Here is a 72,089-nt window from a genome sequence, read left to right as displayed (position 1 = left end):
AAGGCGCTGGATTGATGAATTGCCGGCGGTTCTTTGGTCAATCAGAACAACACCAAATCGAGCCACCGGCCAGACACCCTTTGCCCTGGTATACGGGGCAAAAGCAGTTCTCCCCACGGAACTCATATATGGGTCACCTCGAGTACTCGCTTATGACGAGCTTGAGCAAGAGCAATTGCGGCAAGATGACGCAACGCTCCTTGAGGAAGATTGTCTTCGGGCGGCTGTGAGAGCAACGCGCTACCAGCAAGCCTTGCGCCGCTACCATAGCCGCAAGGTTCATGCCCGAAGCTTTGAGGAAGGCGACCTTGTTCTTCGACGCGTTCAATCGACAAAGAATTCCAAGAAGTTGACGACAAAGTGGGAAGGCCCTTATCGGGTAATATGAGTGACCAGGCCCGGCGCAGTCCGCCTAGAGACCGAAGATGCCATTTCGGTGAGTAACTCCTGGAACATTGAGCATCTTCACAAGTTTTACCCGTGAGGCGCGGCTTGCCGGCCCCCCCGGCAAGCCACCTTTTGTACGAGCCTTGCCGATGACGCATGTAACCCTTTGTACAAAGCCAGGTGCAGACCCTGAGCATAAATAAATGAAGCGCTGGCGCCCTAAGTTATAGCATGCATGCTAGGTCGAGTCTCGTCCTTGGTTAGGGTTGATAGTGCTTAGCGGCGACTAACCCCTAGCTTAGAGGTCGAGTGTGCGTCTCTTTGTGTTTCTTTTGTCTTCTTTGGTTCACAGGACACACAGATATCCATGCCGAACCACTTGGGGAAAAAAGAGGAACAGACCAGCATCTAGCCCCCGACAAGCCAGTATTGCCGGGGGCTGCAAGAGCAAAGATTCACCCACGGCAAACCAGGGTTGCCGGGGGCTACAGCTTCAGATAAGTTCTTCATCCCTTATCATGCATTCCATTATGGACTGAGGTATGTGAAACCTCGTTTTCCCCTAAGCTACCGTGCTCCCATAACTCTAGGCCCTAGGGCTCATTCCTGGGGCCAAGTTTGGTCGTAGTCGCGGCAGCGAAAGGATGAAACAAGGAGCCTGAACCCGCCTCATCCCTGCCTCCACCAAAGGCGTGAGGAAGGTCGAGCGAAGTGGGGAGACGGCAAGGCCTGTTGCCGGGCAAGGAAATGTTTATCTTGAAGATATCAAGGATTTACTCCTTGTCGTGGGTTCCACCCGCAAACAAATGACCCGGCAAGCATCCCTTTTTCATTAAAAAAACATTCCACTCAGGTACAGTCCATAGGGAATGAAAAACATGAATGATGGGATTACAAGTTTTAAATTCAACAAAGGCCCGAAGGCTTACAAACTAAAAAGAGATAAGGTGCCCATAATCCCTTTCTTGTCCCTCTCCTCAGGAGGCAGGGCAAGGACGCGAAAAGGACAAAAGGAGCGCCTAGGCGAGCTACGGGTGGCAGAAGACACCAAGAGAACATCTTGGTGGCCGTCCAAAGGCTGGATGGTGATGGCGGTGCCGGAAGTAGAGCTCGAAGACGAGGCGGTAGGACGTCAGCACGCGTCGAAGGCATCGGTGCCCGCGTACTCTGACTTGACGGCCTTGCCGCCCGCCCTCTTCCTCTTCCGCAGCCTCCCAACGCCAGACGCCCAAGGAGACGACCCCGAGAAGTTCAGGGAGCCGGCGACAAGGATGATGGGGTCGCCGGTGCCACACGGAGCGGCACCCGACACCTAGTCGGACCCGTCATCCTGCCACCTACTACCCTCGTCGTTGCTGCCGCTGTCCTCCTCGTCACTCCCGCCGAAGGAGGAGTCTTCACTATCAAAAGAGCTCTCCACGCAGCACCTTGCACGGGTCCCAAAGACCCTGAAGACTTTGACGGAGAGAAGGCCACCCTCCATCAGTTTAAAATGGAGAGTGAGCCCTTCCATCAAGCGGTGGATATGAGCAAACGTCTTCCATCCCGGACGAAGATACATCACGTGAGGGGCGGGGAAGTGGACGCGGACCCGCGTGCCACTGATCCCGCAGCCCCTCATGTGCAGCCGCAATGACTCCGGCGGATCCAGCTCCATCTCCCGCGCAAATGGAGTCGGGAGACGAAGGCGACGACGCGGCGGCCGGCGCAGCCTGAGAAGAACTCACAAGGGTCAACCCCAACATGGCCCTCCATTGGAGGAGGAGCTGCTAGCGGAGGCGAGGCCGGCGCGCCACCCCGTCCTCCTCTTCCCCGAGCGCCCCGGCCTCGCCCCCCTTCCCCTCGCGGCTGACTCTGCCGCCGCAGGCACAGGAGAAGGAGGGACGCGTTGTCGAGCGGCGACCCTTGCTGCCACTTTTGAAGGACTAGGATTCCCTCTCTCCATGACGGATGGAAGGGACGCCATCCCCCCTCCCTCTCTTTATAAAGAATCGAGGTTGGGGCTCAGCCGCCCCGCTCGGCCAATCAAGATACGGAAGGCGTAGGGAGGCAGAGACCGACCCACCGCCCCAACCAGCGACGGCCCGGTTTCCCGCCTCCACCGTTTGCCACCCCAGGCGCATGGGAGACACGTGGCGGACGTGCAGAACCGAGGGGACGGGTGAGACGACCACTCCCCACCCTGTGATCGTGGGGAGTGGACGCCTTGAAGACAGCGCCTCAGCCCCATTCAGTAAATGGGCCGCGCCTCCACGCCTCCCTCCATTTATGGGGAAGGCGCGAACCGCCCCTTTACTATGATGTGACGCATGCCTGCGGGAACCAACCCCATGCATGCTGCCCACGTCACACGCGCCTTCCCACGCCGTGCCACACGCGGGAATCATGGGAAGCGCAGCGTGTGAAGAATCTTACAATAGTAAAAACCGCCCCGCCTGCCCGCGCATCGTTTTTGGGCCTAGCCCAACAACGCGTTGCGCTTATGTGTGGACCAGGCCCGGGGGCTCCTGTCGGTGTACAAAAAGAGGGGTACACTTTTTGTACCCTTATAACTGTGCACGGGCAGTCTGAGCCGCGGATACCACCACACCAAGCAAGGCAAGGGAGGTGAGCCAGGGTAAGACCGAAGCGCAAGAGAACTAGAACGATGCCAAGGCCAAGACCACGAAGAGCAAAGGGGACGAAGTGGACTCCCCCGGCAAGATCCTTGCCGGGAGACAGTTCTAGCAGCCCCGGCAAGACCCTTGCCGCGGCGACTCGTCCCGCGCCTACGGAGCAAATCACCCTTGAGTCCACTGCCCCCAAAGGGCAAGGAATCGGGAGACATCCCCGTGGCGGCATGGAGATCTTTGTGAAGACATTCAAGATCAAATACGCACTAAGGAGACGACGACCCTTGGCGGGATCCCAGCCGAGGAAGACCACAAGGCCCCCGGCAAGCGCCTTGCCGGGGATGACAGCAGGCGCCTCGGCAAGACCCTTGCCGGGGCCCCGGCAAGGCCCTTGCCGAGGACACCCGCAGGGCACCCATCAGGCCCACGTCGACTAAACCTCCACCACTGCATGCATGCAGCTGCCGACCCAACCAGCTGGGTAGGCACCTGCGTGGCGGCATGCAGATCTTCGTGAAGACCCACCACTGCGCCACCTCAGCTGCTTGCCTACCTACATGGCATCGCAGGCGTCGCTAGCCAGGGCGCGTGTCGACACGAGAAGGAGCGGCGACGGACAAGACAGATCTCTCCCCCGTCCCCGATAAAGCAAGGACACCTAGGCAAGATGCATTAAATGCGCCTTGTCATGTAATGCGAGGGATAACCTCGCATCACTGTACCCTTTCCACCTCCTGTGTGCCACCGTGGCAACCCCTTTTTCCTATAAAAGTAGGCCCGAGGCGACCAGAGGAAGGATTCGGATTTTTGGAGCTCCTCACGCCCCATAGCTAGCTCAAGAACACAGATATACAATCCACCAAAGCAGGAGTAGGGTTTTACGCATCCTCGCGGCCCAAACCTAGATAAATGAACCGTGTGCTATCTATTTGATCCGCTCTTCTCACGACCCCGCCCCCGCTAACCACAGTAGGGATTCTTGTGATTCCATAGGTGTCGTTCCCACCGACACAGTCAAGAAAAGAGAGTCCCGCCACCGCAAGAAAAAAGAGGTCGCACGATGTGGTGAGGAGAGCTTGGCGGAGATCGAAGCACGGCGGGCTGCCGCCTACAAGGCCAAGAAGGAGAACGCCGGTGTCTGGCCAGCAGGACTTGATGGCAGCATGTGAGAAGTAGTTTAAGTTTGTAGTATTAGAGAAAATTACCAGTAGTACTTTAAGTTTGTAGTATTAACGTATAATGTCGGTAAGAGCATCCTTTGAGGGCTTTGAGCGTTGATTAGCATGTGTGCCCGTGTGCGTTTTTTGCGTCAATCATTAGAAGATCACAAAACACACGGTTTCTATGCCGTACCCGTCTGCGGTTTTTTTTGCGTTAATGACCCATAAGCCAGTACCTGTGCGATGTTTCCTAATAAACCAGGCGTACCATTGACCCAAAAAAAATAAAGTACACCTGTACATTTTTTGAGACGGGATCTGCCAACTTTCTTTTTTCTCGCATACGAGTATTTTACGCGCTTCGTCTGTGTTGTGTGTTTCCCTCGCCCAAGTTTCAAGTTTCGCACCGAAATTTTCATTAGGCGCGTGATTTCAGAATTTATTCCTCCAACCACATCCCCTTCCCCTCAGTATCCCCCCTCGCTCACGCCTCCCCCTACCGGCATCTCAAACCGCCGCCGCCACAACCACAGCTTCAACCACATCTACGTTCTGCTCGGATCCAGTGAGGTAACCCATCGATCTCTATCACATCCCCGACCTGATTGCTTAAATGGCACATGCGAAACATCCTCATGGCTCCAAATCCCCTCCCCCCCCCCCCCCCCCCCGCCAGGAGCTGATGGCGGTCCATGGCGTGATGGCCGCTATGCGTGTTGACTTGGAGGAACACCTCGCCTCGGCCACCGCCACTGACATTGTGCAGGCTCTGTCCCAGATGAAGTTCCCGAACGACTACCCCCAGGACTTAACAGGTAAGATCTGACCAGCTAAATCTTACCAATACCACTTGCAACGGCTATGATTTGTACGGTTGATGTATTAAGCATGTCCGTGCCTTGTTTATGTAAGTACTGCACACTGTGTGATGTTCAAATATTACCGTGTCCAGCTCAATTTCAACAATACCAGCAACAAACTTACAATACATGACTCAGGATATCACTATTCACTAGAGATGTTGCCCATTTGCTATTTTTAGTGGATGCTAACCCTGTTGCACTTAGCATGCATGTCCATGTACTTACGCAGGGTCATAACGGCCTATGCTTTTGTTTGCCGTAGAGGTGAGCTGCATCCCATGTCTTACAATATTTCACATAATTTGTGCAATTGCAGTTTAAATTCTACCATTTACTGGTTGCCTGTAGGTACACATGTGTCACGCCCAATATGCAATACTATCCTAAAGGGACTCGAAGGTCCCACCAAGGATAGAACTGCATATTGATATTCTTTTGCAAGGTGGATATCATTACATCAACATTAAATAATAGATGGGGATACATACAAGGCATACAAATGCCGCAAAAATACATCAATACATCATACATAAGACAACATCCGACTACGGATGAATCACAAACAGAAGCTCAAACGACATCCACCCTACTAGCCCAGGCTCCCGACCTGGAACCTATCCCTCGAACGAAGAAGAAGCGGAACAAGAACTCTAAAACATGCAAACGTCGCTCTCACATCATGATGAACGCATTACCTGTACCTGCAACTATTGGTGTAGTAATCTGTGAGCCACGAGGACTTAGCAATCCCATTACCATGGGTATCAAGACTAGTAAAGCATAATAGTTATGGAAGGGGTAAAGTGGTGAGGTTGCAGTAGCAACTAAGCAAAGTATGGTGGCTAACTTACGAATACCAGAGTAAGATGAGAAAACAGTCGCAAACTAGAAATGATCAATAAGTGATCCTGAACTACTTACGATCAAAAATAATCCAACCCATGTTCTCTTCTCGAACTTGCCCAAAAAGAGACCATCACAGTTACGCAACGCGGTTGGTGTATTTTAAAAGAGTTTACTTCAAGTCATCTACAACCGGATATTAACAAATTCCCATCTGCCACATAACTGCGGGCACGACTATCGAAAGTTTAAACCCTGCAGGGGTGTCCCAACTTAGCCCATGACAAGCTCATGATCCGCGGAGACAATCCTCCATCGCGGGTCACCCGATCAGACTCGGAATCCTGCTGCACAAGACATTCTGACAATGGTAAAACAAAACCAGCAAGACCGCCCGAATGTATCGACAAATCCCAATAGGAGCAGCGCATATCTCATTCTCAGGGCACACTTGGATGTGACATCCTACGAGTAAAACCAACCCTCAAGTTTCCCCGAGGTGGCCCCGCAGTCTGCTCGGTTTGGACCAACACTTAGAGGAGCACTGGCCCGGGGGGGGCTAATAAAAAAATCCACGGGGGCCAGCAAGTCCCTATGCAAGGTGTAGGTTATGAGGCAAATGGTAAAACCAATGTTGGGCCTTGCTGGAAGAGTTTTATTCAAAGAGAAACGTCAAGAGGGTCCCATACCCCTCATCGTGTTAGGGACGCAAAATCAAGGAACATAACACCGGTATGACGGAAACTAGGGCGGCAAGAGTGGAACAAAACACCAGGCATAAGGTCGAGCCTTACACCCTTTACCAAGTATATAGATGCATTAATTAAATAAGAGATGTTGTGATATCCCAACAAAGTTCATGATATCCATGTTCCAACATGGATCAACCTGCAACTACACCTGCAACTAGCAACGCTATAAGAGGGGCTATGCAAAGCGGTAACTTAGCCAAACAACGGTTTGCTAGGAAGGTTGAAAAAGGTTAGAGGTTTTCATGGCAATTTGGGAGGCTAGATAAACAAGTGGTAGGTAGCGCGACATAGCGATAGAGTGAACAACTAGCATAGCAAAGGTAGTAGTGAGATCCAAGGTGACGGTCATCTTTCCTGAAATCCTGCTAGGAAGAAGAACGAGTCCATGAAGAACACAAAGCCATGAAGACAAACGAATCCTCACAATCGCAACCAAACGGGAACTATCGAGAAGGAGCACAACCGGAAAGAAGCAAACAACAAGGTAAACACACAACACATAAGCAAGACATGATGCTCAACCAAGTATGATGCATGACAAGTCTATATGATGCTACTCATGGCAAGAGATGATGCATACAAGAGCAATACATCCAAGCAAGTTTAAATGAGGCCAGAAACAACATATAACAATTCCAGTAAGTCTTAATATGCAAATTTCGAAATTGGTCCAGATCTGATTAGAACTCAATGTTGAAGTTGTTAAACATCAAGTTAAAATGCACCAAGATGATCTACATGGTTTTCTAGTCAAGTTACATATAAAGCTTGTTTAATTCGGAGCTACGACCTAGAAGTTATGAGCAAAACAAGTTACACATGGGATTGATGCAAAATGCATACAAACAACATCACAAACACTCCAAAACATGGATTCAACAAGGTAACATGAATCTACATGCAAAACTAAGCAAGTTTCATGTAGAGCATGCTCAAAACGGAGCAACGGTTCAACACATATACTCCGTACAAGTTTCACTCACAAGCTGCCCAAAACAGCAACTAAGCACTTTGCAATCAAGGAAAAAACATGCTACAAGAATCATATGAGCAAGAACTTGCAATGCACTCAAACCATAGGTTACATGCTTCAAATAACATTTAAGGTTCAGGCTCATAGGCATCAAGATTAATCCAAGATGATCAATGCAAAAAGCAACTTAATACTACAAATTATGACAGTGAAAAACAAGGCATTACATGAGCAAGAATAACATATCATTACTAGGAAAAGGGCTATAGATAATATGGACACTAATGGCGCACCAGTCATGTGGTGCGCCACTACTATATAGCAGTGGCGCACCATGTGTCGGTGCGCCATTAGTGTGATAGACACTAATGGCGCACCACACCCATGGTGCGCCACTACTAGCATAATTTTTTTTCCAAAAATACTAATGGCGCACCACTCACCCGTGCGCCACTACTATCATTTTTTCCAAAAATACTAATGGCGCACCACCAGCCGGTGCGCCATTAGTAACCAGGGTTACTAATGGCGCATTTGTAGGTGGTGCGCCATTAGTAACCTGGGACCAGCTAGATATTTTGGACAGCCACCTACACACTCACTTTCCCACTTCATTCTCTCCACCTCCTCCTCCAAGCTTGTCTCGGCTGCCTCCTCCTCCTCACCTCATTTGCACCATAGATTCATCCAAATTAAGTGGTTAAATTACCTTTTTTGATAGGTAAGTAAGGGGAAAGCTTTCTTTATGTTGTAGATCTACTTTTTTCTCCCTCCAACAACGTGCACATGCACTTTTTATGGCCTAGCTAGACCTATGTATGTTTGTGGTGTTGCATATGTTTGTGGTGTTGCATATATGTTTGTGTTTGCAGGTACCGGTATTTGAAATGCGATAGTTGCCAATATTTCGCCAGAATGTTGATTCATTTCTATTTCGGCGAGAATTTTGGCACTATGCATTCTTTTTGGTCCTATTTTTAGGGAAAGTCATGCCAAATTTTTTCTTGGCTCTAAAATATCGTTTTGCTCTACCCCGCAGGCGACCATGGTCCGCACGATGACCGAAGGCATCATGAATAGGTTTTTCAGCTCCGCGAAGGCCGAGATGCTTCAAAAGAATGAGAAGGAGATAAGATGTCCGTGTCGAAGATGCAAGTTGAAGAGCCTTCTTGCGGACCCGGATTCCGGGCAGGTGCGGGACCACCTGCTCTTGCGTGGTTTCATGGATGGCTATCGGTGGCAAGGTGATGAAGATGACTATGAAGTCGTCCATGGGGGCCGGGCAAGAAATGAGGAAGGGCAGCAAGACAACCACCGCGGCGAGGGCGTGCGAGAAGACGAAGAATCTCCAGGACATGATCATGACGGTGATGCTATACATAGTCATCATGCAGAAGATGCCGGACGTGATGATGAGGAAGATCAAGACGAAGGGCATGATCATGAAGATGAAGATGCCGGAGCAGACGACAATGGACCATCGATGGGCTGGGTGCAAGACCCTCATATTCAAGAGCTTCTTCTCAAGCAGACGGATAACGCAAGAGCTGCCGCCCGAGAGAAAGCCAAGATGGATCAACTGGAGATAGACGCGGTTACTCCATTGTATGAAGGATGCAGGCCCGAGGATACCCGCCTGAAAGTAAAGTTCATGGCTCTGGAGATGAAGGTAAAACACAAAATGACCGACGCATGCTTCAACGAGAACATGTCATTATGGCACGAACGTCTTCCCCAGGGGAACAAGTGCCCAACCAGTTTTGAGGAGGCGAAGAAAATTGTGTGTCCTCTGGATTTACCGCACGTGAAATACCATGTGTGCATGAACAATTGCATCATTTATCGGTACGAGCACGCGAAGTCTACCATATGTCCAGTGTGCGGCGTCACTCGATACAAGAAGAGGAAGAAAGCTCCTTGAAAAGTGGTGTGGTACTTTCCGATCACTCCTCGTCTACAGCGGTATTTCGCGGACCCTAAGGTAGCAAAGTTGCTGCGTTGGCACGCGGATAGGGAGGAGAAGAAGCGATAAGATGACGCAAATGATCCAGAGATAAATAAAAAGACCAGATGCTGAGTCACCCTAAGGATGGGAGCCAGTGGCAAGCGCTGAACTTCGAACACCCAGAATTTGGGAACGATCGAAGGAACATCGTGCTGGGAGCGAGCACCGATGGATTCAATCCGTTTGGCAGCCAAAGAAGCACACATAGCACCTGGCCTGTGTTTGTGTGGATGTACAACCTTCCCCCCTGGTTGTGCATGAATAGGAAGTACATTCACATGAGTATGCTAATTGAAGGGCCGAAACAACCAGGGAATGACATCAATCTATATCTGGGGCTGCTGAAAGAGGAGTTAGACACGCTGTGGAAAACGCCAGCCAATACGTGGGACGCCGCAAAGAAAGAATATTTCCCTATGAGAGTCGCAATGCTCACGACGGTGCAGGACTTTCTCGGTTACGGATATGTCGCGGGGCAGGTGGTCCATGGATTTTCTGGATGCGTCAGGTGCATGGATGACACAACGTATCGCCAGCTAGATAGAGATCCCGTGTCTTCGAAAACCGTGTTCATGGGACATCAAACGTGGCTTCGCGACGATGACCCGTTGAAAGCACAAGTGCTCCCTAGGTGGTTTTGAAAATTGATGACAACATATCTCTTGTTGGACTAACATTTCTATCTAGCATGTTTTAGATAAGTTCAACAATGGAGTGGCATGGACTAAAGGTTGTGGGAACTCCTTCAAGATGCTAAGGACAAAGGATTGGCTAAAGCTTCAAGCTCAAGACTCTTCATTTTACATTTTAGTGATCCAAGATCACATTGAGTCCATAGGAAAAGCCAATACTATCAAGGAGGGATGAGGTGTTGCTTAATGAGCCTCTTGCTTCATGTGCTTAATGAAATGCTCCAAAATCCTCAGCTACTTTCCCACTTCCACATATGACCTAAACCCAAAGCCAAACTCGGACCTACCGATTATTCCTATCCGGCGCCACCGAGTTTCACCTGTCATAGCCACTGCCAGAAACCCTAATCAGTTCGGTCTCACCGATGGGATCTCGGTCTCACCGAGATGGGCTTGCAAACTCTCTATTACCTATTGCAATATTTTCGGTCCCACCGAGATATGCAATCGGCCCCACCGAGTTTGCTTGGCCAACTCTCTGTTTCACTTATTACACAAATCGGTCCCACCGAGTTTGAGTAATCGGTCAAACCGAGTTTTGGATTTACCCTAACCCTAGCACATCGGTCCCACCGAGTTGATCCAGTCGGTCCCACCGAAAATCTCTAACGGTCACTAGGTTTCCTATTTCGGTCTGACCGAGTTTGTTGATTCGGTCCCACCGAGATTGGTAAATCGTGTGTAACGGTTGGATTTTGTGTGGAGGCTATATATACCCCTCCACCTCCTCTTCATTCGTTGAGAGAGCCATCAGACTAAGCCTACACTTCCAGCATCCTATTTCTGAGAGAGAACTAACTACTCATGTGTTGAGGCCAAGATATTCCATTCCTACCATATGAATCTTGATCTCTAGCTTTCCCCAAGTTGCTTTCCACTCAAACCTTCTTTCCACCAGATCCAAATCCTACGAGAGAGAGTTGAGTGTTGGGGAGACTATCATTTGAAGCACAAGAGCAAGGAGTTCATTACCTACACACCATTTGTTACTTCTTGGAGAGTGGTGTCTCCTAGATTGGCTAGGTGTTACTTGGGAGCCTCCGACAATATTCTGGAGTTGAACCAAGGAGTTTGTAAGGGCAAGGAGATCGCCTACTTCGTGAAGATCTACCGCTAGTGAGGCAAGTCCTTCGTGGGTGATGGCCATGGTGGGATAGACAAGGTTTCTTCTTCGTGGACCCTTCGTGGGTGGAGCCCTCCGTGGACTCGCGCAACCATTACCCTTCATGGGTGGAGCCCTCCGTGGACTCGCGCAACCGTTACCCTTCGTGGGTTGAAGTCTCCATCAACGTGGATGTAGGATAGCACCACCTATCCGAACCACGGGAAAAACATCCGTGTCTCCAATTGCGTTTGAATTCTCCAAACCCTTCCCCTTACATTCTTGCAAGTTGCATGCTTTACATTCCGTTGCTCATATACTCTTTGCATGCTTGCTTGATATGTATTGTGTATGTTGAAATTGTGCCTAAAACTCCTCTCAAACCAAAAAGGCCTAAAAATTGCAACTTTAGCACTAAGTGTCTAATCACCCCCCCTCTAGACACATCTACTTCTAGATCCTACAAGTGGTATCAGAGCTTTGGTCTCCATTGCCTTGGTTTAATCACCATTGGAGGAAGATGGATATGTCTACCTTAGGGAGTCTTAGACATAGAGTGCCTATTCCTGATGGAGAGTATTTTCATGAGTGGAAAAATGAGATGCTTGTAATTTTCAATCAATATCATTTGAACAAGTATATTGCTAGCCGTTGTGCACCTCATATTGATCCTTTGCATCCTACCCTAGATGAAGATATTGACATGATTCGCAATCTTAGAACTATTGAGCTCATCATTAGAGGATTGCCCAAAAATTTGATTGCTAGTTTGCCTACTCTTAATTGTGCCTATACTATATGGAAATTTCTTGAGGAACGATTTCCCGATCATTCCTTGAAAACTTTGGATGAAATTCTCCATAAATCTATTGCCTTGAGTAAGATGAACTCTAGTGATCCTAGTTTTGGTAATTGTCTATTTGAACTTACCAATCTTAAGCATGCTAAAGGAGATGTTGGAATCATTAGTGATATCATATTCGAAGCTATAAGAATTCATAAAAGTGACCACTTTGATGATCATTTATCTAATGAATTACCCTCTCTAGGAAATGATGAGTCACAAGATCATGATGAACATGGATAATATGATGATGATGATGATAGTGACTTCGATCTTGATGATGCAATGAGACATTTTGGTCTTATAGAAAATCTTCGGGGATATGAATCAGGAGGAAAGGAATGGGTTCTTGATAGTGGATGTACTGATCATATGACCGGAGATGAAGAGATGTTTCGTGAGCTTGCTGAAAATGACGGCCCTCGAAAATATGTCACCTTTGGTGATAATTCAAAGGGTAAAGTGGTTGGCCTTGGTAAGGTGGCCATCTCACATGATAGTTCCATTCAAAATGTCATGCTCGTTGAATCTCTCGGCTACAACTTACTTTTAGTATCTAGACTTGCTAATTTCGGTTTGAATGTCCTATTTACTGAGGTAGATTGCCAAGTATTTCGTCGAGACAATCATAAAATGGTCTTTACCGGTATGCGTAGAGGTGATCTTTACATTGTCGATTTCTCTAAAAAGGCACAACCTAAAACTTGCTTTGTTGCTAAATCCTCAAAAGGTTGGTTGTGGCATAGACGACTAGGTCACGTTGGCATGAGAAACCTTGACAAGCTTATTAAAGGAAATCATATCCTTGGAGTTAACGATGTCATATTTGATAAGGATAGACTTTGAAGTGCTTGTCAAGCAGGTAAACAGGTTGGAGGAAGGCATCCCGTGAAGAACATCATGACCACAAGAAGGCCACCCGAGCTACTTCATATGGATCTTTTTGGTCCCAACGCCTACAAGAGTCTCAGTGGAAATTCTTTTGGTCTAGTTATAGTTGATGATTTTTCAAGATTTACGTGGGTGTTCTTTCTTAATGACAAGTCGCGGGTCTAGAAGATCTTCAGAAACTTCGCTAGGAAGGCCCAAAATCAGTTTGACGTGAAGATCAAGAAGGTTCAGAGTGACAACGGAACGGAGTTCAAGAACGCAAATGTGGACACCTTTCTTGGCGAAGAAGGGATTTCACACGAGTTCTTGGCTACGTACACACCTCAACAAAATGGAGTTGTTGAGAGGAAGAATCGGACGCTCATCGAAATGGCAAGAACGATGCTTGATGAATACAAGACGCCGAAGCACTTTTGGGCAGAAGCGGTTGAGACAGCTTGTCACGCAACAAATCGCTTATATCTTCACAAGCTACTCGGCAAGACGGCATACGAGCTTCTCACCGGTAACAAACCCCAAGTTGGATACTTTCGAGTATTCGGCTCAAAGTGCTACATTCTTGATAAGCATCATCGTTCAAAGTTTGCTTCTAAATCTCATGAAGGTTTTCTACTTGGTTATGGCTCAAACTCTCACACTTACCGTGTCTACAACAATTTCACCCGAAAGGTTGAAGATACGGTAGATGTGAAGTTTGATGAATCTAATGGCTCATAAGTAGAGCAATTGCCAATTGATGTAGGAGACAAAGACCCTTCAGAAGCAATCCAAGACTTCTCCATTGGCAAAATTCGTCCAACGGAGGTGAAGGAGAGTACTTCATCCGTCCAAGTGGAAGCTTCTACTTCACGACAAGGTGAACCAAGAATCGACACGGAAGCATCCACAAGTGGGACACACCAAGATGAAGAAGACAAGGAAATGCATCAAGACGAACATCAACAACCTCTTTCTCCACCACGACAAGAGAACGACGACGTCAACAATGAAGAAGGCCAAGAAGAAGAACAAGATGAAGAAGATGTTCAACGAAGACCCAAGCAAAAGCTCTCACGAGTTCGAGCAAGAATTGCCAAAGATCATCCCGTCGAGCAAATCCTCAATGATATACAAACCGGGAGAATCACTCACTCAAAAACTCGTTTAGCTAACTTTTGTGAAAACTATTCATTCATCTCTAGCATTGAACCTATGAAGGTTGAAGAAGCATTGGAAGATCCGGATTGGATAAACGCTATGCATGAAGAGCTACACAATTTTGAGAGAAACCAAGTTTGGACATTGGTTGAGAAGCCCGACAACAACCACAACATCATTGGTACCAAATGGGTGTTTCGCAACAAGCAAGATGAAGATGGACAAGTGGTTCGCAACAAAGCACGTCTCGTCGCCCAAGGGTACACACAAGTCGAAGGTTGAGAGGAGAATTGAACATCATTGATGCTTCGAACTTGGAGTAGAAACTCCATTGGATACATGCAAGACATGAGCTTATGACTAATCCATGATATATCTCTTATGATAACTATCTTATGTCTTGGATATATTTGCATCTTGCATGTTGTCTAACCCATGTAGGTGCTTGGTTGAATCTAATTCCATGAGATTGCGACTCACTCACATCTTGAGCAATCTCTACATCACCAAGACTCTACACAATGGTGGTTGAAGACAAGGAAACACAAAACCATTCAAACATATCCTTTGACAAATTCTATGTTGAGCTTCATGATTGTCATTTTTGGATACACAAGTGCTCTTCCTTGCAAGAACTAACCCATGTAGGTAGATGAACTCAAACTCCAAGTGGTGCTCCCAACTCTTGATGAGCTACATCAACCTTGACCACCCACACAAGTTCAACTACATGAGCAAGAACCACACCACCACCCAAGGTATGTTATTCCATCTTAGAGAAGCTTTACTCCAAGACATGAGTCAAAGCAACTCAACAAGATGTGAATACATCAAGATGCTTAAACGAAAAATGGTAACCCCATTTTGAGCTTAAACGATGAGTATGACCTATGATCAAGTGTTCTCACTTGACTCCTAAGTCAATATACTCTAACATAGGTGACTATGTCACCGCCCGACTCTAGATGAAGTTCTCTTGTGTTCTTTTCTGTGTTATTGCATTTGTCTCATGCATGTTTATTTTCTTTCTCTTTTTCAAAAAAAAACTTCATCTAGATCTTTTAGTTTCTTTCTCTTTTTCAAAAATAACAAAAAAAACTCCATCTAGATTTTTCAGTATCTTCTCTTTTCTTTCTGTTTATGTTCTGCATTTTCTGCATTTAATTCCTTGCAAATCCTTCAGGTAATTCATTGCAAATCTTTGTGAGATCCTACTTGTCTAGTGAGCTGAGGTGACAAGTGTTTTTCTCTGTGTGAACTCGGTTTCACCGACTTGTAATTTTTGGTCCAACCGAATCTTTTCGGTGCCACCGAAACATACCACTCGGTGGCACCGACTTCGCAACAGGAAAAACAGTTTGCCACTTGTTCTATATTTCTTCTGATCCAGCTCTACTCAATGAATCTTGTCCTCTACAAGCATCACAGTTTTATCCATTGCTTTGTGCTGAGTCTCAAGGACCAAACCTATACGACGGATTCCAGAAAGCCCTTCTTGGAAATTGATGTCAAAGGGGGAGAGAGAGATCACATCAAAGCTTGTAGGAGAGAGAGATCACATCAAGGGAGAGAAAAAGTCTCAAGGACCAAACCTACAAGAGAGAAAGTATTAAGGGGGAGAGAGAGACTTCCAAGGGGAGAGAATACTCAAGGATCCCAGATGTCCCAGATGCTTGATGCTTGATGTTCAAGAGGAGAGATGTCACATGTCTTTTTAGGGGGAAAGACATGTTCATTTGTATCTTTCAGCTCTGATTTGTTGTTCCCTATCTTCTCCCAATATCCCATGTAAGATTCTAGGGGAGCAAGACACCTAAGGGAAACAAATCAGTCAAATTCATTGCATATATTTATTCTTGGGGACATGTTGAATCCAATGTGGTACCTTGTACTCACTCTCTACATGTCATCCCAGTCTTGGTATTCTTGTGGTTTCTTTTGTTTGCTCTGGCTAGTGGATGTACCTATGTTATCTAACTTTGTTTGTGCAGGTTCATTCCATCCTAAGCCAACTCAAGACCACAAGGTAAGTATATGCATCAAAATCATGAGTATGAGGAGTTCTTGCTTATGTACATACTGTTTGCAAGAAGGACTCATGAGCATGAAGGTATTTTCCTTGATAATCTATTGCTCTGATGCATATGGCCAAGATACATGTAACACATTGCCCACTCTGTCATGGTTATGCTCTCACATGCCTCTATATTTCATATTTACATGAGTGCATACATGTAGGGGGAGCCTATGCTTGTTACATGTCCTTCCAAAGCTTTACTTGCTGTTCTTTATATCTTTATCTAAAGCTTTGATGTATGTTACCATCAATTACCAAAAAGGGGGAGATTGAAAGCACAAGTGCTCCCTAGGTGGTTTTGAAAATTGATGACAACATATCTCTTGTTGGACTAACATTTCTATCTAGCATGTTTCAGATAAGTTCAACAATGGAGTGGCATGGACTAAAGGTTGTGGGAACTCCTTCAAGATGCTAAGGACAAAGGATTGGCTAAAGCTTCAAGTTCAAGACTCTTCATTTTACATTTTAGTGATCCAAGATCACATTGAGTCCATAGGAAAAGCCAATACTATCAAGGAGGGATGAGGTGTTGCTTAATGAGCCTCTTGCTTCATGTGCTTAATGATATGCTCCAAAATCCTCAGCTACTTTCCCACTTCCACATATGACCTAAACCCAAAGCCAAACTCGGACCTACCGATTATTCCTATCCGGCGCCATCGAGTTTCACCTGTCATAGCCACTGCCAGAAACCCTAATCAGTTCGGTCTCACTGATGGGATCTCGGTCTCACCGAGATGGGCTTGCAAACTCTCTATTACCTATTGCAATATTTTCGGTCCCACCGAGATATGCAATCGGCCCCACCGAGTTTGCTTGGCCAACTCTCTGTTTCACTTATTACCCAAATCGGTCCCACCGAGTTTGAGTAATCGGTCAAACCGAGTTTTGGATTTACCCTAACCCTAGCACATCGGTCCCACCGAGTTGATCCAGTCGGTCCCACCGAAAATCTCTAACGGTCACTAGGTTTCCTATTTCGGTCTGACCGAGTTTGTTGATTCGGTCCCACCGAGATTGGTAAATCGTGTGTAACGGTTGGATTTTGTGTGGAGGCTATATATACCCCTCCACCTCCTCTTCATTCGTTGAGAGAGCCATCAGACTAAGCCTACACGTCCAGCATCCTATTTCTGAGAGAGAACTACCTACTCATGTGTTGAGGCCAAGATATTCCATTCCTACCATATGAATCTTGATCTCTAGCTTTCCCCAAGTTGCTTTCATCTCAAACCTTCTTTCCACCAGATCCAAATCCTATGAGAGAGAGTTGAGTGTTGGGGAGACTATCATTTGAAGCACAAGAGCAAGGAGTTCATTACCTACACACCATTTGTTACTTCTTGGAGAGTGGTGTCTCCTAGATTGGCTAGGTGTTACTTGGGAGCCTCCGACAAGATTTTGGAGTTGAACCAAGGAGTTTGTAAGGGCAAGGAGATCGCCTACTTCGTGAAGATCTACCGCTAGTGAGGCAAGTCCTTCGTGGGCGATGGCCATGGTGGGATAGACAAGGTTGCTTCTTCGTGGACCCTTCGTGGGTGGAGCCCTCCGTGGACTCGCGCAACCATTACCCTTCATGGGTGGAGCCCTCCATGGACTCGCGCAACCGTTACCCTTCGTGGGTTGAAGTCTCCATCAACGTGGATGTAGGATAGCACCACCTATCCGAACCACGGGAAAAACATCCGTGTCTCCAATTGCGTTTGAATTCTCCAAACCCTTCCCCTTACATTCTTGCAAGTTGCATGCTTTACATTCCGCTGCTCATATACTCTTTGCATGCTTGCTTGATATGTATTGTGTATGTTGAAATTGTGCCTAAAACTCCACTCAAACCAAAAAGGCCTAAAAATTGCAACTTTAGCACTAAGTGTCTAATCACCCCCCCCCCTCTAGACACATCTACTTCTAGATCCTACACCCGTGGAGAAAACGCAAGGATCTGTTCGATGGTAAAACCGAACCCTGAAGACTCCCGTGTACGAGGAGCGGCGAGGAAATAGATGAGCTGTTGAAAAATTGGAAAGATTGCCCACTGCCGGGAAAGAAGCAAAAGGCGCCAGAGCCGGGAAAGAAGCGAAAGGCGCCAGAGCCGCTGCTGAAGGTATGGAAAACAACGTCTGTTTTCTGGGACTTGCCGTACTGGAAGATCCACCATGTGCCTCACAGCCTTGATGTCATGCATATCACGAAGAACGTGTGCGAGAGTCTGCTTGGTACCCTGCTCAACATGCCAGAGAGGACCAAAGATGGGCCGAAAGCAAGGGCGGACTTCAAATCAATGGTCATCAGGGAGGAGCTTCACGCTAATGATGATGATGATGATGAGGCGAAGCAGGACATGGGAAGTCGTCGCAAAGGAAAAAAGGCCAAGAAGACCGGAAATGACTTCCCTCCCGCGTGCTTCACTCTAAGTCAGGAGGAGATCGATCAGTTTTTCACCTGCTTCGTAGGAGTAAAACTTCCTTATGGTTACGCGGGGAAGATAAGCAGATACCTAGACTCAGCGAAGCAAGAGTTCAGCGGGATGAAGTCTCATGACTGTCATGTGCTGATGACGTAGATACTTACAGTTGCAATCCGTGGGATCATGGACGCGCACGTCCGTGAAACGCTATTTGGCTTATGCAACTTTTTCAACGTCATCTCTCGGAAGTCAGTTAGCGTGAGGCAACTCAGAAGGCTACAGGAAGAGATCGTGGTGATACTATGCGAGCTTGAGATGTACTTCCCGCCCGCATTCTTCGACGTTATGGTTCATCTGCTGGTCCATATCGTGGAGGATATCATCCAACTCGGGCCGACGTTCCTGCACAGCATGATGCCGTTCGAAAGGATGAACGGTGTCATCAAAGGATACGTTCGCAACATGTCACGTCCAGAGGGAAGCATGGCCAGGGGCTTTCTGACCAAAGAGTGCATCTCCCACTGCACGAATTACCTAGGCATCGAGAACCCCATTGGTCTACTCGTCAACAGGCACTTCGGCAGGCTCGCTGGATGGGGTCACTGTGAGGGTTGCCGTGAAATGCATGTCGACTTCGAGGGTCGACTCGCCGACATTGAAAGAGCAAACCTAGTCGTGCTACAACACATAGACGTGGTCGATCCTTGGGTGATAGAGCACAAAACCTTTATTGAGAAGACATAGAATGACCGAGGCCAACAGAGGACGGACGGAGATATAATCAAAGAGCACAACTCATGTTTCACGCGTTGGTTCAAGCAGAACCTTCTGTCGTACCCTTTACATGAGGATTCTTCCGCGGAAGAACAACTCATATTCGCCTTGTCACAGGGCACCGAGGACAACCTGATGACGTATGAGGCGTACGATATCAACGGCTACACATTCTACACCGAGGGGAAGGACATGAAGAGCGATGGTTATCAGAACTCCGGGGTAACGATGGAATCCTACATTGGTAACGACACGGACAGATACTACGGAAGGATCGAGGAGATCTGGGAGCTGAGCTACGCTGGAGAGAAGGTCCCGATGTTCCATGTCAGATGGGCCAAGAGCGTCATAAAAGAAGACCGGTATTTCACCACCATGGTTATACCCGAAGCCAAATCCAAGACCGCGGGCGCAAACGTCACCGCAAAAAATGAGCCATAGGTACTGGCTTCCCAAGTGGACCAATGCCTCTTCATTACTGACCCGTCAAAGCCCAGTCGTGTTGTCGTGAGAAGAGGCAAAAGGAAGATCATCGGAATGGATGGAGTCGCCAATGAGCAAGACTTCGACAAGTACGGCGACCCGAAGATGGAACATGACGATGATGATGAAGTACTAGCATACACCACAAGAAGAAGCAGGAACACCCTACCTAAAGGACGTCCGTTCAAGAGAAGAACTCCATTTACGAAAAATAAGGGCAAGAAGATTGTGAACAGATAGCTAGCTAAGATCGATTGTATTTAAATTGTAGCCTTCATTTCTCGATTGTATGTCGACATATTGAAATGATATTTCTTCTGTTCTAGTGTCCTCATGAATATTTATTTATGTTTATTATGGTATTGAATTTCTAATTCACAAAAAGTATTGAATTTGTTAATATTTTCTGAACTCATGAATATTTTTAAATTTAATTAATGGGCACTTTTTGAATTCATGAATATTTTTTCAAATTTGATGATATTTTTTCATATTCAATATGAAAAAATATTGAATATTCATGAGGACACTCGATCTTGATCCCCCTCCATCTCGATCGCTATCCCCCCTCGCCAGATCCCCCTTGCCGCCAAGCACCCCCCGCACCCTCCCCTGCTCCACCGACGCCGACGACCCCCCGCACCCTCCCCCGCTCCACCGCCGCTGCCGACCCCCCCGCACCCTCCCCCGCTCCACCGCCGCCGCCGACCCCCCGCACCCTCCCCCGCTCCACCGCCGCCACCGACCCCCCGCACCCTCCCCTGTCTCCTCGCTCGGTTCCGCCAAACGGAATCGGCCAAGTGCACCACCCACCCCCTCCCCCCCCCCGAGTGAGACCTAGGGTTCAAGACGCCGCTGCCAGCCCTCCGCTAGGCAACAAAAAATCCTAGAAAAATTACTAATGGCGCACCGCTAGGGGGTGCGCCATTGCTATCCAAAAAATGATTACTAATGGTGCACCTCTTGGGGATGCGCCATTGCTATCCAGAAAAATATTACTAATGGCGCACCGCCAGGAGGTGCACCATTGCTATCAAAAAAATACTAATGGCGCACCGCTGGGTGGTGCGCCATTGCTAACCCTCCCCCCCCCACTAAAATCCCCACTCCACTTGCTCCCCTCTCCCTTTGGCCTCTCTCCCTCCCTTCGCCAGATCCACGCACCCTCCCCCGATCCACTGCGTCGCCGCCCCAGCCCACGCGCCGCCGCCTAGACCCACTATGTCGCCGCCCCGACCCACTGCGCCGCCGCCCAGACCCTCCCCGAGCACGGCCGCCGCGCGTCACCGCGGCCACCGACCGCCCCGTCCTCCGTCGTCGTGCCGGCATCGCCTAGGAGCTGCGCCAGGAGCAACACCATCATCACCTTCATCGCCTATGTCCACGGATTGAAGCCGGGTCATCAAGGATCAAGCGCATCGACCTCTTCTTCCTCATCACCGACCACTGCTTCTCAGCGTCTATCTGTGCTGCCCCTACCACCCTTGGCCTCGCCGCCTCCTTCCCCAGCTCTGCGGTGAGCGTCTCCATCGATTCCCCCGCTTTCCCCTTGTTTAGTCACCGTTTGTGCCGCCCACCACTTCCCTGCGGGCTTGTGCTCACCGCGCCGGCCGCCCCTCGCATGGCCGTGCGCCACCCACTCGCGTAGAGCCTAGAGGATGGCCCCTCGCATAGAGCATGTTGTAAATGCATATTGTAGAAGAAGTTGAATAGAAATAGTTGGTATTTGCGTTAGTTGTACAGACGAAGAAGCTAATTTTTTTGGGTTTCGTACTGCTGTCCATGATTACCATACCGCAGAAGTTTGGTACTAGTAGAAACTTTGGAACTTGGAAACCCAAATCAGTCGAGTTTCTGTTTGATTAGCCTACTGTATTCCTGATTTTTGTTTCATTTAGCATATTGTAAATGCTTTGAAATAACTGAACCAAATTCAGTTTGTATCCTATAGTAATTCAGTTTTTCAAGTTTTGTGCATAGGCTGTCTGTCTTCTAAGTTCATTCTGCAAAATAGTTCTCCAACGGTTGCCTTATCTATGACATGGATAGGTTCAGTGCATCAACAGTGCTACTCTCGTATCTAGTTGTTGTAATAGGCCTTGTGGTTTGGTGACTTGTTTGTCAGCTGTTCCTTATTATATACAGATTGTGGTTCCCTTTTGTTGCATATTGAAATGCTACTGTCATGTATTATGGATACAAAATCTGAAGGGAATTTTAAGGGAGCATAGAGAAATCATTCACCTTTGTTTTTTTAGGCTATTGCAGGGTGTTGCTTTATTCTATCATCATTTGTAACTATGTCACAAATAAATTGTTCCTTCTTCTGTTTTGACAAGTAATGACTGTTGATAAGCTGAGGCATGGATTAAGCTATTTCTTTGCTGTAACATATTGTATATCACTCCACAATGAAATACAATACATATTGATGTGCTTCGTAAAACTTGTTCATGTACTGAACTACTAACGCCTTGTGATTCTCTGAATTACTTGTGATCACACTGAGAAAGACCTGTAAAGATAATGATCATCTTTTACATAAAGCAATTTCTGTAAACACGTCACTAACTTTGCTAGTTTGCTGGGTTTTGTCTCCGACCATCGTGTCGTGATGATTTTGCAGGTACCTTGAGAGGCCCTTGAGTTTTCTGGAATGTCGATTAACTTCCGTTCCGGCAAATTCGGGTACTCCATATGTCCTATTTTCAGCAAAGGTCATGCTGAAATTGTCCGTGAATTTTAGCATGACTTTGCTAAAAATAGGACATATGGGGTACTTGTGACTAATGCATGGTCCAGGGTATCTTAGTATTTAATTAAGTAGGATCAACTGCCCCATTATTCTTGCTGCATTAAACCATAGGTGGCAATACAGCCAAGTGATTAGGCCCAACTTAGAATTCTCCTTCCCAGCTTAGCTTTTAGGATGCCTCGGTGTCGACAAACCATAAATTATAAAACCTTGGCTTTTATGGTGCCTCGGTGTCGATAAAAACCTAAATGATGAAAGCTTAGGCTTTTAGGGTGCCTCAGCGTCGACAAACCCTAAATGATAAAAGGTTAGCTTTTAGGATGCCTCGGTGTCGACAAACCCTAAATGATGAGACCATGATCTTGTTCCTTGACAATAACCAACTTTTTAACCAAACGTTTTTCCTATTTAGAGCGAAACATGGCCCACAACGATGAGGCCGGCGGTTCGGGCAAGCAATTCTGGGAGCTGTCCCAGGAGATGGAGTAAGAACCTCACCGCTATGAGGACGCCACGGAAGACACCGATCCTGGCTACACAACCCCTAGTGGCGTCGGGGATGACACCACTGATGGTGCCGCTAAGGATTCCACCACTGATGATGGCAGCACACGCACAGATGGCAGCCAACCGAAGAGGCAACGGAAGGACCGGTGCCCGAACGTGCTCGGCACTGTCAAGGAGGAATTTACTGAAGTGAAGTCCGATGGGCATCAAACGGCGCCCAAAGAATTAGTCAAGGGGTAGTCGGTTCAGCTCGGGTGCATTCTCCTAAGCACCGTCTCGATCAACACCGAGAACCTAAGGCATAAGGACCGAGGGAATTTGCGCAGCCTCCTCTTCATGAAGCTGCACGAACGATACAAGTTCCCCGCTGACTTTGCAAACACACGCCTCTCAGGGAATAAAGTGAACAGTGTCGCCCTCACGAGGATGAGCACGGCCCTGTCTACTTGGAGAAGCGCGGTGAAGAGAATGATTGACAAAGGTGATAGTTATGAGAAGGTCAAGGCAAAAAATCCTTCCATCAGCGAAGATGACTACAAGGAGTTCAAGATCAAGTCCGAGAGCAGCGCAACCGTGGAATCAAGTCAGTGGGGGAAAGAAATGCGGGAGTTGAACTTAGGGGTCCACCAACTCGGTCCTGATGGTTACAGAGTGGCGGAGCCTATACGGGACAAGGAGGATGCGGAGCGTGCCGAGCAAGGCCTACCACCCCGCTTCGAGAAATACCATGACAAGCAGACCAGGAACTATGTCAGGGCCCGGTACAAGGAGGACCCGGTAACAAAGGAGCTTACCATGGATCCGAAGACCAGGGAGCTTGAGCATGTTCTGGTAAGGAATACACCCCCGCGTAATTAGCTCCATATGGTTGCATTCTAATTAATGAAGCCAAATTTCTAAATGGTTCACATTCCTTCCGTAGGAGACTGAAAGCAGTAGCACGGGGTCGTCTCAGAGCTCCCCTTGGGACAACACTCTAAATAGGGCGTTGAACATAATGAAAAACAAGGATAAGCTCAGTAAGCCGTCGTCAGCTGGTTGTGTGGCCGGCAAAGGCTTGTCCACAAAATGGTCGTCATACTATAACGCTGGTGGGCGAAAGGAGACAAAGACCAGCTCGGAAAGCTAGTCACGCGAGGTTCAAGAACTCAAGGCACAAGTGGCGCGGATTCTGGAGATTGTCCAAGAGCAAGTGCAACAACAACTGGGAACGACACTCACCGCCATTGTGCCTACCTTGATTGAGGGGCTGTAGGCGTGGATTGCGGGCGGCCAACAGGGGCCGCATCCGGTTCCTAGCTTCACGGCCAGCAACTCGCACAACGCGCAGGTGGCGCCATTGGTGTCTCCGGCGGAGGCGGTATTGGTGTCTCCGACGCCGGCACGGGCATTAGAGCTTAATGCACCCGGGTGTACGCTGGCCGACACCTCGGCAGCAAGCGGCCACTCCGTCAGTTGCACGCCCGCCGTTGGCGGTGCCTCAACATTAGCCGAGCTCGACGCCATCACGGTAACTAAGCCTCTGGGCCGATGACTTCATCTCCTTGCCTTTGACTGGGCATCCCTGATGCCCTACATGTTTTCGCAGGGCACCACCGACGATCCATGCACTCTCCTGCACTTCGTGGGCGGCGAGTTAATCAATGTTGCCAAGGGCAGAATCGTTCAACCGGGCAACCCCGTGTTCCATGGTAATCCGATGCCACCAACCGTGTATAGGGTTGAACTGGTTTGGGTGCTGCCAGGCTGCGACGAGTTGTTACCTCCGATTCGACCCGCTGGGGCCGACGAAGATGATGTGATGACCCTCAGCGCCTGCGTAAGCTGGCCCCTGCTTTGACCGAAGAGCCAGATTCTTTTGGGGGCGGGGGACACCACCCCACAGACAACACCGCCAGTCGTGCTAGCTCGAAGCCATGGCAAGACCGCCGCAACGCTACCCGACATGCCGGACATCCCTATGGCATAGGATCCGAACATGCATATGGAACAGGATCTGAACATGCATATGGAATAGGATCCAAACATGCATATGGAACAGGATCCGGACGACGACGGTACATTTACCAATGTCGATAAGTACTTTGCCAAACATGGGTACGGTGACGAATTCTTCGGGCCTCCTTCTCAAGAACCCAACCCTGAAAAAGACGACCGTGATCTAGCTGGTACCGCGGAGAAAACCAATTGCAACAGGTGTGGTCTGGTGTTCAATTCTCAGGAGACACCTCCAGCTACCGCCTTCACCGAGCCTCAGATAGCCGAGGTGCGAAATATTATCAGCCCCAACACACTCAAGAAGGCGGTCTGTGAGCAGAACTCGATCCCATTATAGTAGAAGAAGAAGGGACGGAAAAGAAAGAGTAACAAGGGTGCGAGCCAACCGGCACCGAGTACGATCCGTGCTCAGGACGGTCCACCTTCACCTAAGGATATCTCGAGGAGGGTGCATGTGGCTGGTAGGCCGATGCTACCAACTAATCTACTCAATGCTGCAACCGGTGCTATGCGAAGTCTACATGATAGTGTTCTTTCTTTGGAGAAGTGGCGTCTCTCTGAGAATGATGTGGCATACCCGGTTTTCGTGGCCAAGGTGCCAGAGGGCAAGGGCTTTGTGGATAACTCCATCGGGGGTACGATCGTCCTGCGGTTTGATGACATATTCTCTATGTTTAACCTTCATCCGCTGCACTACACCTTCGTTCGGCTATTTTCGCTGAGTATGGAGATGCGGATCATTAGAGACAAGACCCCAGACATTGTGATAGTCGACCCCTTCTACATGTGTGCCAAGATCTTGGGCAGTGCTGGGGACCGGCAAGTCGCGAGTTCATACCTCGAAGGCATCATTCTGGCAAACCCAGATAAGGATAACTCCCTCGTGCCTTACTTTCCCGAGTAAGTCATCCCCTCACCGCCCCGTAACATATGATTTCTTTGATTTTGATTGTTCTTTTTTGTTTCTAACATTCCGTGTTTTGTGCAGTGACACACATTGCACACTCATCCTCTTAAGCCCGAAATATTGCATGGCCACGTATTTCGACTCAGACTGTCAGTCGAAGAAAGACTACACAAATATCAAGAAAGTTCTTGATGATGTTCTCCCCGTCTATGCCAGATCTGGAGGCACCTTCACCAGGCCAGTTCGTAGGTACGGCAAGCACGTGTTCGCCCAAAATACGATGTTCCCCTACGTCAAGCAGCCTCCTGGCGGTCAGAAGGATGCCTACTACGCCCTCCATCACATGCGGGCGATCGTACAGGACCATAATCACCTTCTGCTACCAAATAATCTCAAAGGTTGGGCCGCAAGCTTGTCGGCAATCCAGGACGCAGACATTAGACAAGAATTCTTTCGCATCGAGTCGGAGTTTGCGGAAATCATCCATCAAGATGTCCTTTGTACCTTGGGGTAGTTCTACCTTAGATATCAACCGTCCAACAGTGATATAGACACAACGCTACAAATACAGGATGACAACGCCCGCGATTTCATGACCATCACGAGAGACGGCGGCTTCATCCACACTCCGGTCCCTGAGTCGAGTCGAAAGTAGTGATGCTATGTGTAGTTCTGAAATATCGATTAGCTCATGTTGTAATTAAACTTTAATGAACCTGTATGTCTCTTTGGTTTGGGAGCCGTTCAACTTAGATGTAATCGATGCTATTTATTAGTAGGACCATGAATCATGCTATTAATGTCTTGCTTTTCTCTTCCGATCCTTTTGTTGCATACTTATATATTGCTTATGTATTGTCTGTGAATTGCTACTAACGTTTTGTTTGGCTAGTTCGCAGAGATGCCGTCGTATGTCGTGTACAAGGGTAAGGTTCCCGGAGTCTATGACGACTGGGAGGAGTGTCGGAGACAGGTTCACCATTTCAGTGGTAACAGATACAAAGGGTACACCACTAGGGCGGAGGCGAAATCTAGATACACGTGCTATCTAGCGAGAGAGAGGAGGGAGCGGAGGAGGAACCGCATGAAGACCAGTTTCATCGCGATGATGCTCATCATGATGACCGCAGCTCTCTTCTATGTGATGGTAGTTTAGATGATCGATATCAACTTGTAATGTGAAGACAAACTCGCTACTCGCGGTCTCGAGACTTGTAGTGTTCTATCTTTGTTCGGTCTTTTGTATTCGATAAATCCGCTGTTGCTATGTGGTGCTGTCTATATTCTGTCCAGTAATATATTTTGTAACCTGTGGAAATAACAGAAAAGAAAAAAATCCCTAATATTCATACTAGTGGCGCACCACTCAGCACTTTAGTGGCGCACTACAAAAAGCACACTAGTGGCGCATCATCAACTAGTGCGCCATTAGTAAGCCGGAGCACATGGGTAAATATGGCCCCTGGGAGGCATACTAATGGCGCACCATGGGATATACTAATGGCGCACTGCGTGGTGCACCATTAGTATACCAGATACTAATGGCGTGATGCTAGTGGCGCACCTGTAGTGCGCCGTTAGTAGCCAAAATAGGTGCGCCACTAGCAGGCCTTTTCCTAGTAGTGTATTGACATGTTGAAGTCATGAAACAATGATGATATAGTGCAAGAACATGGAAAAAATGAGCATGGCATTAAAGTACAGTTTAAACATGGCAAAACATTATTACTAAGCATCTCCATATGACTCATAGATCAATGGCAATCAACATGACAAGATGCAACATGATATAAGCTGATTCTCAGACTTAGAAGAAATCTGGGAATGCAAAACATAACATTATGATGCTGACTTTGGAGGCACATAACAGCAAGCATAGCAACTTAAATAAACATGCAAAAGGCATGGACATGTAGTAGGCATGATATACTTCAATTTAGTCCATGGGCACTAATTCATATGAAACATGGAGTAATCACAATGATTCATGCAAAATGGAATATGCTGTTAACCGGATGACAGATTTAGCATGATGGCAACTTGAGAGCAAGAAATAGACAAACTACAGCAAGTTAGAATGACAACCAAGGGCATGGCATCAAAGTACACATAACAAGGGACAAATAATATCAAGGCATCATATACATCTGACTCATGGATTAGTGGGAACCATCAAGACAAGATTGCATGTTATAACAGTTTCAGCAAGTGTAAATCAGCAACAGCAACATAGCATGTTTGCAAGCTTGGAACAAAGGTCATATGAAGTCCAAAATTAACAAACTTGACATGTGGACAAATTACGCATAACATAATTCAAAACATGTAATTGGAGCATCACCAAAATAGGCATATATCAATCAATATCAAGATCACAACATGGCATCATGAAGTTAACAAAAAATTGGAACATCATTTTGGCATGTTCATAGCAATGAAAACATATGCTATAGGACATATATGAGGCAAAAAAGGCATGTCATGATAGAGCATAACATGGACATAAAAACATGTGAACCAAACATCTCCATATTATGCATGTAATTGATGGCATCTTCAACTTAACATAGCATCACAATGTAACCGTTTTAGACTTAGTAAAATTCCCCAAGTCTCTGAAATCAGCAACATTAAGTAGCACACTTTGGAAGCTTGATGCACTCACCACAAGGCACATAAAAATACGTGGATTGCACCACTTTGAAGATGGCATGAATATGCTCCTAAAACATATAGACATGATGCACAAAAGATGCACACACAAAATGCAACGAAAAAGACAAAATAAGAAGCTATGTTAAGTTTCAGCAGTTAACATCATATAGCACTCTTGCAACAGGTATTAACATGGCATAATGCATCCTAACATGCATGAAAATGACACTATCATGTATATCACTCTGAGATGAACATTTTGACATATTATACATTATCATAGGACCAACATGCACAAACTTGTGGCACCTCAAACATGCATATATGATGTGGGTTTTCAAGGACTTGGTCATTTTCAGGGATAGGAAAAAAACACGAAGTGAGCGTCGGGTCGCTATAATGCGCACGGGCGGGGAAAAGATCTGCTCACCATGGGCTCGGCCTAGAACTGTGGAGAGGTGGCACAGGCCGAGCGGAGCTGGGCCATGCAGGAGCGGGCCCGACCGGGGATGGAGCTGGGCCGGCCCACACACAGTGCAAGGGAGCTCGAGGCGCGCCAGCCTCCTCGATTCCGAGCGGGACGAAAGTCACGGCGGCCAACGGCGACGACGGGCAAGGGAGGGGCTCCGGCGAGGCGCCCCAGGACGGCGAGGAGGTCGGGGAATGACAGGGCGGAGCAGATCTGGCGTGGGAAGACGAGGGGCGCCGGATCCCATCGTCGGGCAGCGCGCACTAGCGATGAGGACCACGGGGGGGCATTGACGGCCGGCGAGATCCTGCAGAGGCGACGCGGGATATGAGAGAGAGAGGAAGAAAAGAAGCAGGAGGGGAAGGAGAGGCGGGGGTGTGACCTGACGGATGCCTCGGCGGGAGGCGATCGACGGTCGCCGGCGACGTGGCGGCGGAGACGGCGGCACTGGAGGGGTCGAGCGGTGGGGCTCCTGAGGAGGAGGGGTCGAGCGGCGGCGCGCGTGGGCGCCTCGGGCCCAGATCCGGCTCGGGACGGGCCGCGGATGGGCCTGCAGGCTACGGCGGTTGGTGGGAGGGGAGGGGAGGTGAGGTGGCGGCGCGGAAGAGGCCACAGAGGGCGGCTGGTGGCGGCGCAGCCACTCACGGCTTGCCAAGTGGCGGCAGAGCTCTGGTTGGGCGCTGAAAGCAAGGAGGGAACCGGCAGCTGTGCAAGGTGGGAGGAGGCCAGGGGGGTAGGCTAGTCCAAAAATGGGCTAGTAGGTGTGCTTAAATAGGTAGGGGGAAGGGTTAGGGGGTTTTCATCCGTTTTCGGACCATTCGATCGCCATCAGGCGGCCCAGATCGGAGGAGATTTAGGTGAGGGGTTGTTGGGCTGTGTAGATGGGTTGGGCTGAGAAGAGAGAGGAGGAATGCAGCCCGGCAATTGTTTCCGAAGACCGAAAACGTCCGACGAAAAGACCAGCTATATTGCCGATATAGTTATCCGTTGGGGCATCAAGCGGACTTCGAACACGATGAAATTTGATAGGCGGTCTACCTAGACTATAAAAAGACTGTACTCCAACTTTCATCCCATGCCGAGAATGTTTTTATCCCACTTATAAAATAATATTTCGGGGGTGCCACGGGCACGTGCAAGTGTGAATGGGCTCCGAACGGACAATGGAAGGAGCGGGGAGACCGGGACGGATGCATGTTTTGAAACAAATGAGGATGCCATGCACATGATGACATGGCAAAGATGCAGCATGCAAGCACATGACATGGCAACAACAGTGAATAACTGGAAGACACCTGGCGCATCGGACTCGGGGCCTTACAACTCTCCTCAACTAACAAGAGATCCCGTCCCGAGATCTTAGGAATGAGATGGGAGAGAAAGAGGAAGAGGTGAAACAAAACGCAAGAGATAAGTTGACCAAAGACTGAGAGCACTCGGGTAGAAAAGAGGAATGACGATTAAGACTATTTGATCGTGAGCTTGTCATGGGCTAACTTGCGACACCCTTGCAGGGTTTAAACTTTCAAGAGCCGTGCCCGCGGTTATGTGGCAGATGGGAATTTGTTAATATCCGGTTGTAGAGGACTTGAAGTAAACTCTTTTAAAATACACCAACCGCGTTGCGTAACCGTCATGGTCTCTTTTCGGGGAAGTTCGAGAAGAGAACATGGTTTGGGTTATGTTTGATCATAAGTAGTTCAGGATCACTTATTGATCATTTCTAGTTTGCGACCGTTTGCGTAGTTTCTCATCTTACTCTAGTATTCGTAAGTTAGCCACCATACTTTGCTTAGTGCTGCTGCAACCTCACCCCTTTACCCCTTCCATACCTTTTATGCTTTGCTAGTCTTGATACCCATGGTAATGGGATTGCTGAGTCCTCGTGGCTCACAGATTACTACACCAACAGTTGCAGGTACATGTAATGCGTTGATCATGACGTGAGAGCGATGTTTCCATGTTTTGGAGTTCTTGTTTCGCTTCTTCTTCGTTCGAGGGATAGGTTCCTGGTTGGCAGCCTGGGCTAGCAGGGTAGATGTCGTTTGAGCTTTTGTTTGTGATTCATCCGTAGTCGGATGTTGTCTTATGTATGATGTATTGATGTATTCTTGCAGCATTTGTATGCCTTGTATGTATCCCCATCTATTATGTAATGTTGACGTAATGATATCCACCTTGCAAAAGCGTATCAATACGCGGTTCTATACTTGGTGGGACCTTCGAGTCTCTTTAGGACAGTATCGCATATTGGGCGTGACACATGTGTACCTACAAGCAACCAGTAAATGGTAGAAGTTAAACTGCAATTGCACAAATTATGTGAAATGCTGTAAGAAATGGGATGCAGCTCACCTCGACGGCAAACAAAAGCATCGGCCGTTATGACCCTGCATCCCATGTCTTACAGCATTTCATATAATTTGTGCAATTGCAGTTTAACTTCTATCCATTTACTGGTTGCCTGTAGGTACACATGTCAGTGGCACTGATCCATGCTTCGACCTGGAGGAACAGCTCGCCTCCGTCGTCGCTGACTTTGGGCGAGCTCTAACCAAGATGAAGTGCCCCAGTAACTACCTCTCAGGACTTACCAAGTATGTACTCTCCTGTTCATTCTTAGCAATACCAATTCCAATTAATGGCTATGTTCTGTACGGTCAATGTATTAAGCATGTTCTAGTAAACATGCCTAACACGTTTTTGCTACTTTCCCTACCTTTTTATAGACATCTGGGCCATTCTCTGCTCTGGCAGCACCTGCCTTGTGATGTTTAACTATGCCAATTGCATTTTTATCAGTACCGGTTTCAATGTCTATTAATCCTATTGAAATTAACAGTTGAATCAACTTTTAAACAGTTGTATTTCAATGGCTACAAACTTACAAAACATGACTTAGGATGTTGTTAAGCCTGTTGCAATTAACAGTTGTATCCATTTTTTAATATGTCCATTTGCTACCATGCTACTCTCTGCAATGAAGATATATTAAAGATGTTGCCCATTTGCTATTTTCGGTGGATGCTAACCCTGTTGTACTTAACCTGCTTGTCCATATACTTACGCAGGGTCATAACGACCGATGTTGTTGTTTGCCGTCGAGGTTAGCTGCATCCCATGTCTTTACAGTATTTCACATCATTTGTGCAATTGCAGTTTAACTTCTACCATTTACTGGTTGCCTGTAGGTACACATGTCAGTGGCACTGATCCATGCTTCGACCTGGAGGAACAGATCGCCTCCGTCGCCGGTGACTTTGGGCGGGCCCTGGCCAAGATGAAGTGCCCCAGCAACTACCTCTCAGGACTTACCAAGTATGTACCCACCAGTTCAATCTTACCAATACCAGTTGCAATTAATGGCTATGTTTTGTACAGTCGATATATTAAGCATGTTGTAGTAACACATGCCTTAGCTATTTTCCCTACCTTTTTATAGACAACTGGGCCATTATCTGCTCTGGCAGCACCTGCCCTGTGATGTTTAACTCTGCCAATTGCATTTTTATCAGTACCGGTTTCAATGGCCATTAAGCCTGTTGCAATTAACAGTTGTATCCTTTTTATAGAGTTGTATTTCAATGGCTAAAAACTTACAAAACATGAATTAGGATGTTGTTAAGCCTGTTGCAATTAACAGTTGTATCCATTTTTTAATCCGTCCCTTTGCTACCGTGCTACTCTTTCGAAATGAAGATATCACTACAGATGCTGCCGTTTTATTACCATTTGCTATTTTCGGTGGATGTTAACCATGTTGTAGTTAACATTGGCTTTCCATGTACTTACACAGGGCTACAATGGGCGATGATATTGTTTGCCGTCGAGTTTAGCTGCATCCCATGTCTTATACACCATCTATTCCTAAATATAAGTATTTTTAGAGACTCCAATATAGACTACATAAGGAGCAAAATGAGTGAATCTAGATTATAATCTAAACTATATCTATAATTCTATATACATCCGTGTGTAGTTCATATTGAAATCTCAAAAAACAATACTTGTACTTAGGAACATAGGTAGTTGTATTTTACATCATTTGTGCAATCTCAGTTTAGCTTCTAATATTTACTGGATGCTTGTAGGTACATATATGAGCGGTACTGATCCACGCTTCGATCCCTTTTGCGTATGGGCAATGAGATATTCATGAACAAGCGTCAAGTGAGGAAACTAAGAAAGACTGTTAGGCGAAAGAAACGAGTGATTGGAATTAAGCTCTTTATTTACACTTTGTCGAAGACAACAATGAACTTTAGGATGGTAAGTAATGTGTTGCCTTTTCCCCCTGCTCACAACAAGTTACTCTATTAGACCTCAGTATCTGATATTTTTCTCTTTTCAGTGTTTTCTGAAGCTATTTACTGATGATTACCTTGCAAACTACATGACCGGAGTGGAGGCAACTAAGGTTAAAGTATATAATTCATGCTACCATGATAATGCTCTAGAAGTGTTCCTGAAGGCGGTGAAGGATGGGCGGGCGATCATCACAGGGGGTTGGAAAAAAGTGGTTCGTGCCTATGGCATGCAGGAAGGCACATTATGGGCATTCCGCTTCTTGAACACCGTCGACAGTCAAAATGATTTACACTTGTCTCTTCACCTTTACCTCCTTTAAATATTGTGGTTCATCATAGTTAATTGCTGCCTAATCCTGTAATTACTGAACATATTGTACTGGCAATTTTATTTATGGATTCGTTGTTGAACCATTGTGCTAAGAATTTGAATTGCACGTTTCATATTTCAAAATTTCCAATTAGAATATTAAATTCCAGGCAAAAATAAAAAGAGAACAGACGGTCATGGAACTTTGCAAACGGTTCTGGCAGTAAAAGCGCTTGTGATGGATATCCCAATGCCACACAGTTTTCTACATCAAATCGTGTGTGATGTAGTTGATGAAAGCAAACAGTTAACCAAGGCAGAGCGTGTGTGATAGTTACACCTTTCACACACGAGCATATACATAAAACTATGTGGGATGTACATATAAACGGAAACGTTTTCCCTGGATTGATTGTGTGGGATGTACATATAAACGGAAACGTTTTCCCTGGATTGATTGTGTGGGATGTACATAAGAATGGAAACGTATTCCATGGATTGACTGTGTGTGATATACATACGAATGGAAATGTTTTTCTGGGATTCACCTTGTGGGATGTACATACCTACAGAAATGATTTTCTCGGATTATCGTGTGGGATGTACATACCTACGGAAATGATTGGGTTTCGATGCCTCGCCCAATGGCACACGGCCCCAGCTTGGGTCCTAGGAGGGCCTATCCCCGATGATTTATGGGTCGTGTGGAAAGGACACCCTATCACACACACTCACTTGGTGATAGTTCCAAATGCCGTCGCGGGAAGGGGTTAAAAACTGTTTGTTGAGGACCGACGCGCACCAGTGATAGTAGATATAATGAACATGGAGATGTTCACCATTGATGACTACCCCATCTCATGTGATGATCGGACATGGGTTAGTTGATTTGGATCACGTATCACTAAGATGACTTGAGGGATGTCTATTTAAGTGGGACCTCTTTAGTAATATGATTAATTAAACTTAAATTTATCATGAACTTAGTCTTAATAGTTTTGCATATCTATGTTGAAGATCAATAGTTCGCGATATATATATATATACATACATAAACACTATTCTGATGACAACATGAACTTCCTGAGTTACACGCCTGAACTTCCCTTTGTAGGAACCCGACCTTCGGACTATCTTTTCAACCGTGTCTCCCTGCATGAATTTTTTTGGCCAGTCATGTTCTATGTGATGTAAGTGTAATCTACAAATAGTTTTTAGCAACTAAATGCCCATTTTAAATAGGAATCTCGCTCATTGGTGGATTTGCTCTCGGTTCGTGATGAAACAAGCCTCTGTTGCAATTTTACTGCCTGAGTTGTTCAACGTGAACTTCCCCCTGTGCTAGGTTGAAATTCAGCCAACATTGCCCAAATGGGGCTTGTGAAATACCGTTGGAAAGCTATGGACACCAGTATCATGACCCAAGTTAAATTTTTGGCAAAATGTAAGCGATTTAAGAGCAGTTTTGAAAACCTTTTTTCTGCATACAAAAAACGTGAAATGTATTTTTTATTGTATTTCCAAAATGTTTATCGGAATGAGGCAAATAATATGGCGTTGGAAAGCTACTGCAAAACCTCTTCTTCCACATGTTGAAAGTTTTCTCTAATTCCCTATGGTTAAAGAGGAATTTGGAAAATCGTAAAATTTTACAATCTGAACAGCCAAGTTCGTATTTTCGATGTCATTTTTAAACGGCTAATCCAATTGAGGCAAATGATATGGCGTTGGAAAGCTTATGAAAATGCGCTACTTTTTCATGTTTAAAGTTTTTTCTAATTTTGAATGGTTTAGAAGTAATTTAGAAAACATTCCTAGTTGCACCGAGTTTGTATTTTCGAGCTCATTTTTTAACCGGACATCCGAATGCAGCAAATGATATGGCGTTGGAAAGCTTGAGTAAATGCGAAACGTTTTGGTATATATTGTTTCTCCCAATTCCTTACTGTTTTAAGTCAATTTTGAAAATGGCTAAAAACGTATTTTCACCGTAATTTCTACAAACTTTACCGGAATGGGGCAAATAATATACCATTGAAAAGTTATAGAAAATGCAAAACTTTTTCATGTTGATGGTTTTCTCTGATTCCTAGCCGTTTTCAAGTAATTTCGAAAACGACGGGATCATTCGTTCTGCCTTTATCGCGAAACAGATTATTCGAAATGCACCGCGTGAAGAACTTGAACTTCTTGGCATGTCTACTTGAACTTCACTTTGTTTTCACGTGCTTTTTTTGTTCGTAGCTCTCCATCCACTCACCGGAATTGAGCAAGTGATATAGCGATGTAAAGCTGATGTAAACATGCAACTTTCATGTGTTGATCATTTTTTCATACTCGCGACGGTTTTAAAAGTTTTTTATCTGAAATTCATTGAGTGTAGTAGTTGAACTTCCTGCTCTCTTCACGTTGAACTTCTGTGACGTACTTTCGTTTGCAATTTCCTCATACACTCATCAATGTCACACAAATGCTATTCCTTTTGTACAAACCTCTCTCAGAATAAATTTTTTAACTTTCTCCGACCGAGGACATGAAACTTACACCAATGATATTCATGCCATTTTGACGTAAATTAGAAAATGACGAGATCATGATTTCTGCATTCATCGCGAATGGAAATGCACTGCATGAAGTAGTTGAACTTCTCGGGCATGTCTGTTTGAACTTCACACTGTTTTTCACGTGTTGTTTTTTGCACTGCGTGAAGTAGTTGAACATCTGGGGCATGTCTGTTTGAACTTCACTCTGTTTCACTTTATTTGTACTTTACTTATATGAAACACACACCGGTTGTTATCACTTTGAACTTCTCTCTGGTTTGAGAGAAATATTTTAAAACACAAAAAACAACATATTTTTTATGTATTTTGGACATCTAAATACACGGTGAACCTCTCTCACAATTTTTTTTTGAACTTTTCCTCACCGAGCACTTGAACTTCTAGCAACCATTTTTTTCGTCTATGAGTTGTTTTTAAAAGTGCAAAAATGGCGTTGTGTTTTTTAATTTTTGAACAGTTAAATCCTAGGTTTTAATAAACTCTGAACTTCTCTGTTATTTTAATTTGAACTTCACCTTTTTATATTTTGAGTAAAGAATTGTATTCGATTTTTCTATGGAAAAAATCAAGCATGTAAATACAAGGTAAACATATCTCACAAGAATTATTGAACTTCCCTAGACAGACCACTCGAAATTCTTTCAACAAACCTTTTAAACTTTTATTTTTCTATAGTTTTATTCTCTGATATGCATTCCTTAGAGTACTTGAACTTCTCGTTGTTTTCACTATAAACTTCTATCACATTTTTGTGTATACGTCGAATTACATACAATTGAAGGTCGGACGCCATTTTTTGCCATTTTAAAACATCTAATTGGAGGTCGGACGTCCCGCAGTATAAATTCTGAACCATGCACAGAGGTGGACGTGAACTTCTTACAAAAAATCTGAGTTTTCTATATACTTCGAACTTCTCTGTTATTTTAATTTCAGCTTCTTAGTCACAATCTTAGAAAGGAAATATGTTTTTAAATAAGCATCAAACATTTTTTGTAAATTGCACTTCATAGTTTTCTTTTTTTTTCTTAGATACGGTAATAATTTGAGTTTCCCGTATACATCGAACTACTCCTCTATTTTAAATTGAACTTCATCATTTTTATTCTTTACTAACAAAGAAAATCTAAGTTTCTTTATAAATATAAAACTTCTCTATTTTGTAATTTGGACTTCTTGGTTTCTTTCTTATAGTATCAAAATATCCTAGTTTTTTCTGGACCCCCTCCACATTTTTTAAAATTTTGATTTATTTGTGAAAACATAGACACAAATGGGAAAGAGAATTATGTGTGCATAAAGTGGGTAGAAATTTCCAACTTTCTCTCGTCGAGCACTTGAACTTCTAGAAAGAAATGTTATTAATTTTTATGAGTTGGTTTTAAAAATTCCAAAATGGCATTGGTTTTTGTTTTTGTTTTTCGAACATGTAAATCTTAGGTTTTTAATAAACTTCAAATTTCCATGTTGTTTTAATTCAAACCTCACGTTGGTTTTATTATCTATTAGCGGTTAAAATCCGGGGTTTCAATAAACGTTGAACCACTCCATTCGTTTAATTTGAACTTCTAGGTTTCTTTTAGAAACGGGGAAATCCATTTAGTAATTAAATTTTCTAAACTTTTTTTTGTTATTTTAATTTGAGTCGGTTGTTCCCAATCTGTGCACTTGAACTTCTAGCAACAAAAATTTTGGACTTCGCCTTTCTACTCCTATTTCCTCATACGAAACACACACCCATGCGGTATGTGAACTCCCGTCTGTTGTCAATTTGAACTTCTCTCTATTTCACTTTAGTAACGAAAAACTTCTGATTTTGTATAGACATTGAACCGCTCTAACTTTTTTATTTGAACTTCTTTGTGCATTTTTTAGAAATGTGAAAATTTGAAGTTCTTGATTTTATTTCTTTTAGTACCAAGAAAATGTGAGTTTTTTTATAAATAGAGAACTTCTCTATTTTTGAACTTTGGCCTTCTTGGTTTATTTTTCTTTTAGTAAAGGGAATATCCTAATTTTGTAATAAGTATTGAACCGGTTCGTTATTTAAATATGAACTTCTAGAGTTTTTTTAATTTATAAATGGTGAAAATCCTTTTTAATGATTTTTAACTCCTCTATTTTTAGAATTTGAACTTCTTGTTTTCTATTTAGAAACGATGAAATATCCACTTCAAAGTGCCATGTTATCTTCTGAACTTCTCAGTTATTTTTATTTGACCTTCTTGATGTTCCCGTCACTAGATTCAGATCTTCTAACTTTTATACATTGAACTATTGTGTGATTTAATTTTGAACTTCTTGTTTCCATTCTTTCATAACGACCAAAGTTTGAGTTTTCTATAATCATCGAAATGCTCAATCTTTTTAATTTGGACTTCTTGGTTTTATTTCTTTTAGTAGCAAAAAAAATTTTGTACACCCATAACACTTTCTCTGAACTCTCTAGTTTACTAAATTTGGACTTCAACAATTTACACTGCTCTAGGTGATGCTTGTTTTCTTATTTGGTGATTCTTGTTTGTCCGTAAAAATTCTACTTTTTTATGTGAACATTGACGGATTGTAAGTGTGGACTTTATCTGTGCTTCTCATTCAAACATAACTAGTGTATTTTTACTTTCTATGTTAATTGTTGATAAAAGATTTTAGTTGATGTTTTTAGTGTGTTTGATCTTCCATGCTTTTCACACATGAACTTCAACTAATTTTCATTTTTTAGTAGTGTTCTAATTTTTCAAATTTCCTAATTCTATTCTCCAAGTGAACAATTCTAGAATTAAATGTCATATTAAACCTATTTTTCCTAAATGCGTGGATCGCTCAATAATGGTTGGGTCGTTGAGCATGGGAAGTTTTCCTTTTTTTCTAAACTTTGTGTGTGCGTGCGTGTGTGACTAGATGGGTTTTGAAATGACTCCGTAAAAGCAGCATAAATCACTCAACAACAGCAAGAAGTTTATGTTGCGCACTGTTCTTATAGAATCCAAGTAGCACTAGCACTACGAAGTGACACTTGAATCATGATCTCAAATTCTCAACGGTCAACACGCAGTAACAAATGGACATGCAAGAACGGGCAAACCATAGAGTACAATGTATGCACTTTCCAAACAAATAGTATTTTTTTATACACAAGTTGTGCATGTTTTTACACCACTCCTTTTGGTCTTTATCTCTCTGTCTTATCTCCTAGAAGTAACCACTTTATTCCTTGTCTTTTCTTCTCCGTGTAGATGGTCTCTACTTATCAAGAGATATGAACCGGAGGGATGCCGGACGCTCCTCAGCGATTAGCGACTCTCGGCCGTTGGATCTCTCCCTTGATGCGTTTTCGTCCATTGGATCGATAGGTGGAGGAATCTGCGCCGTCGGATCGAAAGAAGCTCCTCAGCCCGCTCCTCAGCCCGCCCAATGCCACCGCTCGTAAATAGTCTGCCCTGCCGGGGGCATTTTCGTCATTTTGCTCACAGGGGGTATAAAAGGGCCGGCTCCCGTGGTGAACCCTAGCCTCCTCCTCTCCCCTCCCGCGCACCTCCTCTCCCCGCGTCCCAGCCCCCGCTCGCCCCGCCCTCTCCCCTTCCTCTCCCTCCCTCAGACCTCGCCGCCCCGCTCACATCGCTGCCGCCGACGCCCTCGGACCACGCCACGGTGGACCTCGCTCCTCCCCGCCCCGCCTGTCCCGCTCGCCGTGGCCGTGGCCAATGACCGCGGCCCCGCCGTCCTGCCCCGCCCGCCGCGGCGGCCATGGACGAGCTCGAGCTCGACAGGGGAGCAACGGGGAGAGGAACATGAGGCTAGGGGGAGGAAGAAGATGGCCACCGCCGCCGGATCACCGTCACGCCTCTGCTTCAACCCTAACCCTAGCAATTCTGCTGCTGCTCAAGGTGCGTCCATTTCGATTTTCTACTGGCCCCTCCCCTCCCCTCATGCTGCTGCTGCTCTTGGTCACACAGGTGCACGCATGCATCCAACGGCGAACCCTAGCCTCGGACAGCAGCAGCGGCCATCACCAATGACAGTAGCGACAGGAGCGGCCAGCAGCTCAGGTGCACCTATCTCTTCCAGGAGCACGACGCCCCACCCCACCCACTACCCCTTCCCCCGCCAGCCATGGGAGCTGGTGGCCTGCCTCTCAGATCGTGACCTGAAGCCGGCTCAGACTTCAGGTGAGTACCTCTGTTCCTCCACCCCTGCTATCTCTTGTGCTCTGAGCGAAATGTCCATCAAACCAGTGTCAATTTTGGGGTCTGCATGAGGCTTCCAGGCCGTAATTTATGTATCAAATCTTTCATGTAGATGATGTAACAGATGCCTGTTATTAGATGATTTTTTTGCCATTTAAGATGACAAATAAATTTATCAATTGTTTCTTCTATGATGGATGGTGAACAGAGGATGACAACATGAACGGTCGTGATTCAGTATTTTGTGCACTCAAATTATTGAACAGAAGGGGCAAGAAGGAAATAATTATGTTATTTGTATGAACTGTGTGTGTGCTTTCTTCAGGATCCGATTGAGAAAGTTTAGGTCTAGATGACAAGAAATAAAATATGGAAATAACAATGTTTTTTAAGGATTTTTGTTTGTTAATTCAATGGTCCACTTCTAAACTGTTTAATTTTCAATGGTGGTGTTGTTCAAGTAGTGGGTTTGTTCATGATGCACATGGGGAATAACATGATTTTTGTGGTGAATATGTGGGAACTGTCATGATTTTAAGGATTTCCCTTCTTTCTTCCTCTTGCTGATATAAATTATGTTTTAGCATTTTTTTGCCAAGCTAGCATCTGCAAAAAGTTTCTTATTTCATTTTCCAGCTTCTGACCCTGATTTGACTAGATGCAGAGATGTGATGCTTGCTCTGTTGCCAGTGCATCCTACTCTCCTGGCAACCATAGTGCCCTCACCATAACATGAACAACAGAGGGCTGGTGCGCTCACCATGACCTTGATGGCGCAGCGGAAGTTCGAGTCCTCTGTAGAGAGGCATCCAGTGGCGGAGGCTATGAGGTTGCATTCTTATTTCTCCTAGGTGAGCTTCTCCTCATTTTTCTCGATCAATTATTTGGAGGCAGTGAGCGTCAAATAATATCTCCTCTATTTCTATTGCTTGACCAAGAGGAATTTGTATATATCAATTTGTGGGAGGCACACATTCAGGTTATATTTTTGCTAGGTTAAATAAGATTTACTTACATTAAATGAAGTACAATGATGTCCTGCTATTTTACAGAGTGAACGAAAAAACTTATGCAAGAGCATATGTCATATGGTAATAACCTCTGTTTGTTAACCATGACAGGACTATGTTTAAACATTCAACAACTCTGGCCAACATATGAAACAAGGCCAAGTCTGGCATGGGGATGCAGCTAATCCTCTGCTTGCTTCCAGCACGGCGCCGGCCGGATCCGGCTCGACCACAACCACGACACCGGCATTGGCAGCCATGTGCTTCTTCTCCATCACCACAAAATGAGAATGCAAGGTCTCTATTCTGCTCCCCCTCCCCCTCTGTTTGCTTGTTTTGATTTGGCCGCTCCCCTTCCTCCCTCACTCCCTGATGCACGCAGGCACAAGCAAGGGGAGACCATCACTTCGCTCCTCTGGGCCGCCGCTGCTCCAACCCTACTGGACGCCATGCAAGGTTTCTCTCTGCTTCCTCTCCTTCTCATGCTATGCTCTGCTTGTCCATACCCACCAATTTGGTTACTGCAACTTTCGTTCTTCAGAGAGGACAAATTATGCAGAATTATGAATCTTTAACTGTGGTCTGAGAAGAAAATTGAATCTTTCTTCAAAGAGTAGTCATGTTGTGACAAAGAAATCTGAAACAATGAATGTCTGTGACCTCTGCAGGTCGCCGACGTTGTGGAGCTGGACGAGGTTTAATCCCCATTCTTATTTATCTATGCCTACATATGTTGTGCGGCTGCAAGGAAAGATTACTCCCTGTAATATTAGTGCTACATTGCCTACTCAATAGTGTCCTTTTTTTTCTTCCAAAATTTAGCTGCAGTCATGGATCACTAACCTGTACATTATGTTACATCTCACGGTTATCTGACTTGCCTATGCAATATATCTCTATCATTCATATATATATATATATTAATTCATGGAGAAATACATTTTTTGTTATGCTGCTCAAGATGTACGCCCTCTGTTCCATATGAGCCGAGAGGATATTTTAGAGGTTTATGTTTTCTCATATTGGTTTGGTAGTTATATTTTGGTTAGAATGTTGCTGCTCCTAACCACTGGTTATGTGTTTTTGGGACAAGGTGCTTTATACATTATGATTGCTTATATATGTGTCATGATTTAAATGTATTTAAAATCAATTTTTTCGGGCTGAGATCCATTCTATATTATGCGAGCCATTTCTTCATTTTCAATATGATGCTATCTTTTTTTCATTTCTTTTGGTCTAGGACAAAGGGTATGTGGATGTTTCTGTTCAGATAAAAGACTGAATTAGATGCAATCTTTGAGAAAAATTTACATCCTTCCACTATTCCCATCTTTGTTTTGTTATTTTTGCTATTTCAGACAACGGGATACACCACCTTGATGAAAATATATTTACCTAAAGATTTTATTTGTTTGGATACAACCTCTGAATTCAAAAGCAAAACATGGATGTCGTGATAGCGGTGGAAGAAACACTCTTAATTGTTTCTGATAAATAACGATGCCTTTCTTATACAGGTTTTTTGGTGCGTTTGTGCTCGTCGGCGGGACGGTGCAAGGCGCAACTCCGACGTGGTTCCTTGCCGGTTGGGCGGCGTTCACGCGCAACCCCGGCGTGCACTGAGTACTGCCTCGGCTACAACCTCCCTCGGTGAGCCCCATCTTCCTCCTGCTCCTCTGCTTCGGCTACTATATGGGACATGGCCATGGCTATATTGATCCATCCATCCATCCAGAAATAACAATAGAAGCTCCTCAGGCCGCACCACAGTGATTTGGGATTCCTAGCCGTCGGATCGGGTGGCTTGATCGGATCTGGGCTGTCGGATCGACCCCTGTAACGACATCGTCCGTCGGATAAAAAAAGTTACTGCTGGAATGAATAGTTACTCCTGTTTCGTGCCACCGCTCGTAAATAGCCTGCCCCGCCGGGGGCATTCTCGCCATTTCACTTTGTCTATGGCGGTGGCGTTCGTGCTAGGGCGATGATGATTAACTGTGGCTGGAATAAGTGTGCCTTTGAGCAATCAAGGCACCTGTGGGTATCAAGTTGGATCCTCCCTGTTGTCTCTAGAATCCTTTTTGATCCTGTGATACCTATTGATCTGTCCTTGGATGGTCATTCTTGTTGAGTGATAACCAGGGCAGCTCCATTGTGTAAACAGATTGATCTGGTGATAAGAGATGATGGGGATAGGTTATATGATCGAGAAAAGGTGAATCTGAGCCCACTATGCAATAAAACTGCAGCTACCTCCCCTAATGTGTGTAGTATTGAAGGCAAAAGAGAACTTTTAATGTCTTGCTACTTTAAAATTCCAAAAAGGTGCATTCTTCCTTTGCTGGTTACTTAAACATGATTTTTTGTTTTGCTTTGGTTCTGGTTGAGATACTAAAGGTTGTTTTACATATGAAAATAATAGACACTTGTAGTTTTGTATGCCTCACCTGTAGCTTAGGATCCAGTGTTGTAATGTTTTGCCTGGGTAAAAATAACTCTAATAAATAATAGTGGTTCTATCCTTCTGATTTGAACTGGGAGAGGGCCACTGATTCTTGATCTTAAGGTGACCCCATTTTTCTATGCCTCATGCTCATGCTGCTCTATGTTCCCTTTTAAAGATTCTTGCTTGCATTTTGGGTTGGTTTTCTGCTATATGTTCCCTTTTAGCATTTCTTTCCGCTGTTGCTGCATTCCCTTTTTTGTATATTACATGTTCTTTTTGTATCTCATTCTGCATGTAACATAACTAAATAATACATTGAGATGAAAGGTTATATCTGATATCATTGAGAGGAGCAGGCCAACATCCCTACCTCCCTCTTCAACTCCCACCCAACACAATTGTGGTGAGCTCCCCCTCTCATCTACCTGCTATTTGTACATGCGGTTTTGGATGCATACAAATTGTGTATGCCATGACTAAAACTCGGGCAGCAAATTGTGTGTGTGTGTGCGCGCGCGCGCACGCACATCACGTTTTTGTTTAATTTTGGATGGCTCAAACCGGCTGGAGCCAACTTTGTGTGCGTGTGAGTGCGCATCCATTGCATGTAAAAATCTTGTTTTTTCCAAACTCTTCTACTGTCGGATATGTAGATAAATTGCTTATCTGGGCAGTTGTAGTACTCCATGACATTGTCAAGGATCTGCACTTTCATCGCACTAAATGTAGTTGACTAAAAAGGTAAGTTATGCCTTCTCTCTCGCTAATCAATTTTCTCTTGGCTATTCTTTCTTTGCAGATGATCATATTTTGTGTATTTTCACTATGTATTCTTGTATCTATATATGTTGAGCAGATTGTTTCCTCTATGACCATGATTCTATATGATTACTGTGGTCTCTAACCTTCTCTTCTTTTCTAATTAGAACACGATACTAATCTGATGTATCTCCTATTTGCGGTGACTATTAAATATGGAGTTTCTGTGTTGTCTAATGAAGCAGTCAAATATGCAATCTGAGTAGAATATCATTTAAAGGTCATTGACCCAACAAATTGAACTTAATCTGAACCTCCCCTGTTCCTGCTAAATATCCCTATTTTTCTGAACTTAACAAAGAACAACATCATATATTAGATCAGCACACAAGTGAACCGGAAAGCATTTTATTCAGTCTTGGTACCCTTTGTGTAAAATTATTCCTTACTGGTTGGGAATTTGGAGGTGCAGTATGTGGTTGGTGAAAGATTTTTTCTCTCCTAGGCTCCACACATTCTCTTCCATCTAAAACAACCGATGCGGTCAAGTGGTGTAGTAGTTGATGGTCGAGAGCTAAAATCAGGGCACTGTTTTGTTTTAGGATTTGTGTAATCTTTAGATCCACCTTTACCATCACAATTATTTGCCTGAGCTCTGGTGATTACTCCCAAGGATTACTCCACCAAATAACATTACCGAGGTATCACTGTGTGCCTGGCTGTTTATTCATGTGTAGTACTACAGTGTGTGGCCTTCTCTATTTTGTCAAATGCCAGTACTTGCATTGTGACCCTTGATGTAATGTCTGTCAACCTGTAACCCTTTGAAACATGACCTGTTTCCTATTGGTATTACTGATATAAAAGAGATATTTTGTTTGTGCTGATGCAGGAGGGCATCAGCCTCGATGCGGCGATCACGTCGCTCCTTAGTGTGGAGATGTAGTGCCACCTGGCCGGCAGAAGGAAGTCCGCCGATCGTCGAGATCTGCTTCAAGGACGGCGCCTGGAAGAAGCTCAATGACCAGATCATCGTCCTCTCCAATAGGAGGGGTCAGTTCAAGCAGGTACAACTAGCTCACCATTGCTATCTCCCCCTCCCACTTTCTTCTTTTGACTGTGTCAAACTTGAGCCTGTAGCTACTATTCAGATATCGTGTCAGTTAATCTTCAAAAACGGAGGTGAGAATTATATGTTTGGACAATGTAATGGTTACTTTAATATTGAGATGTCGAGGGTCATTCCCGAGCTCCATATTTAGTTATTGGATGCTCATATACCAAGGCGCGCTCCCGATCTGTAGTTATTTCTTCATCACCACAGGATGTTTGTTGTTTATTCTTCTTACCCGTGTCAGTATTCTGTTTGTCCTTTATACTCGAAAGATATAGATGACAAGCCCTATTAGTATTTAGTAAGCAGAGGCAAAATGGGTTGTTCTGGTGCGGTGCTTATTTGTTTTGGACCATCTAAATTCTGGTTAACTGCAGCTCATCCATGGTTGTACCTTTTCCTCTTTTTCCCCTTGCAGGTTGGTCTGCTGTCTACAGGTGCTCGTTATTCTGGCCAGTTTGTCGTGCTCTATCTTCGACCACCTCTTTGCAGGTTGTCCCCTTCTCCCCCTCTCTTCTATGCTTTCCAGGCCTAGGCTTACATTTCTTCCTGTATGAAGCGGCTGTTAGATTTTCTTTGGACAATGGATGTATCTTGCTTTTTGTTCTCTTATTGGTAGAAGCCTAGCATCTAAAACTATTATTCCCTGCCTTTATTTTTGTGCTTGCTTGGCATTTGGAATTGGGCATTTTGGTCACTTCTATAGATCCTGGTAGGACCTAGGATTTTTTGTACCTTTCTGCTATGTCCTAGAAGTAGCGTGTTGATTTGTTTGTTGGAACTACTCGCATGTGTCGTGTTGTTGGGGCTACGAGACAAACCAATATCGTTCTAGATATGATTTATAAAAAATGTTCGTTGGTCTGTACCTAAAGTAGTATGTTGTTAGGAAGACATTCACTGGGCTGGTCAGCTTGGCCTGTGTCCATTCTGTCTACTTATTTTTGAATCTCATCTAGGTTTATTTACTCTTTTAGGTTCCTACTTTAGTTATCATGGATCCTTAGGTTTGTTTGATTTAATGGAATTGGGACCTGCATGTTTTGCCTATTTCAGTGAATTTAGATCATATTCTTCTTAGGCACTAAACTTCTTTGCAAAGAATGTGTGGAGAGGTGGTTTAGCTCTCTGAGATGGTTGTGCTCAAATTTACACGGGGTGGTTGTCTCTCTTCCATACATTGTTGTCTCCTTAGGAGATTGAAGAGCTTCTCTTGGTTGCATTCATTACTAAAACATGGATGTTTCAGAGCAAGTAGCACACCATGGATTTAAACGTTCAGTTAACTTTGAATTTGTTGGAGTTACTAAAACATGGAGTTAAATTCACAGTACCTATGAATTTAAATGTTTGAGTACTCCAAGCATGTTTGATATCAACAAATGTTTGATACAGTATGTAGCGCCATCATCTCATGATTCTGCTCATGGTTTGTTTTTTACTGCCATGAATGTATTTTGAGTAAATCAACTGAATTTTAATTCAGTTCACAATTCACACAATTTTGGTGACTCTTGCGTGCTCAAGCTTTGCATCGTTTGGATGTGTGCCAATTCCTTCATGGATTCATGCTGGTCCTTGTGTTGCATTGCAGTAACTTTTTCCGGCCTTGCTGGAGGAGATGAAGCACATGGCAAAGCAGGAGTTCATTGCGCACTTAAGAAGGTATAGCAGTGACCAATTTCGCCTGTAGTAGTAACTCTTTCCTGCCTTTGCTGCATTTTTCTCTTCACTACAGTATACTGCACCATCAGTGATGCAACGCCAACAATCACCATTTCAAAGAACTAGAGATCATTTGTACTCCTGATTGTATGCATACATGGAAGAAAACCCCAGATTGAAATTAGAATTACCTTTTGATAGCAAATTGGCATTTAACCCTGGTCAAAAAAACGAGAGATCAATTTGCAAGAGCTGGATCAATTTGCATGTGCACTGTAATTTTTTATTTTTTCAGGCGTACTTCTCTTTCAGATCAATTTGTCAATTTTCAAGCCAACTTGTCGATTTATAGGTTACATTAGACAGAACTTCTCTTATAGATCAAGTCATGTTTCTCACCATCCTCCTCATCACGTAGCAGAGGAGGCGTCCTGGAGCGCGGTGGAGGCATTTTGGACGTGGAGCACGGCCTTGCGGTTCCTGGAGCCTAGGGAGGCCATGCGAGAAACCTGGGGCAGCAAGGTACTGCGTCTTGCTGCTCCTCCCCCATGTCTGGAGCTCGCCTGGAGCTCCCCCATGCCTTGAGCTCGCCAGAGCAGAGGCCTGCAGAGCGCTCCCTGGGGCAAGGCCTGGGGCGATCTGCAGGGAGGAGCAGAGGCCTGGAGCTGCGGGGAGAAGAGGTATGTAGCTGCAGGGAGGAGCTGAGGCCTGGAGCTAGCGGCGAGCTCTGGAGGCGACGACGCAAGGAAGGAGTGAATCACGAGGGAGAGGGAGGAGCGGATCGCCAACTTTTGAATTGTATAAGGATGTAATTGAAAAATGCTGTTTAGTTCAAAATGTGTGTCCGTTGCGACAGATATTTCGGGACGGAGAAAGTACTATTGACATGGATACACTTTATTTATCAAGGATTTTTGTATATCATATTATCACAGGAAAATGATCTATGTATGCACTTTTTATGGTCATGTACAGTTCAGAGTCAGTGTTATTTATCAAACACATAATTTAAATAAGGCTTGTGAAAAAAATTGCCCATAGAAATGATCACTTTGGATTGGTAGTGTCAAAAGGATGCAGAACATTTGCAACATTTCTTCCCATATTCATGAGACTTTCACTCTGTTGTTGCATTAGTCAAGTTTAATTTCATTACATATGTGTGTATGTATCAGTTTTCATATGTAAAGTGATATATTTAAGAATTATGAGAAATTTTGCCAAATTTGGTGGGCACAAAACAGAGGCATCCGGATGCAGGACAAACGTCATTGGTATTTTGTTGGTCATTTTTTGCATCGCATCTCAAATGGAATGGCATTAATGGAGGCAATTGAACCAAGCTATCTATTGTATGCCTAACTATGGCTTTATAGTTGTATCGCCTCTGGTGCCAATGTTTTCTTAGCCCTGAACCCGATAATCGGTAATCCTATTACATGTTCTAAACTTGCCTTCATATAAATGCATCATGTCGTTTGATCTTCCGTCACTTGACCTCCCGCACGCCTCCTCTCCCCTCCTCCCACCCACATCGCCGCTGCCGCCACCTACCGCCTCGAACCGCGCCGTCCGCGGCCAGATCCGCCGCAACAGAGCCCCCCTTCCAACGACGACGAGCAGCAGTGGAGGGAGGACGAGGAGCACGACGGTGGCGGTGGCGGGGAGCAGCAGCGGCAGGCCAAGGCGGCGCAGCAGGCAGCGGAGGGAGGATGAGGAGCACGGCGGCGGTGGCGGCAGGGAGCGGCGTACAACGCCGCCAGGGCCGTGCTGATGAGTCCTCCTCCTCCTCCTTCCACCCCTGCAACTTCAACCGCCACCCGGAACCCTACCGATGGCGCCATAGATCAGATCCTCCTCTCTCCTCATCTCCCTCGCACTACGCCGGCTGCAGGCCATCTCCGACGAGCTCATCCACGGGTCTCCGACTATGGTGCATGCGCATGATCCCTAAATCCCCTCTCTTGTTGGTTTCTTAATCTCCCCTCCTTGTGATTCCTTTGTTTGTTTTGTGTGCAGCTACTCCGATCTGGAAGAAGGGGCCGGTGGAGCTGCTGCTGCTGCAGGTGGACGAGGCATGAGCTCTCATGGCTCCTCCCTCCTCCTACCCCCTGACGTGGTGAACTCCACCCCCTCTTCCTACCCCCTGCACATCTATCTTATTTTTATTGCAATTGTGGTTCTGGACACAACCTGGTGGTGATTGCTATTGTGCAATCTCATTCAATTTTAATCAACACACGTTTTGTTTCAGTTTGAATGTGTGTGCAACCAATCGGATTTCTATTGTGATGTTTAATGCTTGCTGGCCCCTTGTTGTTAACTAGGGGAAGAAGAAGAAACCTTATCTATTTGATTTGAGGAGAATCATGTGTATTTCTTTCATTAGAAGTACCACTGCTTGTATTTGCGTGTTTCCAGCAGCCATCTATCAAAAAAAGCTACAGTTTTGGATTGTTGATTTAGCGGCATCAATCATTAATTGTTCTGCTATGTATGTTCTTAACTATGACTACCCGTTTAGGCGGCTCTTAGGTTAATATGGTCTTGGTTCTGAGTGGATCTCCGACTATTCCGGGTGGGCATGAATCTCTTCGTTGTTTCTTCATCTCCTATTATTCTGATTCCTGCGTTTATTTTATGTGCAGGTTTCCCTGATGAGGACAAGCTGCTTCTGCAGGTGGACAGGCCCTCATGGTTGCTGCACTCTCTCATCGGGAGTAGGCAGGAGAAGTGTCAGCCGCCGAAGCAGACGAGCCGAGCCATCAGTGGTTGCATCTTTGACATCCTTTCCTAGCATGGTCGCCAGCAGAGTGCTCGAGTCTGGAGGGGCAGCAGACGGTGGTGGGCGCTTGCGCCGCCGCCATCTCGTTCGTCCTGCCCGCCCGACCCCCGATGCTCACTTCCCCAGCGTCGTCGCCGTCGTCCACAACCACCGCCACCGCTCCCCCACCCTCTCCCCATCGCTGCAGGGCCCCACCTTCTCCCAATCCCCTCATCCTTCTCTCCCGTTGCCAGTGGATTCGCCCCTCGCGGGATCGATTCTTGTGTTTGTATTTGTTGGATTGCTTGCTTATGTCTAATGAAGAGAGTATATGTCCTGCCGTATACCTAGAACTCTTATGTTTGGTTAATTATTTTGATTTAGTTCCTTAGGTTAATATAATTTTATTGTGGTTTTTTACAGATGTTTCATTTTACCTAGGGATAAAAAGTGCAATATAAAGGTTCATTAAACAAACTGAACTTATATATGATCATTTAGGTGCTGAATTTGTCTATCTGAACTTTATTGGTACTGAAATTATCTCATATAAAGTAAGTGATTCATTTCCCCTCGAGTGGATAAACATATAGTGGAAGAAGGGCTTCTATGTCATACCCATGCCTTCATATTTAGTTCCATGCTAAAGGATCACTAAATCTCGGCACCTCCATTGTTTTTCTTATCAAACTAGAGGGCTTCATAAATATTGTATATATGTCTTACCAAGACATTTTCTAAGTAACATAGTGACTTCAAATTGTTTTTTCTGTAACCTTTGATAGAAGGATCCACACATGTTTTGTTTTCTGCGTGTATATTTGTGCTACCAAGATTGCATTATATTTTTCTGAGTCGAGAGAGATGGACCTTGCTCATGATGGCAGTCAGTGTTATGTTTACTTGATAATCCTTAATTTTCCAATTCACAGCTTTGTGTACTGCTGTTATACACACACTTCCAAAAGAAATATCAGATTTTGTTCTTTCTTCTTTTAAAATTAAATATGCTTGAATTTCCTTTTGTCGATTTCTAAACTCACCTTCCTGATAGTTTCCATACATGCATATACCCTTTTTGGTCATTATAGAAATATATTGTTTTAACGATGCCTGTTAGCTACATATGTCAGAATGTAACTAATTAATTTTACTTCTCGCGAAGTATATTTCTTTTGTTTCAATAAGAATTATGCACAACTCGATATTTAAAGGTGCATTTGTCTAATTTTCTTTATTTCAAAACTACATATGCAGGAGAGGCTCACACTAAGGGAGGGCTAAATTGTGAGATATCCTTGTTTGGTCCTTTCCATATACCTACAAGGCATGAATCAAGATGGCATGGTTTATCATTGAACTGAATGCTTCCATGGAACTTTGGTTTCAGGTGATAACATGAATATATACTTTTTATGGTTTGGCTAGATGGTCCTTCTAGATTTTGTCTGATTGTGTACAAGTAGTCGGGTTATAATTACCAAAACTTACTATTTTCGACCGTGGCTGTTACTACCTTAAACAACGCTGATTTTCTTTTAGTACTACAGTTGTTGCCCACTGCCGCCACGTCCGTCCAGCTAGCGCATCACATCTGCCACTTCTCCTCCACGGTGTTTAACATAGGTAGCACGTGGGTTATGCCTATGTGAGCCATGACGGTGCTGCCCGCACCCCTGCCTCATTCGTGAGCATCACCAAGCACTAGGAGTCTAGGACTGACATGTAACTGGAGTATTGAGTACTGAGTTTCAATACACCACGTCGATTAACCTCTGTCCAAGGCGAACATGAGAATGATACTCTAGATATGGTCCCACTTATTCTGGTTCACAAAATGCAGTAGGTAAGGAATTCATTTATATTTTCCATTACATTTGGTCATAAGATTTTACTTTGCTTTGCCAGGAGAGTTTCACTTCATGTAGCGGCGTGGATGTCCGGGGAAGTGGTTCCTCGCCGGCTGGATGGCGTTCAGGCGCAACCCCGGCGCCCACTGATTACTGGCTCGGCTACAACCTCCCTCAGTGATCTCCAACTTCCTCCTGCTCCTCAATTTCTGTTTGGGGAATTCTTCAATTGATAAATTGAAATGACTGCTGGTTAGGTAATTAGTTCACTGAAAAGATAGGCCATTGTCGTTTAATATAGTTTTTGGTCTCATTAACAACACACGTTGGTGTCAAGACGAGCGACATGGCCTGTTATGATCAACAACTTCTGAGTCATAGGATTTGATGCATTATTCTGTGTGAAAAGGGGCAATGAATGCGTGAATTAAGTTTTTTTGGTTTGAAGCTACTAGCAGCAATTTCTATGTATAACTATACTAATAGATGAGAGCATGTGTGCATATGTGGATTTCAAGGAGAATTATGTGACCGTGGCGTTCGTGCTCGTCGGCGGGACGATGCAAATCGCAACTCCGACGCGGTCGCGTGGTGGATGTGCAGTGTAGGAAGCGGTTCCTTGCCGGTTGGACGGCGTTCACGCGCAACCCCGGCGTGCAGTGAGTACTGCCTCGGCTACAACCTCCCTCGGTGAGCTCCATCTTCCTCCTTCTCCTCTGCTTTGGCTACTGTATGGGACATGGCCATCCAGAGATAAGAATAGAAGCTCTCCTTCCAGCTCCTCAGCGATTTGGGCTCCTGGCCGTTGGATCTGCGCGCTTGATGCGATCCGAGCCGTTGGATCGAGCCCTGGAATGACCTTGTCCGTCGGATAAAAAATAGTTACTGCTGGAATGAACAGTTTCACCTCGACCGTGCCACCGCGCGTAAATAGCGTGCCCCACCAGGGGCATTCTCGCCATTTCACTTTGTCTATGGCGGTGGCGTTCGTGCTAGGGCGATGATGATTAACTGTGGCTGGAATAAGTGTGCCTTTGAGCAATCAAGGCACCTGTGGGTATCAAGTTGGATCCTCCCTGTTGTCTCTAGAATCCTTTTTGATCCTGTGATACCTATTGATCTGTCCTTGGATGGTCATTCTTGTTGAGTGATAACCAGGGCAGCTCCATTGTGTAAACAGATTGATCTGGTGATAAGAGATGATGGGGATAGGTTATATGATCGAGAAAAGGTGAATCTGAGCCCACTATGCAATAAAACTGCAGCTACCTCCCCTAATGTGTGTAGTATTGAAGGCAAAAGAGAACTTTTAATGTCTTGCTACTTTAAAATTCCAAAAAGGTGCATTCTTCCTTTGCTGGTAACTGATTCTTCATCTTAAGGTGACCCCATTTATATAGTGGTTCTATCCATCTGATTAGGTGACCCCATTTTTCTATGCCTCATGCTCATGCTGCTCTATGTTCCCTTTTAAAGATTCTTGCTTGCATTTTGGGTTGGTTTTCTGCTCTATGTTCCCTTTTAGCACTTCTTTCTGCTGTTGCTGCATTCCCTTTTTTTGTATATTACATGTTCTTTTTTATCTCATTCTGCATGTAACATAACTAAATAATACATTGAGATGAAAGGTTATATCTGATATCATTGAGAGGAGCAGGCCAACATCCCTACCTCCCTCTTCAACTCCCATCCAACACAATTGTGGTGAGCCCCCCCTCTCATTCTGGTTAACTGCAGCTCATCCATGGTTTTGTTTTGGATCGTCTAAATTCTGGTTAACTGCAGCTCATCCATGGTTGTACCTTTTCCTCTTTTTCCCCTTGCAGGTTGGTCCGCTGTCTACAGGTGCTCGTTATTCTGGCCAGTTTGTCGTGCTCTATCTTCGACCACCTCTTTGCAGGTTGTCCCCTTCTCCCCCTCTCTTCTATGCTTTCCAGGCCTAGGCTTACATTTCTTCCTGTATGAAGCGGCTGTTAGATTTTGTTTGGACAATGGATGTATCTGCCTTTTGTTCTCTTATTGGTAGAAGCCTAGCATGTAAAACTATTATCCCCTGCCTTTATTTTTGTGCTTGCTTGGCATTTGGAATTGGGCATTTTGGTCACTTCTATAGATCCTGGTAGTACCTAGCATTTTGGTCACTTCTATAGATCCTGGTTGTGCTCAAATTTACACGGGGTGGCTGTCTCTCTTCTATACTTCTATAGATCAGGTTTCTCCGCTTATGTTTAGCCTTTGTTAGGTATACCTCTTTGTTGTCTTGTTGTGCGCATGTGCTACCTTCTAATATTCATGCCTCATTGCAATCTAATATTTTCCTTGCTTGTACTCAGGTTCCAGCTGTTATTTCAATGCATCTTATTCATGGATGCATGCTTTACATGCTCTTGTAGCATATGTTTGTTCTTGTGTTGCTTTCTCTTATGTCCTAACTGCCTCTTGAGTGCAGGAAAATGCCTCAATTAATTAGTTTGTTGCTCCGTTAGTCGCCATGGTCAGATGATGCTTCAGGTTTGCACTTCACATTGAGGTATTGGCCTGGTTACTAGCATAGGTTTTCCTGTTGTGCCGCTTACTGCAATTTCATTATTGATTTGATAGGAAAACTGGTGTTTATCTACATGAGGGACCTGGTTGTATTACCTACTACATGCATCGTTAACTGGGCACCAAAAAACCTAGATTGTGCATCTCTGTTTGTTCATGTGGTGATTATCCTATTGTTTTCGGCATCAGTGAGTTATCTCTTCCCTGTGTTTTTTGCGTGAAGTCTTAGCCAACACCCAAGGTTCTATTCCTGTGTAATTATTTTGCATTGTTTCAGTTTGTTGTATTACGATGCCTATTTTGCAGTCACACAATCCAAATGTAATAGTAGGGAGAAAGATGATGATGTTGTGCTTTATATCACAATTCAAATTCTAGAGTCGCACTTTTTGTTGATTAATCATTCTGACCAGTAATGATTATTCCTCTTTGTTTTATTATATTGTTGGCCAATTATAGGTGTATATTTTCTGTATGGTATATATTATGCGAGTTATTTCTAACGCATCTTGATTTTATTTTAGAATCATCTAACTCAAGCTCATGCCTTTGATCTTTGTTAACTAAAGCTTCTGTTATATTGGATATCAAATTATCTACACTTGAACTTAAGATGTGATGTGTATCATACTAGATTTTCACTCCTTTAAAAAATCTTAGTTAGCATTCAGATTTTTTAGAATAGATGCTCCTATATTTTTGTCAGCGCTTGATGTACTTTGTTTAAATGTTTCTTCCTGGTAGGATCGATTGTAAACAGTGGATGAATGCATACCTTTTCAAGCTTAAGCATTTGATGTTTGGTGATGTGGTATTTTCTCTTTAAAGACGTTCCTACTACTTTCTTTTTTGATAAATAGACAAGTTGGATCCAGTGTATGTCCATGTGTGTGCCTTGGTTCAGTACGCAATGAAATCTGGGAAAGTGGCTTCTGTTTAACATTGTCATGAAAGATACATTCACATGTCTTGAACTTTCTATCTTGGTTCTATTTGTATTGTTAGTTTCAAAAGATATATTCACTTCTTTGCGACTTTTATCTCTATAACATGTCTACTCTTCGTTTAGATATATTTTTTATTCCAGCTATGTTGTTGTGAGGGAGCAGGCTTCTTATGGGGAATGGTGATGATTTCTTGAGCTTTCATTTTGTTCTCCTTTCTATCCCAAACATAGTTTTCGCAGAGTCGATGTATGTGCCGGTTTGCCCGGATAATCCATGTAGCGGTTAGTTTATTTTTATTCATATAATTACTGGACTCCTATAAAAAACACGAAGATGTACTGCGCTATATGTTCTCTGATCCGTTGAGCCCAAACATGTACAAGTGGATCTGATCGTTAGATTTTAATTATATTTTGGACGTTGTCATAGCTAGCAATATATAGTGCAGTTTACTTTCTTTGTCCTCTTGTGGCCACTAACTAAATCTTTTGTGTTTTCTTCTTTTGCTCAGGGCCCTATGCTCCTATAGCTTGAATTAGGGTGGTGCCAGTGATTCACAAGGTAATTTCACCTCCTTTGAAAATAAAGTGTCTCCGTGCTTCACTTTTGGTCACTTTGATTCTAATGCACATATGTGCATTCCTTTTTTGTCATTTATGCGAATTGTGTACTTCTACAATGACAAATCGGTATATCTTAGCTGTATGTTGTTGAGTCATTTAAAATGGATGCAGAACCCTACATTATAAGTTGATCATGCTAATTTATAATACCTCTGATCCATAATAGGTGTCGCAGCTTTGAACATTTTGGATCGGAGGGAGTAGTTTTGTTGCCTACTATTGGTGTAAAGCTCTTGCTCTAGGCTCACACGATCTAATTATTGTTCTATATAGAACACCACCTTTTAGTTTTTTATAATCCCTCAATTTTCTACAGAAATATGTTGCCCCAATATGCCTAATTTTATATTCAGAGGTAGCATTGATGCACTTGCCTCCTTCAAAAGGCCATATGTGTTGCTTTGTGCTACTTCTCTTTCATATCTAGTTATTTAGAAATAGCTATGGTAACCTTTTCTATTGCATTCATTTAGCTGCACTTTAGATTCAATCTGTTTTCTTAACTACTTATTATAGTGTCACATGAACCTTTCTTTTACTGGCCTACATGAATAGTGCGAACACTGGTTCTTTATAAAGGCGTTATAAAGATGTAGGTACTCTTCAAAGCAATTAGAAAGAAATAAAGCCTCAATCAACGTAGTTCAGAGGATAGAGCCCATGGTGGCTACCATTGATGTCTGAATTGTGAAGTACAATCTTCTGCACTTTGCTCTACAGGCACAGTGTTACTAATTTGTGTTCAATCTTAGTATTCCATTTATCTAAATTTTGTATAGTTTGCATAGTGCTTAGGTTCATTAGCTAATTATATTGTTTTTGTAGATCTTCCATATTATCATTAGCAAGGTGAAGTCATTCAAGTATTGGCCACTACTATCTGCATTAGCTTCGCCTCAGAAAATAACCTTTTCACTTGGAAGGAGGAAGTAGGAGTTCTCAGTAATGGTTAACTACAAGCTACAGTAGATGTTCTTTGATTAACAAAGACAAATGTCCTACTATTATCGATGTTTCCAGAGCTTCGTTCTCAATTTGTCTGTTATCTCATTATGTTTATGAGCAGCTCCAAAATCTGACACTTATGCTTGCCAGTATGAATTTCTTGGCTATATTTTATAGAACTTATGTCTTGACGCTTTGTACTGAACTTGATGCAGTCCAATTCAAGTCAGTTGTCCTGAGCAAGCACTATGTCTTGCTTTTGGTACACTTTGTGCCTTTATGCTTTGTAGTAAAGTTCAAGGCCAGTTGTCTTGGGAACAACTATACCATGCTTCTGGTATATCATTAATTTGTATGCTCTATGCTAAACTCAGTTATCTGGGCAGCAACTATATTACTTACTGTTTGTGATCTGTACAAAATAAATTTAGCTTGAGTGATTGCTCTGATTTCCTTTGGATGCACAAAATGCTTTGTTATATTTGAGTTTTATACGTTGGGTCATTGTGCTGAGCCAGGCACCGGTGCGCCAGGGCGCACTTCCGATCTAGTGCATATGAAGCTAGCAAGTGGACGGAGCAGCCTCAACTACAGAAGTTCAGGTTCAGGTTCAGTTTTGGGTTCAAGTTGGATTAACTCTCAAGTAGTAGTAGTCAGAAGAAGCGGGCAAAAGTTTTAGCACAAAAATATAAAAGCGAGCTACCAAAAATAATACACATGTTTGTAGCAGTAGTATTCGGCCACGTACATTACAAGCCACCCCAAAGTATTAGCAGCTCGGCGCCCATGCCTGTAGGCTCCAGCTAACCTGTCTCATGCATTATTTTGCTCGTCGCATTGCAGGCTCCAACTAACCTGTCTCTTCTTTCTCTTACTGCTAGCCATACCCACTCTCTAGCTCCATGCCTCCATCTTGTCCGCCGCCCACCACACACCGAGTCCGATAGGAGCAGGAAACAAGTGTTGGTAGATGGCAACCCACGCAGTGAGCACACACACTGGCGAGGACGAACTTCACAAGCAGACACACACCCAGCAGGCCAGTACATTGCACACCCCCCACACACCCATGTCTGACACTGCAACCAGCATCTACAGGAGGCCGCGACCTGCATCTATAGGAGGCCACGAATTACCGCGACATTCACCAACAGGGTATGAGATCGGGGTCAATCGGCCATGGGGGCAATGCCATGGAACCCGAACAGCATCTCTTTGTACTGAGTGTGTTTTTAGCCCAAACACGAAAAAGAAGAAGAAAATCTTCTGAACCTTAGTCCCCATTCTCTTTGAACTGTAGGATCTAGAGGCGTGCGTCACGCCGGAGCAGAGGGCAGACCGCGTCGGAGGGAAAGGAAGGCCCCGTCGGAGCGGACGGAAGGTCACGCCGAAGGGAAGGTTGGGGGCATGTGGAAGGGATGTGGTCGGGGCATAGGGCAGCGATGGAGGGGCTGCGGAGGAATTGGTATGGGACCACGGCCGTGGCGGAGGACGTCGGCGTGGGCGTCCGGTGGAGACACGGTCCAGGTGGTGCAAGGCCGGCGTGGAGAGGTGGTGAGAGGCCGGTGAGGAGGGGCTGTGCTTGGTCGGCGGGGAGGGGCGGCGCGGTCCTGCGGGGAGGGGCGGCGCGGTCCGGCAAGAAGGGGAGGGGCAACAATGCGCTGTGATGGTTGCGCCTGCGGGAGAAGCTGGCCGATGGCCGCTGCGGTGGATAAGGTGGCGTGTGGCTGGAGCGGCGGGAGAAGGTGGTTGGCCACGGCGGAGGCGGTCGCGCGGCGGCGCGCGGGGGGTTGGGGCGCGTGGTGAGGGCGATTTGGGGCGGGGCAGGAGGTTGCGGGTGATGGGATCGGCGTTGGGTGGTTTTCTTTTTCTGTTCGGTGGCATTTTCGGATCTCACGAACCTCCAGCGGGCCCTGTATAGGGAGCTATGATCCAAATAGTTATTCTAATCCCGGGATTAGAATAACAACTCCCCTATATATAGGCGCCGACGGAATTAAAAATTATTTTAGAAATTATTTAGAAACATATTTTAAAATTTTAAAAATGTTTAAACATTATTTAGAAACATATTTTTTCCTAAAAATAATACTAAGAAGTTCAAATTAAAATAATAAAGAAGTCTGAGGATTAGAGAAAATTCAGATTTTTCTCGTTACAAAAGAATAAAACGAAGAAGTTCAAATTTTAAAAAAAGAACTACAATAGTTTAAAAATAGATTTTCACTATTTCCAAAAAATCTAGAAGTTCAAAGCAAAATAACGAAGTGGTTCGGTGTTCATTAAAAAATAGGATTTTTACCGTTATTAAATTCTCAGATATCCCTTAATATTAAAAAATCAACCATGAAGTTCAAATTGAAAGAAATAATGAAAGTCGATGTTTATTTAAAAATAAAAACAATTCTTTAATTAAAAATAAAATGTGGAGTTCAAATAAAAATAACACATAAGTTCAAAGTATATTAAACCCTAGGATTCACAAGTTCACAAAAAACGTCATTTTTAGTGTTTTTAAAAACTCAAAGTTTCCTTGCTACTACAAAATAAAACCAAGATATTCAAATTAAAATAACGAAGCGGCTCGATGTACAGAGAAACCTCATATTCTTCATTACTAGAAAAAAGTATTTTAATTCAAATAAAGTTGTTCGATGCTTTCTTAGAAAAGTTGATTTTTTTCTTTAATAAAAATAGAAATAAGAAGTTCAAATTAAAATAACAAAAAAGTACAGAGTTTATAAAACACAGAGATTAACATGTTAAAAAAATCAATACCATTTTTGGTATTAAAATAACAAGTTTCGACATGTATATCATTTGTGCAACTCCATCGAACAGGGTGAGGAACTACAAACAAAAATACGCGACCGAAGTTTAAGGTGAAAACCACGAGCAGTTCAACTACTACACGGAATGCATTTTAGGTGATATTAAAAAACAATACAAAACTAAAAGCATAAAAGGGTTGTCGCAAGAAGTTCGCGTGCTCCTCCCTGTGTGGTTCAAAATTTCTAGTGTGAGACTCCGAATTTGAATCTAATGTCTATATGAAAAAGTTGCTCCTATTCATAAGATTTCCAAGGGTATATTATATGGCACATTCAGATGTACGATTTAAAAGTTTCATGTATAACAACTAAAACACGTTTTTATGTATTTAAAAAATTATTTTGAACCTTTATGAGTATGAAAAAATGATCAACACAGAAAAGTTGCGTGTTTTTAGCAGCTTTCCATCGGTATATCATTTCCTTAATTCCGATAAGTGGTTGTGGAGTTACGAGCAAAAAACAGCGTGTGAAAAACAGAGTGAACTGCAAACAAAACTGCTCCAAGAAGACTCTTCACGCAGTGCATTTTCAAAGACTCTGTTTTCGCAATGAAGGCAGAGCGGATGATCTAACAAGTTTAGATTGAAAACTGCTAGAAGTTCGCGTACTACATGGTGTGCATTTTGTATTAAAAAGGAATGAAAAAGCAAAGGCTAAAAGTTTTGTTGCTAGAAGTTCAAGTGCTCGGCCCGAGAAAGTTCAAAAATTCTTGTGAGAGAGGTTGAACAAAAATACGTGACAGAAGTTCAAGGTGAAAACAGCGTGAAGTTCAACTACTACACCGAGCATTTCAGATAAGAATATAAGAATAGAAAACTAAAAGCTTCAAAGGTTTGTTGCAACAAGTTCACGTGCTCCTCCTAGTGAAGTTTAAGATCTCTAGTGCGAGACGTCCAACCTTCAATTACATGTAAAAAACTGGCAAAAAACGATGTTGTCTTAGCCATTTTTAAAACTGCTCTCAAACAACAACAAATTTGTAACGTCTATCTGCATGAAAAAGATGCTCCTATTCATAAGCTTTCCAATAGTATATTATATGCTACATTCCGATGAGCGGTTTAAAATTTGCATGTATACCGTTTAAAACACTTTTTTATATTCAAAAAATTCTTTTGAACCATCGCAAGCATGAAAACTGATCAACACGGGAAAGTTGTGTGTTTTCAACAGCTTTCCATCGGTATATCATTTGATCAATTCCGGTAAGTGGTTTGGGAGTTACGGGCAAAAAACAACATACCAAAAATAGAGTGAAGTTGAAACAGACATGCCCGAGAAATTCAACTACTTCACGCAGTGTATTTCCATTCATGATGAAGGCAAAAATCATGATCTTGTCATTTTGTAATTTACTTCAAAACGGTAGGAATGTCATTTGTGTAAGTTCAACTCCTCGGTCGGAGAAAGTTAAAAAATTTATTGTGTGAGAGGTTTGTACAAAAGGAATATCATTTGTGTAACACTAACGAATGGATGAGAAAATTACAAATGAAAATACGTCATAGAAGGTCAACATGAAAACAACAGGAAGTTCAACTACTACATTGAATGAATTTCATATGAAAAGCTTTTAAAATTGCCGCGAGTATGAAAAAATGATCAACACATGAAAGTTGCGTATTTACAGCAGCTTTCCATCGGTATATCACTTGCTCAATTCCGGTGAATGGATGGAGATCCACGAGCAATGGATGGAGATCTACGAGCAAAAAAAGAACGTAAAAAACAAAGTGAAGTTCAAGTAGACATGCCGAGAAGTTAGAGTTCTTCACGTGGTTTATTTTCAAAGAATCTGTTTTGCGATAAAGACGCAATTAATGATCTCACGGTTTTCGAAATTACTTAAAAACGACTACGAATCAGAGAAAACCGTTAACACGAAAAAGTTTCACATTTTCTGTAGCTTTTCAACGGTATATTATTTGCCACATTCCGATAATGTTTCTAGAAATTATGGCGAAAATATGGTTTTAGCCATTTTCAAAATTGACTTAAAACCATAAAGAATTGGGAGAAAAAATATATACCAAAAAGTTTCACATTTGTTCAAGCTTTCCAACGCCGTATCATTTGCTGCATTTGGACTTACGGTTAAAACATTAGGTCAAAAATACGAACTCGGTGGAACTTGTATCATTTTCTAAATTACTTTTAGACCGTTTTAAATTAGGAAAAAAAATTCACATGAAAATGTAGCGCATTTCCATAAGCTTTCCAATACCATATCATTTGCCTCAATTGGATTAGTCGTTTAGAAATGACATCGAAAATACGAACTCGGCTGTTCGGTTTGCGAAATTTTACGATTTTCCAAATTACTCTTTATCCATAGGGAATTAGAGAAAACTTTCAACATGTGTAAAGAGCGGTTTTGCAGCAGCTTTCCAACACCATATTATTTGCCTCATTCCGATAAACTTTAAAAATGCGATCGAAAATACGATTCATGTTTTTGTATGAAGAAAAAAATGGTTTTCAAAACTGCTCTTAAACCGCTTATATTTTGCCAAAAATTTAACTTGGGTCATGATACTTGTGTTCATAGCTTTCCAATGGTATATTGCAAGCCCCATTTGGGCAATGTTGGCGGAAGTTCAACATAGCACTAGGGGAAGTTCAACGTACTACTGCCTGGGCAGGTCAAGTTGTGATCAGAATAGTGTTTGACTATATATATATATATTATATGCTCCTAGAGAAATCTAAATTGAAAGATGATAGTAGCAATGATGCGGACAAGGTCCATGATCTGAGGATTATCCTCATTGCTGCACAGAAGAATTATGTCCTTGATGCACCGCTAGGTGACAGACCTATTGCAGGCGCAGATGCAGACGTTATAAACGTTTGGCAAGCTCAATTTGACGACTACTTAATAGTTTAGTGCGCCATGCTTTACGGCTTAGAACCGGGACTTCAAAAACATTTTGAACGCCATAGAGCATATGAGATGTTCCAAGAGCTGAAATTGGTATTTAAGACCCATGCCCGTGTCGAGAGGTATGAGACCTCTAACAAGTACTTTGCCTACAAGATGGAGGAGAATAGCTCAACCAGTGAGTATGTGCTCAGAATGTCTGGGGTACTATAATCGCTTGAATCAAGTGGGAGTTAATCTTCCAGATAAGATAGTGATTGACAAAGTTCTCTAGTCACTATCACCAAGCTATTAGAACTTCGTGATGAAGTATAATATGCAAGGGATGACGAAAATGATTCCCGAGCTCTTCGCGATACTAAAATCGGCGATGGTAGAAATCAAGAAAGAGCATCAAGTGTTGATGGTTAACAAGACCACTAGTTTCAAGAAAAAGGGCAAGGGAAAGAGAGGGAACTTCAAGAAGAATGGCAAGCAAGTTACCGCTCCCATGAAAAAGCCCAAAGCTGGACCCAAGCCTGAAACTGAGTGCCTCTACTACAAAGGAAATCGTCACTAGAAACGGAACTACCCCAAATACTTGGAGGATAAGAAGGATGCCAAAGTGAACAAAGGTATATTTGATATACATGTTATTGATGTGTACCTTACTAGTATTAGTGGTAGCCCTGGGTATTTGATACCAGTTCAGTTGCTAAGATTAGTAACTCGAAACAGGAGTTACAAAATAAACATAGACTAGTTAAGGGCGAGGTGACGATGTGTGTTGGAAGTGATTCCATGGTTGATAGGATCACCATCGCACACTCCCTCTACCTAGTGTTGAACCTAAATAAATGTTATTTAGTGTTTGCGTTGAGCATGAATGTGATTTGATCATGTTTATTTCAGTACGGTTATTCATTTAAGTCAAAGAATAATTGTTGTTCTATTTACGTGAATAAAACCTTCTATGGTCATACACCCAATGTGAATGGTTTATTGAATCTCGATCATAGTGATACACATATTCATAATATTGATGACAAAAGATGCAAAGTTAATAATGATAATGCAACATACTTGTGGCACTACTGTTTAGATCATATTGGTGTAAAGAGCATGAATAAAATCCATGCAGATGGACTTTTGGAATCACTTGATTATGAATCATTTGATACTTGCAAACCATGCCTCATGGGAAAGACAAATAAAACTTCGTTCTCCGGAACAACTGAGGAAGCTAATGACTTATTGGAAATAATACATACCGATGTATGCGGTCTGATGAGTGTTGAGGCACGTGGCATGTATCGTTATTTTCTGACCTTCGCGTATGATTTGAGTAGATATGGGTATATCTACTTAATGAAACACAAGTCTAAAACATTTGAAAAGTTCAAAGAATTTCAGAGTGAAGTAGAGAATCATCGTAACAAGAAAATGAAGTTTCTACGATCTGATCGCGGAGGAGAATATTTGAGTTATGAGTTTGGCCTTCATTTAAAACAATGTAGAATAGTTTCACAACTCATGCCACCTAGAACACCACATCGTAATGGTGTGTCTAAATGTCGTAACCGTACTTTATTAGATATGGTGTGATCTATGACGTCTCTTACCAATTTACCACTATAGTTTTGGGGTTATGTCGAAAGGCTTCAGCCAGATAAGCTTGAAATCAAATCAGAGAAGTGCGTCTTCATAGGATACCCTAAAGAAACTATTGGGCACACCTTCTACCACATATCCGAAGGCAGGATCTTTGTTGCTAAGTGAGGGAGTCCTGGATTAGGGGGTCTCCGGACAGCCGGACTATATCCTTTAGCCGGACTGTAGGACTATGAAGATACAAGATTGAAGACTTCGTCCCATGTCCGTATGGGACTCTCCTTGGCGTGGAAGGCAAGCTTGGTAATACGGATATGTAGATCTCCTCCCTTGTAACCGACTTTGTGTAACCCTAGCCCCTCCGGTGTCTATATAAACCAGAGGGTTTAGTCCGTAGGACAACATACAATCATACCGTAGGCTAGCTTCTAGGGTTTAGCCTCTACGATCTCGTGGTAGATCAACTCTTGTAATACTCATATCATCAATATCAATCTAGCAGGACGTAGGGTATTACCTTCATCGAGAGGGCCCGAACCTGGGTAAACATCGTGTCCCCCGCCTCATGTTACCATCCGCCTTAGACGCACAGTTCGGGACCCCCTACCCGAGATCCGCCGGTTTTGACACGGACATTGGTGCTTTTGAGAGTTCCACTGTGCCGTCACCATAAGGCTTGATGGCTCCTTCGATCATCGGTAACGATGCGGTCCAGGGTGAGGTTTCCTCCCCGGGCAGATCTTCGTATTCGACAGCTTCGCACTGCGGGCCAACTCGCTTGGCCATCTGGAGCAGATCGAGAGCTACACCCCTGGCCGTCAGGTCAGGTTCGGAAACTTAAACTACACTGCCGACATCTGCGGAGACTTGATCTTTGACGGATTCGAGCCCATGTCAGGTGCACCGCACAGTCACGACGAGCATGACGTAGCTCTGCCGTCGGACAGTGTTCAGGAGATCACACCTGCAACTACTCCAGCCCTAGGTTGTTCGAGCTTTTCCTGGGAGTATGGCATTAGTTACATACTTCAGCGTCGTAGCGCCTGGTATGAGCCTCGTGGAGAAGCAATCGCTAGTCCACGGGGCTCATACTTCAGCGCTGCAGTGCTTGGTACTCGGACCTCGGCTCGAGGCATTTTCTCTACCCCTTCTTACCCTGAAAAAGCAGGGTCACCTTGTGTCCAAAGCAAATTGCGCCATCCGAGGATGGGGGGATAGACCCCGCCATGGAGGCCACACTCTCAGTGGCGATGGAGCCGGATACTGACTTCACACCTTACGAGAGCCGTGTTGCCAAACCACTGGATTCGTCCCCGGCCACGGACTCCGAGCCGCCTGTGTCCGTGCCTATCGAATCTGATTGGGCGCCGATCATAGAGTTCACCTCCGCAGATAACTTTCAGCACTCACCTTTCGGCGATGTGCTAAATTCATTAAGGTCTCTCTCCTTGTCAGGAGAAACTTGGCCGAACTATGTCCGGCTAGAATGGGATGCGAACGACGAAGAAATTCGCTCCCCACCCACCACCCACTTAGTAGCCACTGTCGACGATTCAACCGACATGCTCGACTTCGACTCCGAAGACATCGACGGTATGGACGACGATGCAGGGGACAAACAGCGGAGGATGACCCCTCCAAGAAGCAACCCAAGCGCCAACGTCAGCGGCGCCGCTCTAAGTCCCGCTATAGAAAAAGTAGTGATACCGGCACAAGAGACATTAACACTCCGGATAGTGCTGAAGACGACAACAATCCCCTCCAGCACAATTTAGAGCGGGAGGGTGAACAAGCTAGCCCTCTAGAGCGGGCAGCAGATGGATAATCGGAGGAGGACAATCACATGCCTCTCTTTGAAGACGAGGTGATCCTCGGCGATGAAGAATTTATCGTGCCTGAGAATCCCGTCGAACAGGGGTGCTTCAAGCACCAGCTTATGGACACAGCAAATAGCTTGAAGAAAAAGCAACAACAACTTCAAGCTGATCAAAATTTGCTAGGAGACAGATGGACCGAAGTCCTTGCGGCCGAGGAATACGAACTCGAGCGCCCCTCCAAGAGTTACCCAAAGCGCAGGTTGCTACCTCACCTCGAGGAGGAAGCATTGAAACCTACCTCACCAGTGTATGATGCGGCTGACGGGCCACCTCGTGGCCGAGACAGAGAGGCATTTCAGCCCGAAGTCCAGCCCGCACCCTGCCGCCAATCAAGCAAAAATGCCAAGGCTGGGGGCAACACGCGGGACCTGCGAGACGTATTGGAAAACAAGGCAAAACATGCAAGATCGATCTACGGATCACGGGTGCGCGCACCAACATGCAACGATGATCGTCACGCCGGATACACTAAAAGCAAATCCGGTCGAGCCGAACACGGCAGACAAGACTCGTATGAACCGCGTCGTGATAAAGCCCGGCACAGAGGCGCCGCACACCCCTTATGCTTCACTGATGAAGTAATGGATCACAAATTCCCAGAAGGGTTTAAACCCGTAAACATTGAATCATACGATGGTACCACAGACCCTGCGGTATGGACAGAAGACTTCTTCCTCCACATTCACATGGCCCGCGGGGATGACCTACATGCCATCAAGTATCTCCCGCTAAAACTCAAAGGGCCGGCTCGGCATTGGCTCAATAGCTTGCTAGCAAATTCCATAGGAATTTGGGAGAACCTGGCAGAGGCATTCCTGGACAATTTCCAGGGCACTTATGTGCGACCGCCGGACACTGACGATTTAAGTCATATAACTCAGCAGTTAGGGGAATCAGCCAGGAAATTCTGGACCCGGTTCATAACCAAGAAGAACCAAATTGTCGACTGTACGGATGCAGAGGCCTTAGCGGCATTTAAGCACAATATCCGTGACGAATGGCTCACCTGGCACCTCGGCCAAGAGAAGCCAAAATCCACGACAGCCCTCACGACACTTATGACCCGCTTTTGTGCGGGCGAAGATAGTTGGTTGGCTCGTAGCACCAATACAGCAAGGAAACCTGGCATATCAGAAGCCAGGGATAGCAACGGCAAACCACGACGGCAACAAACACAAGCGCCGCAAATATGGTGAAAACGCCAAAAATACGGTAGTTAATGGCGGGTTCAGGGGCTCAAAGTCCGGTCAGCGGAAAGGGCCACCCAAAAAATAAAATTCCGGGTCCATCTAGTCTGGACCGCATACTCGATCGCCAATGCCAAATTCATGGCACCCCAGAAATGCTAGCCACCCATACCAACAGAGAATGCTGGGTCTTCAAACAAACTGGCAAGGCAGGCGCGAAAGATGAAGAGGGGTCTCAAAGCGACGATAGCGACAAAGAGCCCAGATCACCGAACATAGGAGGGCAAAAGAAATCCCCCCCCCATATTCAATCGGTGAATGTGGTAAATACCACCCAAATTGCAAACTCGGACCAGATATGCACCCTTAGGGATGGCGACTCAACGGAACTAGCCGTCCCACAATATAAACTACGGCCGGTCACCTTCAACCGCATGGATCGTCTGGTTAACGCCAATCAGGGCAATCCAGCCGCACTAATCCTCGACCCAATAGAAGACGGGTTCCACCTCACTCGAGTCCTTATGGACGGAGGTAGCAGTTTAAATCTGCTTTACCAAGACACAGTGCGCAAGATGGGCATCGATCATTCAGCGACCAAACCCAGTTAAGCCACTTTTAGAGGCATCATACCAGGTATGGAGGTTAGTTGTACAGGCTCCATTGCCCTCGAGGTAATCTTCGGATCACTAGAAAATTACCGTATCGAAGAGTTAATCTTCGAAATCGCCCCTTTCCGCAGTAACTATCAAGCACTGCTCGGGCAAACCGCGTTCGCTTGATTCAACGTGGTGCCACATTATGCCTACCGTAAGCTCAAGATGCCCGATCCACGCGGCGTTATCACGGTTCACAGCAAGGCCGAACCTTCCTTCGGCACCAACAAATACACCACTGCCTTAGCAGCAGAAACAACGAGCAGCACCTTGCAGCCGAACCTCGAGTCGACGTCCAGGATCCCGGACACCGTTAAGGGGCTCCGAATTACTTCGAAAAAGGATACCCTGGCTCGTCCAGAGCTCAACTAAACACTCCGGTGAAGGCCATGACAGGCCGAACTCAGCGGTTCAACCGCCCTCCGACACGTAAACATTCCTTATATTTCCATCGTAGGTTCACCTTTGCACTGACCAGGATGGACTACACGGAGGTAGCTTGAACGCGTTAGGGAATCCTTAGACATTCCCCGCAGTGACCGTCCAGCTATATTACGGATCCGTACTCAACCTTTTCCCCCTGGTCACAGCAGGTTTGGCTATCACAACCCCTTTTTATCACATTACTTGTACCCATACGCATAGACGTATTATTCAAATACAACATGTGGATTTATATGACGTTTACCTGCTGATTATTTCTTATCGAAATCATTTTGTCAAGTGGCATCCGTACACGGCGATATGCCAATATGCCAGGGGCTTCGTCTTTCCCGTAACACGGCAATAAATGTCCGAATACCTTCATGGAAGTTCGGCACCCTGAACCTATAGCATTATATGCATCCGCTCCGAATCATGTCTTGGGTCAATAGTTGGGTTTTCCCGGCTCCCATGTTTTGGTACCTTACATTCCGCTATATCGGCAAAGGTAGCACTAGGAGAACTACTGCGGTTGTGTCCCGGTTCTTTCGGATGAGCACCTCAGTAGAGAAAGCCGAAAACTAACTGTCATGATCCGGCGAGAGCTAGTCAACTGTTCGAGCGGTTACAAAATCTTTAAGGATTTCTCCCGCATAATGCCATAACCAATGCAGCGTGCGATGGATCGGGTTTTTTCTCCGATCAGGCGCCTATAGAGCCCCTAGTACGGTCTTCCGAACACAAGGGGTTGCGCCGACCATACTAAAGCTCCTATGGCTAAGTGAGAGTGATAAGTAACTCCTAGCAACCAGCGCGATAAGGGGTTGTCAATCCCTTCATGGTCGCTTACGAGAGTGAGATCTGATAGATATGATAAGATAATATTTTTGGTATTTTTATGATAAAGATGCAAAGTAAAATAAAGGCAAAGTAAAAAGCAAAGGAAATAACTTAGTATTGGAAGATTAATATGATGAAGATAGACCCGGGGGCCATAGGATTTACTAGTGGCTTCTCTCAATAGCATAAGTATTCTACGGTGGGTGAATGAATTACTGTTGAGGAATTGACAAAATTGAGCATAGTTATGAGAATATCTAGGTATGATCATGTATATAGGCATCGCGTCCGAGACAAGTAGACCGACTCCTGCCTGCATCTACTACTATTACTCCACTCATCAAACGCTATCCAACATGCATCTGGAGTATTAAGTTAATGAAAACAGAGTTACACCTTAAGCAAAATGACATGATGTAGAGGGATAAATTCATGCAATATGATAAAAAAACCCATCTTGTTATCCTCGATGCCAACAATACAATACGTGCCTTGCTGCCCCTACTGTCACTGGGAAAGGACACCGCAAGATTGAAACCAAAGCTAGGCACTTCTCCCATTGCAAGAAAGATCAATCTAGTAGGCCAAACCAAACTGATAATTCGAAGAGACTTGCAAAGATAACCAATCATACATAAAAGAATTTAGAGAAGATTCAGATATTGCCCATAGATAATCTTGATCATAAACCCACAATTCAGCGTTCTCAAAAAACACACCGCAAAAAGAATATTACATCGAATAGATCTCCACAAGAGAGGGGGAGAACATTGTATTGAGATCCAAAAGAGAGAAGAAGCCATCTAGCACTACAAAATAAGACACATCCGTGACATTTTGGGCCGAATGAAATTTTTTTCTGTCATACATATGACACTTCTATGATGATAATTGTGACAAAACCCGATATCAGCATAGATGTGGTGGGCTCCTACTTCTATGACAAAAATTCATGACAGAAAATGGGCTTTTCGTCCCGGGCGGGCCGAAGACGCAGCTACATGACATTCTTTGGGCCGTCCATGACGGACAAAACCGTGGTAGAAGCGAGGGGCAGGAAAATTTCGGGGAGTTCCCGGTTACAATGGGAGGTCGGGGGCCGAGCGATGCGCCTTTCTCTCGTACACGTACGCGCGTGTGTGCGAGGCGTTGGCTCTAACTGAACTCGAGCGAGGCGTTGGGCTCTAACTGAACCCGAGCGATTGCACTGCAGGCTACGCGTTACTGAACCCGAGCGATCGATCGATGGTTGTTAACTGAACCTTATCGAGCGATTCCTTCGCTACTGCTGCTAACTGAAGCCGATCGATGGGATGAACAGTGAGCGTTGCGGGGGGGGGGGGGGGTGTTTGGATGAACAGTGAGCGGTGGCGTTGCCTCTGGATGAACAGGACCCTGTGGTGTGGTGGAGGGCTGGATGAAGAGTAGACGCTGGAGGGGTGCCCGTGGAGGGGTGGATGAACAGGACCCCGTGGTGTGGAGGGCTGGATGAAGAGTAGACGGTGGAGGGGTGGTTCAACAGGACCCCGTGGTGTGGAGGGCAGGATGAATAGTAGACGATGGAGGGGTGCCCGTGAAGGGGTGGTTGAACAGGACCCCGTGGTGTGGAGGGCTGGATGAACAGTAGACGGTGGAGGGGTCACTACAAAAAATACACTTCCGTGATGATACATGTTTGTCACAGTAGGTCGCTTTTTTTCATGCATGTACATCCATGACAAATTTATGACAGAATCAAGATAGTCATACCTGTGCTATCGTAGATGTGTTCCATGACATTACCAAAATTATCATCACGGAAGTGTCCACTTCCATGACAATAAATCGCGCGTCACAAAAGTGCTTTCATCAAGGGTGACCCACGTGTGGCATCCACCATAACGGAACGCCGTTAAGCTATCGGGTCAGGTTTTGGATCCGATAACCCGTTAACAACCCCGACCAATGGGGATTTTCCACGTGTAAAATCATCATTGGCTAGAGGAAACACGTGTCAGCTCATCGTCGGGACAGATGTCATCCACTCACTGGACAGAAGGCGCCTATGATACGTCGACACGTGGCACGGCCCAACAAGTTTAAATAGGCCGGCCCAACTAGAGGCCCACAAGATTTTGCGGACCATAATGGGCCGGCCCAGCTAAAGGCCCACGAAATTTTGCGGACCATAATGGGCTGGCCCAGCTAAAGGCCCACAAGATTTTGCGGGCCATAATGGGCCGGCCCAGGTAAAGGCCCACAAGATTTTTTGTGCCATAATGGGCCGGCCCAGGTAAAGGCCCACAAGATTCTTGCGGGTCACAATGGGCCAGCCCAGCTAAAGGCCCAAGAGATTTGGCCGACATTAATGGGCTGGCCCAGCTGTAGGCCCACAAGATTTTGAGGACCCTAGTGGGCCTGCCCATTAACTGGCTACCATGTTTTGGGTCAAATGTCGGCCCATATTTGATCCGGTCCATTAATG

At 44.7% G+C, this 72,089-nt stretch overlaps 1 protein-coding gene across 24 annotated transcripts; it reads left to right on the top strand.

The window, feature by feature from the left end:
* Positions 1 to 39,991: 39,991 nt before the first annotated feature.
* LOC125543495 (uncharacterized) lies at positions 39,992 to 57,773 on the top strand. 24 transcript variants are annotated; one of them, XM_048706868.2, is made up of 18 exons: positions 39,992 to 40,364; positions 40,434 to 40,646; positions 41,323 to 41,515; positions 41,786 to 41,971; positions 42,057 to 42,130; positions 42,343 to 42,369; positions 43,195 to 43,327; positions 45,775 to 45,949; positions 46,415 to 46,488; positions 47,591 to 47,661; positions 48,083 to 49,594; positions 49,681 to 49,780; positions 50,310 to 51,815; positions 52,334 to 53,979; positions 54,102 to 54,175; positions 54,725 to 54,805; positions 54,877 to 56,330; positions 57,218 to 57,773. In XM_048706868.2, exons 4-10 carry the CDS (start codon positions 41,844 to 41,846, stop codon positions 47,619 to 47,621), a joined length of 642 nt encoding a protein of 213 aa, XP_048562825.2. In that variant the 5' UTR covers positions 39,992 to 40,364; positions 40,434 to 40,646; positions 41,323 to 41,515; positions 41,786 to 41,843; the 3' UTR covers positions 47,622 to 47,661; positions 48,083 to 49,594; positions 49,681 to 49,780; positions 50,310 to 51,815; positions 52,334 to 53,979; positions 54,102 to 54,175; positions 54,725 to 54,805; positions 54,877 to 56,330; positions 57,218 to 57,773. The 24 variants fall into 24 exon arrangements, 10 of the variants coding, with proteins under 10 accessions (XP_048562825.2, XP_087402840.1, XP_087402839.1 ...); XM_087546714.1 differs by having other exon boundaries at positions 48,080 to 49,594; XR_015618509.1 differs by lacking the exons at positions 39,992 to 40,364; positions 40,434 to 40,646; positions 41,323 to 41,515; ... (2 more) ...; positions 42,343 to 42,369; positions 43,195 to 43,327 and adding an exon at positions 56,559 to 56,616 and having other exon boundaries at positions 44,533 to 45,949; positions 54,877 to 55,010; positions 55,567 to 55,633; positions 56,281 to 56,330; positions 57,218 to 57,731.
* Positions 57,774 to 72,089: the final 14,316 nt, after the last annotated feature.

This window comes from Triticum urartu, chromosome 3A (assembly GCF_056163025.1).
Source record: "Triticum urartu cultivar PI428250 chromosome 3A, HENAU_Tu73, whole genome shotgun sequence".
NCBI classification, from domain to species: Eukaryota; Viridiplantae; Streptophyta; class Magnoliopsida; order Poales; family Poaceae; genus Triticum; species Triticum urartu.
Note: the sequence above shows the minus strand (reverse complement) of the source record. Positions and strands in the feature narration are given on the sequence as shown.

What these genes read in the sequence shown, in the direction of transcription:
- LOC125543495 (XM_087546706.1), top strand. Translation starts at nt 41,844, where the DNA reads ATGGGGATGCAGCTAATCCTCTGCTTGCTTCCAGCACGGCGCCGGCCG. An exon ending in ACGTTGTGGAGCTGGACGAG is followed by an intron (nt 42,370 to 43,194) that starts GTTTAATCCCCA and finishes TTTCTTATACAG; the next exon opens with GTTTTTTGGTGCGTTTGTGC. An exon ending in GGAGGGGTCAGTTCAAGCAG is followed by an intron (nt 45,950 to 54,101) that starts GTACAACTAGCT and finishes TTCCCCTTGCAG; the next exon opens with GTTGGTCCGCTGTCTACAGG.